Source organism: Zingiber officinale, chromosome 11A (genome assembly GCF_018446385.1).
Source record: "Zingiber officinale cultivar Zhangliang chromosome 11A, Zo_v1.1, whole genome shotgun sequence".
Lineage (NCBI taxonomy): Eukaryota > Viridiplantae > Streptophyta > Magnoliopsida > Zingiberales > Zingiberaceae > Zingiber > Zingiber officinale.
The window spans coordinates 87,662,734-87,734,822 of record NC_056006.1 but is presented as its reverse complement, the minus strand read 5'-3'; the positions used below and the strand labels follow the sequence as shown (position 1 = coordinate 87,734,822).

Here is a 72,089-nt window from a genome sequence, read left to right as displayed (position 1 = left end):
ATACGAAAATAGGTAAGCATGTTTTAACAAAGAAATTATTTGAGCAGACTAATACTATTCCAGCCGAGGAAGGTGTTGCGTTATTTGCAGGAACAAGCAAGACGAAGAAAGCACTGAAGACAACATGGTCCGAGTCATCAAACGAATCCGAATCGGACGAAGAAGAGCAAGCGAGCCTTCTCGCTCTACCAGTGCTAGCACATGTTGTTGAAATCGAGTCCGAGTTCGAGTCCGATTCAGAAACCGAGAGCGAATCAGACACCGAGTCCGAACGAAGCCACGGATCCGTATCCGTTTCTGAAGGACCCAAAACCACTGTAAGTGCTCTAATTTCTAGTATTAGCTTAGATGATTCTGAAAATTTAATTCCTTACTTATTAAAGAAGTTGGATAAATCCAACGTCCGGGTCAAGTCTCTCCAAAAGGAGGTAACAGCCCTTAAGGAAACGATTAACTCGAGTTCATTAACTGAGCAAGTTCAAATTGGAAATTCAACTCAAGTCCAACAACTTGAGGAAGAAAATTCCAATTTGAAAACTCAAGTTAAAGAACTCAAGAACACGTTGGAATGATTTATTTTGGGACTGTCAAACTTACATCTATATTATTATTATGTACTAACTCTATGTTGCAGGTATTTTGCGACTGACACATTTTGCAGGTACCAAAACACAAGTTAGGCTCGAATGAACAGTGTCCGAGGCGTCTCTATGGAGCTTGAAGGCACCTCGGGTGCAAGCCAGAAGGAGTCCGCGAAGAGGAGCTGAAGGCGCCTTGGTTGAATGTGGAGGCGCCTTGGAGCTGGGCTTGAAGGCGCCTTGGACAGTCATGAAGGCGCCTTAAGCAGGATAAGCACAGAAGGAGTCTGCGCTGATCTACACGGCTGAATCGGATCGTTGGAGGCACCTTGGATGGCTTCGGAGGCGCCTCCAGCACTGTATAAAAGAGGGGTTCGTGGCAGCAGCCAGATCATCAATTCTAAAACTGTTATTCTTCAAAGTGTTGCTCAAAAATGACCCGGCGAAGCTACGACGAGTTTCCAACAACCCAAAGCTACAAGTTTTCCTCTTAGTGTTGTCGGTATAAGTTACTGTTAGTACTTTCAATTGTAATCTCTTCTTGTACTGAATTTGCAATTTGATAGTGAATTGCCCACAGTAATCGCTCAACGAGCGAGGGCCTTGGAGTAGGAGCCGCCCAAGGCTCCGAACCAAGTAAAAGCACTTGGGTCTTTCTCTGTGTTTGTTTTTATTATTATTTCCGCTGCATTACTCTCGAACGCTTTACGAATTCAAATCGAACGAAATAGCCACGAGCGCTATTCACCCCCCTCTAGCGCGTCTCGATCCAACAAAGATCAGGCCGGGTTGATGAGGGTAGAGATCATCGGCTGATCAATCGACCGAATGACGGGATCAGTTGACCTAAATCTAGACGGGAAGTGGGCTGATCCAGGCAGGATCGGTCGACCGAACCAGTGGATCGATCGATCGATCAGTGATGAGTCAAACCTAATCTCGAGATTAGGGGATCTGGATCAGATTAAACTCGGCTATAAAAGGAGGGCTCTACCAGGTGCTTCGACAATAATTTTTGAAGAACAACTTGAGCTCTTGCGCACACTCTGATAATGTCTAAATGCAACTCCGACGACGATCAAGCTAGAAGTTCTATTTCTCCAAGTTGTCATTGACAAGTTTAATTTTGAGCAATACTTGTAAGCTGCATATTTGTATTTGTACTCAATTTCTAAATCTATAGTGATTGTCTAACGAAAGCGATCAACAATCGCGGGCCTTGGAGTAGGAGTCGTCACAGGTTTCGAACCAAGTAAAAGAAAGCTTGTTAGCGTTGCTTGTCTTTTCATTCTTTATCCCGTTGTGTATTCTGTGTGTTTTCCAAAACGAGTGAAAAAGCAACACGTGCTATTCACCCCCCCCCCTTTATCACGTCTACGATCCTACAGTGCTGATTTTATTTTGCAGGGGTATACTTTGTATGTAGACTAATAATATGCCATACAAGAAGGGAGTTACACAAGGAAGAGCTCGGATGAGCAGTGTCTAAGGAGCCTCTGGGGTTGTTAGAGGCGCCTTGAGCATCTTGACTACAGCTGTGCAAGAAGTAGGGCAGAAGGCGCCTTCGAAGGTGCTTGAAGGCGCCTTGGATGCTAGATGGAAGGCGCCTTACATGGAGCTTGAAGACGCCTTCAGGTGGATAAACAGCGAACACAGCGGAGCTCATTGATTCCGCGGACTCAGGGATAAGAGCTTAGCTGAAGGGGCCTTCCATGGAGGTTGAAGGTGTTGGTGCAACCTTAGGTCAAGGTTGACCTGGTTGACCCGACTCGAGTTGACCTGACTCGAGTTGTATTTTGATGTTTGACGAGAATAGAAAAGTTGTATCTTGATGTTTGACAAGAATACAAACTTGGGAGATTGTGGGTGCAACCTTCGGTCAAGGTTGACCTGGTTGACCCAACTTGAGTTGACTTGATTCGGTAAAGTCCAACTATGGAGACTTGGCACGGGAAAAGTCCAAGTATGGAGACTTGGCACGGAAAAGTCCAAGCAGGGAGCTTGGCACGGGAAAAGTCCATGTATGGAGACTTGGCATGGGAAAAGTCCAAGTATGGAGACTTGGCACGGAAAAGTCTAAGCAGGGAGCTTGGCACGGGAAAAGCCCAAGTATGGAGACTTGGCACGGAAAAGTCCAAGTATGGAGACTTGGCACGGAAAAGTCCAAGCAGGGAGCTTGGCACGGGGAAAAGTCCAAGTATGGAAGCTTGGCATGGGAAGTCAGAGAGGGCTCGGTAGCTCGTTCTCTGAACTGGATGGAGTCGGAGAGGGCTCGGTAGCTCGTTCTCCGGACTAGGTCAGAGAGGGTTCGGGAGCTCGTTCTCTGGACCGGACGAAGTCGGAGAGGGCTCGGTAGCTCGTTCTCCGGACTAGGTCAGAGAGGGCTCGGGAGCTCGTTCTCTGGACCGGACGTGGAAGTCGGAGAGGGCTCGGTAGCTCGTTCTCCGGACTATGTCAGAGAGGGCTCGGGAGCTCGTTCTCTGGACCGGACGAAGTCGGAGAGGGCTCGGTAGCTCGTTCTCCGGACTAGGTCAGAGAGGGCTCGGGAGCTCGTTCTCTGGACCGGACGTGGAAGTCGGAGAGGGCTCGGTAGCTCGTTCTCCGGACTAGGCCAGAGAGGGCTCGGGAGCTCGTTCTCTGGACCAGACGAAGTCGGAGAGGGCTCGGTAGCTCGTTCTCCGGACTAGGTCAGAGAGGGCCAAAACAAGCTAATGGCCACACAGCCGAGTGGCCTACACGACCCATTACTCCTATGTGCGTTTTAGCTCTATTTTTGCTCCAAATACCGCCCTGTCAATCAAAACAAACAAAGAGCATATCTCCGAACAAAATATAATAGAAGTATGATATTACAATGAAATAGGGTACAATAAACATAGATTATGCTAATGAAATACAAGTAGATGTGCGTCAAGATATGCATAAAAGTGTATATAACCTACGCACATCAATTTCTAAGCATCAAGAGGTATTTTCAAACAAGGAGAGAGCATCATTATTGTAAACCTTGTAAGGTTTTATTTGTATTTCTTTTTGTTTGTATTGAGAGTTTTGTACGAGCTTTCTCCATTTCCGGTAGTTACTGAGAAGGGGTGTCTTTCATAGTGGAGAGTGCGCATAGTGTGAATTTTTAGATTAGTCACATCTTCTTGAGGTGGATACCAAGTAAATCCTACTTGTTAGCATTGAGAGCTTGTTTTGAGCCTATCCGCTTCAAAATCAACATCGATGAAGCGAGCTAGCGAGTGAGACGAGCTATTCACCCCCCCCCCCCCCCCCCCGGCGCCTAGCTACAAATCGATCCTAACATTTTTACCATTCGACTGATGACGGGAAACATAATTAAGTGTTTCTTCCCGAACTCTATTTAAGAGAGCTTGGGGTCCTGAACAAAAGTTGACGAACACAGAGGTGGTTAACCCCTATTAATAGTCTTCCTAATGCCCTAGCGTCTCAAGTGTTCTTGTGAGAGTTGTGGTGAGGTTTCTCCACCCACAAAGAACTACGTGAGCTATCTAGAGGTTCCGGAGGCTAATCCATTGATGGATAGGGATCATCCACTTTACGGGCAGTCGTGGAGTAGAAACTTTATCTCTTAACCACGTAAATCAAAGTGTGGCTTTATTTATTCTTTCTTGTCTTTAGTTTAGCTTTCTTTGTATAATTTATATTTCCGCTGCGCAAACTAACGACTTGTAGAGAAGCAATCAAATTGGAGGTCAACATCTATTCAACCCTCCCTTTAGCCGAACATTTGATCCCCAACAACAACTAAGTAAATACTATAGCCTCGCTAATTTTATGTTGTTATTTATTTTAATGCTAATTATTTATGCTTAACTAACTTGTATCCTTGCTAAGTTCAAGGAAGAGAAAATTCTAACTTTGATTTTAGGGTTATCCCCCCCCCCCCCCTCCCCTCCCTCTAGCCGGCCTAACACAGACGAATAATTAGTACTATGGTACATGTTTTTGCAGATGATATTATTTTGCCAGATGAAATGCGTGAATGAGTAAATGTTAAACTAAATCTTGACAAGAAACACTAAAAGTGAAATATTTTTTGTTTAATAGAGTAATATAAAATATATGGAATTTAAATTTAGAAATATTAGACGTAATGAGATAATTATTAAGATAGGAGATGACGAGTTGCCTAAAATTGAGAGATTTAAATATTTAAGATTATTTTGGTAAAACAATGGAATAATTTATAGAGATGTCTTACATAAAATATAAACAGAATTGTTGAAATAGAACAGGAGCGTCATGTATTTTATGTGATCATAAAGTACCTCAAAAACTTAAAAGAAAGTTCTACAAAATGGTGGTTAGACCTGATATGTTATATGACGCTGAATGTTGAGCTATGACTCGAGTGCGTGAGTAGAACATGAGAGTTACAGAGATAAAGATATTAAGATGAATGTGTGGACATACGAGGAGAATGAACATAATAAAAAAATGAAAGCATTCGAGAGAAAGCCGAAATTACATCTATTAAGAAAAAACTCCGAGAGATACATTTAAGATGATATAGATATGTACTTAAATAACCAACAAATTATCCATGTAAGCGATATGAAACTATGACAATTATGTGTATCAAATAAAAAAGAGGGATATAAAAAGACTTGGTTAATAATAGATGAAGATATAATAAAAAATAAAACTCAATAATATAAAAGATTCATCAACGAGCCTTTACTTCGTTTGATATTCTATTATCTCTCTTTCACATTGTCTTCGTTATCAATTCATGTTTAGTTAGTGACTCAGAATGAATGACCAGAAGGAATTCTGGAAACTTTGATATGGGCTAGATATATGGAGAAGGAATTCTGGGCTTTCCTTTGATATTATATGGGCTACATATATGGAGAAGGAATTGTGGGCTTTCCTTTGATCTGATTTATGATATGGGCTAGATATATGGAGCCATGAAGGGATATGGCTTATGACGTGGTCTGGACATATGAAACTACTGAATGGTATCCTTCCACAAATATATAAGAAAATGTTTAATTCTCATATCATAGGGCATGCTCAATTAATTACTTTCATATATTATGAAACATAATGAAGATTCATTATTTGCAACTATATATATAGAATGAGAAATGCACATAATAAATATATGCAATAATATTAAATAATACTTATTTAATAATCAATTATTTATACTGTATTTTACTTAATCTATTTAGTTGGGATTAATTTAACTTAATAAAATTAAATCCCTTAATATTAAATATTTTATATACAAAGAATCAAAGATTTTTTTTTTTATCAATAACAACAAATATATAACCATTTATTTAAATGTAATTTTATTTATTGAAAATTATTATTTTATTTAAATTAATAATAATAAATTTTATTTATCTTGAGAATTTCGAAATATACAATTCTAAGAACTTTAGTTTAATTTTTCTTTTGGATAAAAAATGTAATTGGAATTAGTACTCTGTAATTCTATTTATGGTATGTAACTAATTCTATGTATCTCTATAACCATATTAAACTATATCCAATCAAATTATATAATCTGTATCCATATTAAGCTATATCCAATCAAATTTCATAGGATTTAAATATATTATATAACTAATTTTATATATCTATATCCATATTAAACTATATATATAAATAGCAATCAAATTTCATAGGATTTATATATGTTATGTAATTAACTATATATATTTATATCCATATTAAACATCCTCTCAAATTTTGTAGGATCTAGACAACACTACTTAATTTGTCTATAAATACATATATAGGCTAACCTAATTTTTTAAATTGTTTGCTTTTTCAGATGAGGCAAATTCGGTTCTCGCCGTCAGGTCTTGTTCTTGATCTCTACGGTGAGATAGTGCCAGACGATGTCCCGACGTTAGCGATACCCTTCTATCAAGTAGTGTTTGAGCGCTTCTCGCATATCTGTCCGCCACGCGTCTTCGTTGGCCACGGCGTTGGCGTTGCTAACTACGAGGCCTCCTTTTCTTGGTGCCTTGACTTTGCGGTTGTACGCCAAACTTATGTATTCAAGAGGAAGGTCGAGGAGGTATTCCTTAGCATCGTCGGCAACCGCGTGCATCCTTCCGACATTGACTTCCTCGCCGGTGTCTTTTGCAACTTCAACAACGACGTGCTCAGTCTCATCCCAAAAAGTGGCTGCAAGCATGTAAAACTCCTTGCCTGTATTATAATTCCTAGCGCCTTCGCCGTCGACTACCCTCGCATAGCTCTGCAGCGAGCTTACCGTCCTGATGTTGCTGCCGCCGATTCATCGAGCAATGTTCGTGAACCGGTTCTGCTTACGACGGAGGAAGCCTTCGAGAGGTTCATAAATCGGCCGGCGAATCCCTCGGCAGTGCAGAGCCTCGAAAGATCGGTGGTTGTTGATCCAATGGACTCGGCCCATAGAGAAATTAGCATATGTGCCATTTGCAAAAATGATTTTGAAACCTCTCAGGTGCTCTGTTTGATGCCCTGTGATCATAAATTCCATTCTGCCTGCCTCGAAGAATTGCTCAAGCGAAGTCGTACATGTCCTCTTTGTAGGTTTGCACTTCCTCCCCTCGAACCTCTTTGTCGTTATTAAGACATGTTATCATTCCGTAGTTCAATAAGTTTGTATGCATTTCCGTCCAACCAGATATCTCAACAGACCTTTTATTTTTATTTTTTGCAATTGGTTTATTATTATAGATATTTTGAAGAACACGTATGAAAATTAATGCAACTAAAATTAGTAGTGAATTAATATTAAATTCAAAGGATTACCTTTTTTTAAATTTCTTAAGAGCAAATTAATTTTAATCCTGTAATATTTTTTTAAGTACATCATATATTATGAATAAAATATTATCCTAATTAGGCTGATTAATTCGATAAAAGATAATCTAAATTAATATTACGTTAACATTTTAATCATTTCCAAAAAATATTTTTGGAAATATATATATATATATATTTATATATATATATATAAAGACTCCCATATAAGAACACCTTATTAAATATTTTATACTAAAATATCATATATTTTTTAAAATTAGTACTATTGCGAAAATTTTAATATTAAAATATTTTTTAAAATTACTACTATTGAGAAAAAAAATTAATATTAAAATATTTTTTATGTTAAAATTATTTAAATTTTATCATTTTAAGTTATCAAAATTATTTTAAAATAAAAATAAGTATTTATGATGGGAGGCTTATTTGATGATTTTTATAAAGAAAAAAAAATCTATTTAACCATTTATTAAATGTGCGGAGCTCTTTTGATTTTTATCCTTTTATATATTGAAGCACGATCGATTAATTTCAAGCGAGCAGACGATTATAGATCTGATTGGAGGACTCATGTCCACACTCTCTGCTTTAGCATTTCAATCCACTTCAGTAATCGAGCGTAATAGCTTGTCAGACTTCAGCAATCGAACCCCAGACGCCATCTTGGTAATTTCTTTTACTTTTAGGAAATTTTTATAGATTCGAAATACAAAATTAAATAAAATATTACAGAAGCAATCCTATGGTTTCCTTTACTTCTCGATCTTATCTAAGCCCCCTCAGGCGCGCACGAACCGGCTGAGATCTCTAATAATATGGATGTTGTTCAGTTCCCTGTGAGAGTTCGAATCATACTTACTAATTTGTCTGACTGTAAGATTATTGTATTGTAGCTTGAGGCGAGCGAAAAGAAAGTGCTTACTCTGACTTTACTGGCCCGCTTATATCAAATCAATCAAATATTTCCTTAGATGTAAGGCACTGAATGGTATCATGTTAGCCTATGGATTTTTTCCTACAAAACTATACAAACGGCTCACGAGGCATATCTCCGTCATTCTCTTTTTTTTTCCCCTTTTATTCTCGCCACGATTCTCCTCTTCTCGCCGTGATTCTCATCATGACACCTTCCTTCTCCCTCAACTGCCGAAGCCCTTCCAGCCCTATTTCATCGCGTCCTCTGTCATTGCACCCTTCGGCCACGTTCTCATGATTCTTGTCCTCCCTAGCCCTTCTTCTGGCGACCTCGACGCCCTCGCACGCAGAAGACTCCTTGGCTAGCCCTCCCTCGCCCTTCTTCTGGCGGCTGACGCCCTCGCTCGTAGAAGACTCCTTGGTCAGCCCTCCCTCGCCCCGACAAGGTTCTCACAAGCTACATCCCTCTCTTGTTGCAGCCGTCCTAGTCCAGAAGCTCCCTGCAACGAAGCTCCTGGCATATCTAGGATATCAGGCGCCTCCCTCACTCATCTCCTCAATGAATCTGTTGGCGCAGAGGAGCCGACGAGAGGGGGTGAATTACCTGTAAAATAAAAACTAACCTCTTTCACAATATTTTAACTCTAATTAGTAGCACAATTAGTTGGTTACACCACGGATTACAAATCGACCAAGGGATTAAAGAAGCACAGGGAGTACTTTCCCTAACGAAATTGTCATAAACTTGATATCTTTACTCCATCAGTCAATTTACAGTCTAAATATATATCACATCAAACTGAGAGCAAACCCCTTCTGACACTATCTAAAATAACTTTCCAACAGAAGCTAAGTGATGAAGTAAAAAACACAATCGCACACATATTGTAATTGCAAGAATTCTATAAGATGAGAGTGAAATTGAAGTACAAAGATCCACACGTGGATTAAGAAATAAACATAAAAAGACAAAAACAAAATAAAACAAAAAATTTAAAAGTGGGGCGGAAGAATACTGGTAGAATAGTTATGGAAATCCTGTCGCTGCAAAACCATCGACGTCACCCGCCAGCGCTCTGACGCTCTCGCCGAAGTGTAGAATAGTTCAAATCGGCATCACCAGTCTCCCCTTGTTGCAAGGGAGGCACAAGGTTTTACCTCGGTGAGGGTCAAGTAAGCTTCGTCGCGGCGAGTGGGGGAGGGTGCAGCACCCTCGATTCGGCGAGACGAGTAAGGGAGGCGAGGGCGGCTGTGAACCCTAGCTAGCTTCAACGGCACTTGTGAGAGCTTGTCGTGACGAGGAAGGTGCGGCGAGGGAGGCAGATTCTGCAGCAAGAGAGGGCGAGGCAATTCTACGAACCCTAGCTTCGACGACACCTCTGTTAGCTTGTCATCGCGAGTCTAGGCACGCCAGGAGGACCGCGAGCGAGGGTGGCTATGAGAGCGAGGTGGGGGAGGGCGCGGCGAGAAGAATAGCGAGTGAGCGGCTGTGGCGAGGAAAATCGTGAGCTAGGGCACAGGGAGGGAGGAGGGGAGTCGGTCGTTCATGGCGAGAAGTAAATAAAAAAAATGCGTGACACGGACTTGCCAGAGGGCGGTCCACATCGGTCCATAATTTTGGTCCGCAGCAGAATAAAACTCTCTCTATATATACACGTTAGGATTTGGAATTTAAACTTTATGGTTAATGTAAAGGGATTGTGTAGTATAAAATAAACATGTCATTCATTTATATATATACAGGGAGCAATGTTATCCTATATCCTATGAGTGCCTACAAAATATTTTAAATTAAATTTTTTTAATTTAATATATAACTCAATCCATAAATCTTAAAAATAAAATATTATTAAAAATAATATTTATATATATATATATATATATATATTAAAAAAATAATATATATATAAAAGTTAAACGAAGGATGTCACATGATTAAAAGAAAGTCAATAGTGATGATCAAAGTCAACATAAGGTAGTTCCTAACTCTAAGTCGTTCTCGATTTCGGATAGTCCCCGACTCTGTGCCACTCCCGGCTTCGTACAATCTTCATATCTATTATCGTTCTCAACTCTATAGATGAAACGCGGAGTTGTTACCCATGGAAGATACAATATAGTCATCGATTGTGCAGAGATCATCCTTGATCTCTACATAGTACTAGACAATGTCCCAACGTTAACGATACCATTCTATCAAGTAGTGTTTGAGCGCTTCGCTTATCTCTATCTGCCAAGCATTCCTAACTACGAGGCGTCCTTTTCCTGGTGCATTGACTTTGTGCTTGTACACCAAACATATGTATTCAAGAGAAAGGTCGAAGAAAATTTCCTTGGCATTATCGGCAACCACATGCGCACTTAGATAAAACATATCAATATAACTTGACTTGATTGATCATATCAAAATTATCACGGAGACGAAATATTTACAATCTACTCTTTTTTATGAAAGCAACTCAAGTTAAGTTAGATTACACTAAAAATAAATAATAGTAAGGTAATAAGTATATATTTTGCAACTAAAAAAATGTGCAAAAAATAAAAATGCACTCTTCCCTAGACTTAACCTCTAATTCTCGTACTTTGATCACATTAAAAATAAGAGTATAACTTGAAATAAATTTAAAATAGAGTTTAAGAGATAAGATTACAGTGATTATCATTCAGAAAAATTATGAACTTTAAATTTCAAAATTATGAGTTTGTACAATTTATAAACCATTCTAAACAAAATAATTTAAAAAAATAATTTTATTTATGGAAAATTTCTACAAAGTTTTATAATTATTGAACAGACATATCTAAAAGAGAGATAAAATTTTCACTAAAAATTTATATTAATTTAAGCATAAATAAATTTATTTCTACATTAAAGACATATTTTCTTTAAAAATAGTTTTTAATTTAACAAAATCTTTTAAAAAAAACCTAAAGTGTAATAGAGTAATTTTTTTTTATCAGAAAAAATAAATTTTCAAAAATTACACGCTAAAAAATTTTTAATGTTAAATATTAGTATTTTGATAGAAAATTAAAATACACTCAAAATATTTCAAAAATATTTTCTTGGACTGATAACATGGTGAATTTTCATATAAAAATGAAGTTTATAAAAAAACTAACTCTAAGAAATAATTTTAAATTAAAAATATGATATTTGAAAAAAAATCATAGAAAAATAATACAACTGTCAACAAATTTTTTAAAAAATTCTATAGATGAGTAATGAAATCCCCTTTCTCAGAAAAATTAAATTTTAACCAAAATTATGCAAAAGAATTTATTTGAAAATATTAGACAATTTGAAAAAAAAACTCTAATTCAATTTTAAAATAAGGCATGCATTAAAAATTTAATATAAGTATGATTTTGGAACCCAAAATAGATTCCTTCCTACGGAATTAGTCAAAAAATTTCTAGAAATATATTTTCACGATAATTTTCTAATTTGGCCCTTGTGGTATCTAAATTATCAATTTAGTCTTTGATAATTTTTGAAATTTGAAATAGAAATATTCAAACATGAAAAATTCTTTAGATTCTCTATTTCTATTTATATTTTTTTATTTTCAATTTTTAGTTTGTTGAATCTTATAATCGACAAGATGTTACTAAGTTTTCTTTTAACTCATTATTTTCTTTTAATAATTTTTCATTATCATTTTATAATTTACAAGCATTTCTAGGCAACAATTTTTTATAAATTTGTATAACTCGTCAGGAGGTAAGGACTGTACCTGACTTACCCTGTCGATTTTATTATCTGAAACTCCCCCTATTGTGATGTTTCCTTCTGGCATTGCTCCCCCTTCTTTAATGCTTTCAATGCTCATTTTGGATGAACTTGCTTCGTCTTCTTCTTCTTGGCGACTTGCCATTAGCGCAAGTTCGGCGTGGGCTTCGATCTCTGACTCTAACGACATTTCGTCCTATGTCGCTTTTAGATTTTTGCGCTTTGTCTGGATCGACTTCTTATTCTTTTCCTGGTCCTTTAATTTTAGGCAATTATCTTTGACGTACCCTTCTTCATTGCATTGATAACATCTTACTCTTCTTCTCCTTTTCTTGACCTTCACTTGATTAAACTTATTATTTTTTTAAAAAAAATTGAACTTTCTTACCATGAATGGTGTTTCATCATCATCGAGAGAAGTTTCGAATTCTAGTCCATCCATTTTTGTCTTTAAAGCAATGTTATGTTTTGACTCCTTTAGATCTGCATATCTTGATTTATGAATTTCAAAAGTAAAGAACAATTCTTCAAAATTGCTTACCTCTAAGTCCTTAGAGATGAAATATACATCTACTAGGGTTGCCCATTCAGGAGTCCTAGGAAATGTGTTAACCGTGTACCTTAGCGAATCTCGGTTGGTTATTTTTTCTTCAAGATTCGTGAGTCCAATGATGAGTTCTTTGATTCTTGAGTAGAGGTGTGTGACGATTTCGCCTTCTTCTAACCGGAGATTGTTGATCTAGTTCCGGAGAAGATCCCGTTTCGTAAGTTTTGCCTCTGAGGTCCCTTTGTATAGTTCCAGGAATTTCTCTTAGAGCTCCTTGGTTGACTCGTAGGCTCTGATCTGGTTTACCTCTTGTGGCGATAAAACGCTCAACAGATGAAACCTTGTCATTTGCTATGAAGTCGACTTGCTCCTTTTTCATCCATTGATGTTTATCTTTATCGTTCCCTTGCTGATCCTTCGATGCTACAAAACCAAACTTCACTATTATTAATAATTCAAAGTCTTCTTTTTCCAAATCGCGAACTCCCCCTCGAACTTCGATGGATAGATGCTCGATCCAATAATCGTCTATGCTTCAGTTGACGGTTAGTTCTTCTGAGACGGTTGGGTTCTTTCTGATACCAATTATAGGACCAAAAGGAATTCAGATATCTTCACAATGATATGATATTGTCCACTTTGAGTCTAAGCCCTCATAGTTTTGCTCTTGAACTTTACCTAAAAAGTCTCATACCAATGGAGATATTTTTCTCTTATAAACATGATCTTTCCTATTTGATTTCATTGTGAGACTATGCTTGCAACTTTAGAACCCCAACAAACACATGAGATCTTGGGGTCGAAATTCGGTGCGTCCGAATTTGTCTTCCCCCATACCTTAGCCACCTACACTAATGGCTAGTAGTCACCCGTGATTTACCTCCTCCGTATTAGCCTAGAGACGGGTTGACGAGGGCATTGGGAGCGAGCAAATCACCTTTTGCCACATTGTATAGGTTTCACGTGAGCCCCCGAAGCTATGATGCAGTGGCAAGACATCTAGGTTGTTACTCAGACACCCACGATTCAATCCCTAGCTATGGTAAATTTACAAGATTTTTTTCCTCCAAATGGGACGCACAACTAAAGGATGTTGGGCTTCTTGGCCACCCGTCACGAATGCTTCCCGATTTACCCTGATGGTCGGTAGAAAAATTCCGTGGGGCAAGGCCGATCACCCCCAGGGTTAGTGAATGAGACTAACTGGGTTTATCACTATTGCACCTCTAGAACTAGTCAATAAAGCTAACTGGTTTATCATTGTGTAGGTTTCACGTGTCCTCTTGGGACGCGGTTTAGTGGCTAACACATAAAGTACTACCAATATGATGTTTGGAGTTTGAATCTCGACATAATCGAGATAAATATCTCCCTCATATCAATCACTATTCCAAGGACTAATAGCCACCCGTGATTTACCTTCTTCGTATTGACCCTAGACGAATTGACGGGGCACTGAAGGCGAATGTAATCCCATTTTACCAACTTGTGTTAGTTTCACAATGTCCTACAGAGTATCCAGTTGACTCTCGACAGACACATGCCTGAAAAGATAATAAGCACGAACATGTAAAGCTCAAAGGCACGTAAGAAAAACTATCAAAAAAATTAAGATTATTAACCATAAAAAAAATACATCGAACTAAATATCATCCCAAGAAAAACTATAAGTATGAGACCAGCAGAAATGAGTTAGAAGTAATTACCACTTAGGACAGTAAAATTTTCAACACTTTAATCTCAACGTCAAAATCTAGAAATAAGTATAGACAACAGAATCATTCATGCATCTGAGTGTATACTTGCACATTTTGATGAACAACAGGCATGTTGACAGCCCCCATAACAACATCTATTTTGGCTTCAAGCTTTGAGTTGCGAATGAGATCTGTTATCCAAGCCAGAGATTCATCATAGGTCATGTTCAAGTTCAACTTTTCAGCAAGCACACTATTTAGCAATTGACAACAATCAACTTTAATACAACTTGTCAGTTAAGGTGCAAAAACATTCCAGAAGACAAAACAAAATATTTAAAAATAAAATGAAAACTTTAATATATAAAAGTCCAGCAGTAGTTTTACCTTGAAGTTAACTTTTTATCAAAACTAGACATCTTAACATCAAATATGACAGCCAACATAATGAATTTAACACTATTACCAGATTCTATATCTATATCTAAAAAGGACATAATAAAGGTCATTTGTTATGATACACATGTTCCAAAATCTAGAGACGCATAGGACTACCTAATATCAATGCATCCATGGATGCGACATAGTCTCAAAAATAAAGAGACGGGTATTTTCAAGGAATTCAGCCCTCAATGGGACAGTAATGAAGTTGGAATCTCCAACCCGTTTGCTAAGGAAGGGATCATTCAAAATCACCTAGGTAACAAAAGAACAAAAAATGTATCATTTCAAATGAGAGCATTAAATTGTGATCTAACATGCAAGAACCAAGTAAATGTTTCAGGAAAGAACAAAGGAAAAGAGAAGTTTCATATTTCTCAGATGTAAAAAAAAAGCCTAAAATAAAAAGATTTTTCTAGAAAGTTTAGTTAGTTTTTAAATAATGCATATCAATGAATGTAAGAAATGATATGATGAATATACATGTCGAAGAAATAAAATTTGGTTGTTGCTTGAGCTTGATGTTAATCACTTCAAACAAGTGAGCGATCACCTGAAAAGAATTTAGATGGAACGATGAAGGCTTTATCATAACTAACTTCCAAATCAGGATTGTCTTGGATATATATATATATATATATATAGTCACAGTAAACTAAAGCACATCTTCAAACAAAAAGGCCTCTTCCCACATATACAACTATCTTAATTGCAAACTATTTAACTTGGAGACAAAGGAAGTAATTTGCAAGAGGGAAAAAGGAAGGATACAAGAATTAAATTTTCTTATATACAGTCTTCTGAGGTTTTACTTTGATGAAATTGAAAGGGAAGAAGTAATCCGATTAAGGAAGAAATGGATTCAAGAAGAAATGGAAAGAAGAATCTAGATATAATTAAATTATTTACTACACTCTTCTTTTCAAGAGAAAAAATTGGCAAACTAATTTATTGTTTACATTTATTTTCCTCCTATTTCCCTCCAAGTCAACAATACATAAGTGTGCATTAGAAAATGTCTTCTCAAAGTGGGCCTCCGACACTTTAAGCAAATTCAGTCTTCATCATGTGCTCAAAGCATATCATACCAATACATAATCTTATAAATAATTATTTTGTCAATGCAAAAGAAGATGCACATTAGAAAAGAAACATTCCCAAAGCAATTTCTTAATTATTACAATAATGGAACGAGATTAAGATAAATATTCCAATTAGAATTATTAAGGCCAAATAAATTGTATTACTTGATGAAACTTACTTGCTCACAATCCTTAAGTTTCTTCATAATTTCATTAAAGTCATATTTAACATATAAGCATATTTCTCCTTCTTTTGTGATGATGACAACAGTGGCAAAGTATCAGAGAAGGTGATGAGCATTTGTTTGAATAGCATTCAAGTACCTGACAAGATGAAGAAAAAAAGAATATTTCAGAGAGAGCTTGTAGCTCAGAAATGAAGATTGTTCATCTCATATTATAGCCAGTTCATGCTTTTAACTACATGCTACAATTATTCATTCTAAAATTGAGCAATTCAGTAAATCCTCTCTTTTGTCACTAAAAGTCAGCTATTATTGTTTGCCAAATCCCTTGTAGAAAGGTGTCCACCAAAAAGGAGTTTTATCTAGTGTTTCCAATTACAAAACCTATCATAAGAATAAGCTTTCAAAATCTTCATTTTGTCATAGTCCATGTCCTCTAATTCTCAAAATGTTTATTCTGTGGTCTTTCTACCACATTGAAATGGTGTTTCAAATACATCAGAATATGATACATTTTCAAGCCTATGTAGCACTTCTAAAGATTTTTTCAGAAATCACACAGAGAAAAAAATAGGTTATATAAAAGGAAAGTGTGGAGAGCTATCCAAAATACACATATCTTAGTAAAATGAACCAAGCATTTCAATGGCAACTTTTTCAGGGTCAGTTACAAAAATCCTATCACTTCATAAAATTCTATGCAAGAATTTATGGCCGGTGATACTCCAATCGCGTAAATGATTTTTATCACATAAGATAACATTTCCTTGTGTCTATCTCTATTCTTTGCACCATCTGCTCTAATCAACTCCCATAAATATAGAATCAGTTTGTTGCCTTTGAACCTATCCTCATCATCTTAAATAATTAGACTCTGGTGCAGCTAATTAGAACAATAGTTGAGCGAGCCAATACTGAGTAATAGTTGCAGGCATCTCACTAACTAGGCCATAGTCATCAAACAGGTTTTCTATTATGATCCAGTTGTTTCTAAGCATGATCTACACTGGTTCTAAGGTGCCTTTAAGTGATCAGAAAATTAGCTAGTAGAAAAAACAAGGCACAAGTGAAAATACAAGCACAAAACCAGTGAGTAAAGAGAAGGTTTATTCTGAAATTCAAATGATGAATAAAGAGTAATATGGTACAACCAACACAAGCATGTAACGAGATTGATAGACTAGTGGGGCAATGGCAAAGGGTATATAGAAATGCATATCATCCTCCACGGGAATAATTGTTCTGTGATAAGGAAAAAAATTCTACATAGCAAGTCATTAAAGCTAAGTGACTGAAAAACTATTAATAAAAAAATGATTAAGTACAAATTATAGATGCAAAATATTGGAAAAAAGAAAGTTTAGTGGGACAAGAGGAGCACCTGTGACCTGTCCTAGAAGAATAAATCATTGATACTATTTCTTCCATTTTCATGGTTAAAGAAGATGAAAAGGCTCCAGTGCATCAACCAGATTCTGTTCTGCAACTGATTTAAAGGAGAAGAAAAGCTCTGCACAGTATGCAAACAAAACAGAAAGGATTAAAGTGAGCAAGATAACACTTCTAAGACCAAACTCTATGGATTAAATAACAAATAGTACCTTTGAATCAGTTATCTCTTTGAGACGATTGAGCTCCTGGAGAGCAACATCCCAATTTTGCATTAAAATTTCGGCAGCAAGTTTTCCCCACAGCGCCCTTAGTGCACAGGGCGTGAAATTGGTACAAATAATCAGCAGCGCCGGAGTACTTACCACACTCAAATTGGAATTTTGCGTACTGATAAAAGGCCTCAATCTGATCAGTGCCAATCTACTCAAAGGGCAATGCGAAAAAAATCATCATCAACTGCTCATAAAATAACCTTTTTTGCTACTCGTTGCCTACAACTTGACAAATTACAGCAGCAGGCATAAACACTACAAACTTTATAAACAGCAGACAGATATTACATCATTTAGATGAAACCCGTCCCTCTTAATTTGCATAAATGAATTCGAAATATCAAAACTGAAAGCTGTCGTGCAGCATTTGGATGTTATACTGTCTGTCGGGCCTCAATTCCTGAACCAAGTTAGCATCTTGACGAAAGGATATGAGCGGCGCTATAGATTCTTCAAGAGATTTCAACGTAGAGACGACCTCCGCCCTCCTATCCACCATGGCTGCAAAACCCGCAAACTACACACCAGATGAACTACAAAACAAAAAAGGAGAATAAACAACGGGAGCAAAGAGGACCTTGGGGAACGTCTTCTGTATGGTAAAGGGCCTTATGGATATTCATGGCGTAATCGACCATGTTGGTGTGGGAGAGAAGCTGGATCATGGCCTTGATAATCGTACAGCTCCTGCTCTTGCAAAAACTCGGGGAGCGGGAATACAAGGATGATGCATATAAGCGGCAACGATCAACCATACTTTTGAAATGGACGGTGATGATGGTGCGCAATGAACTAATCGATGGTTAAGACATTTTGAAATAGACGGTGATGATTAGAAGCGATAATTTAATCGACGGTTGCTTTATATCATATTTTTTATAATAATTAAATATTTAAGCTTCTAGACTATTCTTATTTCTCCTTATAAATAGATGTCCAGACGCGACTTCTAGGGATGACAATTTTACCGGAATCCGATGGACGATCTGATACCCGACCCGAATGAAGGAGGGTATGGAGGGACTATCAATACCCGATACCCGACTCGAATACCTGATTAAATAATATATATACATATATTAAAGAAAATTTTATTTTTTAAAATCAACTTGCTATTTTTGTTGATATTAGGTGGAGACTATATAGATGTTTAATCTATTTTTTTAATTATATATATATATATATATATATATATATATATATATATATATATATATAGAGGATGTTAATTTTAATATATTTTTGTTGAATGATAATATTGGATAGAAAGAAGAAAAATTAAAACTATAGAAGATATTCGATCATTTAATGTTTATGAATATACTCATCGGAGATCCTATACCTGATGGATATAAGGATGAAGGATATAAAATCCGATCCGAATCTGATCCATTATCATCTCTAGCGACTTCCTATTTTCCTCCTAAATCTCTTCTCTACTCCGTTATATATGAAGTTCTTGCTCTTCTCTCCGGCTCTTCTCTCCGGCGATGGCGATTCAAATTCCAGGAGGTATGTCCTAGACTTATTTTTTATTTAACATTCTTGTTTCATTTTAGAGATGGCTGTCATTTCAAATTTTGAATCTTGTCAACATTGTTATTATTATTTTTTCTTCTTTTTTGTATTCGTTTGTTTCACCAGTTAATCATCCGGACACTTCTGCTACATTCGATAAACTAATGAGTTCATACCGAACCTGTTTGGACAAGGTAACAGAACTAATCAGATAATTCTAGACTTAAATATTCATCTAGAACATCTAGAACAGCTCAAAATGATGGATACGCCGCCGAGTATATCTTAGACATCTAGGGAAAATCAAACTAATCATCAACCAGGGGAAGCAGTAGCGGAGCCCAACCATTTTGAGAAGAAGAAGCAGTGCCGCTTTGGAAGCGATTGCAATTTCGCTCATGGCTCGGGTGAACTATATCCTATTCTTCGTCACCCTTTGTATTGGACCAAACCCTACATGCGATTAGGGGTGAGCAAAAATTCGGTAAAATCGAATTAATAGAACCGAACAGACCGAATTTAGGAATTCGGTTCGGTTAATTCAGTTTTCATTTTTTTTAAAAAAATTCGATTCGATTTTCGATGAATTCAATTCGGTTTCGATTTTAAGTTTTGTAATTCGGTTAAACTGAATAAAAATATTTCTTAATTTTTTTATTTAAAAATATAATAAATAAAATAAATCTCATCTTTTTTTAATTAAAATCAAATAAAGTTTTAAAATTCGGTTAATTCGGTCAAAAACCGAATTAACCGATCTTTTATCGGTTCGGTCGATTCGGTTTTTGTAGAGAATTCGGTTGGTTCGGTTGGTTGAAAAAAAAATCGATTTGTTCGATTTTCGGTCAATTCGATTTGGTTAGTTCGATTTTGACCGAATGCTCAGTCCTACATATGATTCCATTATGAAGGATTTTATTCGTACGGAGAAAAGTGCCATTTTTTTCATTGGTACCGTAATTCCGCTTTGTTCTTTCTTCAAAGTGAATAAGTTAGATTTGTATTGGGGTGAGTAATAGTTTGGTTAAATCAAATAGATCGATCAAATTGATCGAATTTAAAAATTCGATTCGGTTTATTCAGAAATTTAAATTTTTTTTTCAAAAAATTGATTAATTCGATTCAGGTTCGGTTTTGAATTTTTTATTCGGTTAAACTAAATAGACCGAATAGATCGTTTTTTTGAAATCGATTTTTTAGACTATAAATTTTAGAACGAATCAAATTTTTATTAAGTTGAACTATTTTTTTTAAAAAAATTGATTTATCGGTTTGTTCGGTTTAATTAAAAATTCAATTCAATTCGATTTTTATCGAAAATCGATTCGGTTCAATTTATTCGGAAAAAAAACTAATTCAGTTCGATTAATTCGACCGCTAAATCCGTAGAACTGATACCAGATTATACTTTGATTTTTTACTCTACTGTTTTTTACATTTTCAAAATTGTATTGTTGTATTTTGCATATACCTTCTCTTGTAAGTGTTTTTTTACATTTAGAACTGATACTCCGGCATTATTCTTTTTACATTTTCAGTTTTATTATATTTTTCTCCCCTTGTAAGAAGTGGTATTTTAACTCTTTAATTGCTACAAAATTAAATGGTACTATTACACAATTATAAAAACAAATCATATTTTCATATAAATTTTTTTTAATTTACATTTTCAAAATTGTGTTGCTGTATTTTTCATATACCTTCTCTTATAAGTGGTATTTTTACATTTAGAACTGATACTATACTCCGGTATTATTTTTTTTTACATTTTCAGTTTTATTATATTTTTCTCCAGTGGTAAGAAGTGGTATTTTAACTCTTTAATTGCTACAAAATTAAATGGTACTATTACACAATTATAAAAACAAATCGTATTTTCATATAAATTTTTTTAATAAAATTCAGTTACAAAAATAAGTAATATTTAAATAAGTAATATTTAAAGACATGACTTCTCCTCTGATTTTACAACTTATGTGAAACCCAACAGTATTTGTCTTCATAAGGCCTGTGAAGGCGTAGACCATTAAAATCTATGTCTAGAGCCTCTCTTATATTAGGGTCATATTGATATATCTATGTATATATTAATTTTAGAAATATATGAGTTTGGATAGTAATATTTAAAATTTTGATTAAATCAATTTTAATTAATATTTATTTTTATCAATAATTTTAATTTTTTTACTAATCAAGTTTATTCCATAATTTTTATTTTTTATTTAATTATTTTTTTATAAATTAAAGTTAAATATTTTTTTATTTTTTACTCATTAAATTTAGATTTGATTTAGAATTTATTTTTTTTTACTTGAACGTGAGATTTGGTGGTTAATTTTTATTATTTTTATTAAAATTTTTAATCTTTTATTAATAAAAAATTAATTTACTGAAAAAAATTAAGTTGATTAATAAATTAAAAATATTTATGAGTTATACTTATTTTTTTTTATAAAAATATTTTTAAAAGTTAAAATCATATTTAATATTTTACTATTATTCCTCTCTAAATTTTTTTCTCTCTCTTTAAATTTAGCAAAGTTAGAATTAATAAAAAGACAATTCGATAAATAAAACTCTTGATAATACAAAATTTCAAAGAATGATCTATTATATGTAGTAGACAATAATAATTTTATTTTTACGTCAAGTCTGTCTTTTATCGAAATTAAAATTTACTTATAAAAAATTTAAATAGCAATTAAAAGATATGTTATTAGAATTATTATAATTTATTTCTCAACAAATTAGTTAATATTTTAAAGATATTATTGATAAAATTTAATTTAATTTATTTAATTTAAAAATATCGATTAGATAAATATGTTTTTTTTTAATAAATTATGCTTCAATGAATTTTTATATTTTAAATTTTATTAATAAAAAAAGTGAGTTTTCATAAGAGTAATGCTGTTTTCAATTGTGAAAATAAATTTTTTATAATATATAAATTGTCCTTTCAAAATTTACTAATAAAAATTAAATATCTCTAATAATATTTTATAAAAAAAAATCTACTTTTTTAAAAATATTATTTATTTTTTAAAAATATTAAAGCTTTAGAAAAAAATTTCTGCTAGGACCTTATGAATTCGTTGAGACGGCCTGTCTTCGATCCCTCATGTATGAACTGAGGCTGCAACACTCCCTCAGCCTTGGGTGCTTCTCCTTTGCACCCTACGCCCAACTCTTCATTCTTTGCCTCCGCACTTCTGGCCTCACGATTGCCCTGGGCTGCCCAAAGCAGAGTTCGACGCTAGCCCGCCTAGGCTCCTATGCCTTCACCTTCTCGCTCGAACTCTTCGAGGGCCTCCCTATTGGATCCGGTTTCCCCAACTAGCGCTTCACCTCCCCGTAGCAGCTCCACCTCCTCATCGGCCTCCCCACTGACGCCCTCCTCCGAGAGATCGTCGGGGGAATCAAGCGAGTGCATGACACTGCAGTCTCAACACGATAATGAAGGAAAGGTCCTGCTCAAGACCCAGAGGATCGTGCTGCGGTACAGCAACTTCTACCTACCAGTAACCAGTGGCAGCCTGTCTCGCCGGTAACCCGTAGTTCTACGCAGGAGGCGGTTATGTGCGACATGTGGAGCTCGACCTTGCTGACTTCTGCGGAACGAGCGGCCGCGAGGGTGGTCGGCAGGAGTAGCGACGCCGGATGGTGGAGCTCCGGAGAGTGAGTTCATGGGAATCAAATGGGGAGCAACGACTGGAGGCTATTTAATGACAGTAAAATTTTCAAAAGAAAAAGAAAAAAAAAAAGCAGAATTAACTGTTAAAAAAATAATAAAAATATTATTGCCATCGCATATATTATTATTATTTGTTAGTGAGTAGTGACTTCCGAGTTGCGAGCTTATTGCCAACAGACAGCTTCGCCCGCCATTGACATTGTAAAATGGACGGCTTTCCTAAGTTAAGCACAGTGGCCATTTTGTTAGGAATTTCCTCCCATATTTGTTGGCACATCATCGATGAATAACAAAGGATACAGAAAAAAAGAAAAAAAAAATACACGTAGTACTAAAAAAAAAATACAATAGCAAGGGGAAGAAAAACTGCATAGGTGGAAAACAATGCACAAATAATTGAAAATAGAAACAGGAGAAACTTTAGTTCTGAGATCTGATTTGTTTCACAGCTTCGACCCCTTTAAATACAACTCAAGTGATAAGATTTAACCATAAGAATAGGATGACTCATACCACTAAAATAGGAAAGATTAATATCACAGAAAAATAAATAAATCATGAACGAGAAACTTGCGGAAGGAGAAATAAAACGTGGCCATGCCATGTCCGAATTATTTTCCTACATTTACTCCCCCTAATTCTGACATGGCTCTAAGTCACGAACGCCGAGTAATTGTCGCATGACAGCTAACTTCACTCCTGGCAGTGCTTTAGTCAATACATCAGCTCGCTGTTCTCCAGTATTAATGAACTCAACCACAATCTGTCCATTCTCAACACATTCTCTGATAAAATGAAATCTTGTATCTATATGCTTGCTTCGACCATGGAATACTGGATTCTTCATGAGTGCTATAGCAGATTTGTTGTCAACAAACAACGTTACCGGCTTTGGCTTTTCACCGGTTAATTCGCTAGTAAGACTCCTCAACCACAAAGCATGGCAGGCCGCAGTTGTGGCTGCAATGAATTCTGCCTCACAAGATGAAAGCGCCACTGTCTTATGTTTCTGTGAATTCCAGGACACCAAACTTTCATTAAAATAGAAAGTCATTCCACTTGTGCTTTTCCTCCCATCGAGATCGCCGGCTAAATCACTGTCCGAGTAGCCGAATATACTAATTTCCTGGGGTCCCTTTATGTAAGTAAGTCCAAAATGTATTGTACCTTTCAAATACCTGAGAATCTGTTTGACCACTTTGTGATGCATTGTTGTAAGCCTTTCCATGTATCTGCTCGCCATCCCGACAGGATATGACAAGTCTGGTCGTGTGTGTAGCAAATATCTCAGGCAACCAATGACGCATCTGTACTCTGTGGCATCAACTGGAGTCCCTTCCAAGTCTTTATGTAGTTGTGTCTTGGGTTCCATCGGATGTTTTGTGGCATTACAATCTGCCATCTTGAATTGAGACAGAATTTTCTTAGCATAAGTTGATTGTCTAAGTAAAATTCGGCTCTTCTGTTGTTCCACTTCAATCCCTAAGTAGTAGGAGAGAAGACCCAAATCACTCATCTCAAATTCTATCATCATTTGTTGCTTGAACTTGTTGATTCTTCCTGTGCTACTTCCTGTCACGATGAGGTCGTCGACATACACTCCAACAAGTATACTTGCTTCTCCTTCACCTCTTGTATATACTGTATGTTCTTGAATACATTTTTTGAAGCCGAGCTCTACCAGACTCCTGTTCAGCCGCATGTTCCAAGCTCGTGGAGCCTGCCGCAGTCCATAGAGGACCTTGAATAACCTGTACACCTTATGTTTCTGATTTTGTACCTCAAACCCTTCCGGTTGAGAGACGTATATTTCTTCTTCTAACTCTCCGTTAAGGAATGCTGACTTCACATCTAGATGGTGTACCTCCCAGCTTCGATTCCCTGCAAGTGCAAGAATGACTCGAATAGTATCAAGTCTAGCGACCGGTGCAAATACCTCTTCAAAGTCGATGTCTTGTCTTTGTACATAGCCTTTAGCAACTAATCTTGCTTTATACTCAACAACTTTCCCAGCTGAATCTTTCTTCAGTTTGTACACCCACTTTAGGCCAATAGGTTTGTGGCCTAATGGGAGCTCAGTTAGGGTCCAGGTCTTGTTCATCTTAATAGTTTCAAGTTCTTCCTCCATTGTTTCATACTAGCAAGCCTCGGTTGCAGCCTCTTGGTAACAAGTCGGCTCTTCAGACATCATCAGCATTTCCTCATTCTCTTCTTCATCAATACCAACCACTTCCTCAGTGTTGGCATAGATATCGGCAATGGACCTAAACCGAACTGGCCCTTCATGAGAGTCAGGTGAGGTAGTTGTATGGGTGCTCGATGATGATGTAGATGGACTTGATGCTCTTGTCATGGGTACCACGACTGTTGCTGGTGGTGCGACATCTTCTGTTCCTGCCTCAATGTCTGCTACAACAATCACCTCGTCGGTGTCGAGTGTATCCTCCACCATAAACTCCGGTAAGTTTTCTTCATGGTTAGCACCTGCAGTCCATGTCCATTCACTATTTTCTTGAAATACTACATCTCTACTTACTTGTAGCTTGTCATGCCTTGGATCAAATAGACGATGAGCTTTGCAGCCTTCCTCGACACCCAAGTATACCATGGGTGAACTTCTGTCGTCAAGTTTCTTCAGGTGAGGGGTTGTATTTTTCACGTATGCAACACAACCGAACACTCTCAAGTGGGCGAGATGTGGCTTTCTCCCCATCCAGGCTTCAAATGGGGTACGGTCTCCTAGCGCCTTAGTTGGGAGACGATTTAGCAGATAGACAGCATGCCTAACTGCCTCTCCCCAGAACCTTGCCGGCATATGTGTACCCTTGAGGAGAGATCTTGCCATGGCCATCACAGTGCGATTACGGCGCTCTACAACGCCATTCTGTTGGGGTGTGTAGGGAGCCGTAAGGTGCCGCTCGATCCCTTCATTTTCACAGAATCGAGTGAACTCTGTGGATAGAAACTCACCGCCACGGTCTGTCCGAAGTGTTTTGATCTTGTACTCAGTCGTGTTCTCCGTCACAGACTTGAATTTCTTGAATGTTTGGAATACATCTTTCTTTGCTGCCAATACAAATACCCACATCCATCTTGTACAATCATCAACAATCAAAAAGAAATATTTGTTACCAGCCAGTGTACTTGGTGAAATTGGCCCGCAAATATCAGCATGGAGAAGTTCCAACGACTTTGTCGCTCTAAAGTTTGCTTGGTGCAGGAATGGTGACCTTGCATGTTTAGCGACCACACATACCTCGCAAAGCTTGTTCGGCAGGGGCAATGGAGGCACATCAACTACCAATTTCTTCTCCCCTAACAGCTTCACATCGTGAAAATTGACATGCCCGAGCCTTGTGTGTCATAACCAGGTTGGGTCTTCTAGGCTTGCTAGGAGACAGACTTGCTTGCATGTCTTCAAGGTTACCTTGTACAAGCGATTTTGTGTTCGCTTTACCCGCATCAAGAGCTTCCCGCACCTATCAATCACCTTCATGATATCTTTCTCCATGTGCACTTCGTTCCCAGTTTCTGTCAATTGACCGAGACTTATGATATTACTACAAAGTTTCGGAATATAGTATACCTCGTGGAGAGCCTTCCGATCGCCATTCTTGCATTCGAACACAACCATCCCCTTGCCCATGATCTCAATGGTTGATCCATCGCCAAATCTCACCCTCCCGGTGATGGTTTCATCTAGTTCTTGAAACTTCTCGCGATGGCCAGTCATGTGGTTGCTGGCACCATTGTCAAGGTACCAGATGTCTTTATCTTCTTTCTTAACGCCGCGGTAAATCTCCGGTAGCAACCTATCTTCACTGAGCAGAATGGTATTCTGCCGCTCACGCCTAGTGTCAGACTCCTCGTGGGACACGGTCATCATCAGTGCCGGCTCTTCATCGGTGGCACAAGTGAGGTGAGCCTCATCATCACACCGCTTGTTGTAGCATTCGGACGCATAATGCCCCATTTTCTCGCAATTGAAACATTTTATATGTCTCTTGTCTCGAGTGCCACTGTTGTTGCCGCTAGTCCCTCCTGCACTGTCTTGGCATTGCGTACCACAGCCACGACCGCACCCTCGCCCACGTCCACGCCATTTGCCACGACTAGGGCTGCTGGACCCACACCCCTTTCCTCCTGACGAAGTGTCCACGTTGCTCCCCTTCTGTCGCATTTGCCATTCAGCATGAGTTAATAGGAGCTCACCTTCAGTGCCGTTGGTGTTGCTGCGTAGTCGTAGCGTTCGTTCTTCGTACGCCTTCAGTCGCCCTATAACCTCCTCAAATGGTATAGACTCAAGGTCGTAGAATTGCTCAATACCAGCAACAATAGGAAAGAATTTATCAAGGACAGAATCGAGCAATTTTTTTACCAACGAGGAATCTTCAAGCGTGGCTCCAAGGGTGGAGAACTTGCTGCTTAGGGCGCTGAGTTTGCTAGCAAACTCATCAATCGTTTCGGTCTCTTTCATCCGGAAAGCGTCAAACTCGCTCTTCAATGTTTGTACACGTGCCTTCTTCACTCGATCACTACCAAGGTACCTCGTCTTGAGGCTGTCCCAGACTTCCTTCGCCATCTTCTTTGTTGCGATCTGGAGAAGGATGTCTTCGGGGACACACTGCAGGATGTATGCACGTGCATTTTTGTCCTTCTTTGCATCCACCTGGGCTCCTTCCGCTGGCTCCACCGCCTCCCAGACTCCCTGGGCATCAAGGATCGCCTCTGTCTTTATTGCCCACACAGTATAATTGTGAGGACTTAGCATCGGATAGGGAAATGGCACTCCGCCGTTCTCCTTTACTGGGATGCTCGACATTTTATGGAGTCGTAGATTCTTGAATGTCTTATACTACCAACGCTCTGATACCAAGTGTTGGCACAGAATCGATGAATAACAAAGGATGCAGGAAAAAGGAAAAAAAAACACACGTAGCACTAAAAAAAAACACAGTAGCAAAGGGAGAAAAACTGCACAGGTGGAAAGCAATGCACAAATAACCGAAAATAGAAACAGGAGAAACTTTAGTTCTGAGATCTGATTTGTTTCACAGCTTCGACCCATTTAAATACAACTCAAGTGATAAGATTTAACCATAAGAATAGGATGACTCATACCACTAAAATAGGAAAGATTAATATCACAGAAAAATAAATAAATCATGAACGAGAAACTTGCGGAAGGAGAAATAAAACGTGGCCATGCCATGTCCGAATTATTTTCCTACAATATTTACCTTATTTCTTTCTCCCCTTCCGTTAAACTCCAAACATATGCTTAGGAAGGAAAAGCAATGGGTGACTCTCTTTGAATGAATGCAGCTTTCAACCTTTTGACCACGACAGCTTCCTTCATTAACATCTCATCTCTGTAGGTTGCGACTTCGCCTCCGCGCTGCTTCTTTCTCTTCTTGGTTTCTGCTTTCTTTGCCTGGCCCATTCCTCCTCTTCTTCTTCAGCAGGTTCTTGAGGAAGAGTGTGGAAGTAAACTAGAGAGCCAAAGGGAAAGTCACGAGGAAAGAGGATCAACATGCTGAGGCAGCAGGTTGTCGGCATTTGGCTGATCTACCAGATATATGAAGTACTCCCATGACCACAGAAAGGCCTATGAGGACAAGCTCATTATTATTGCGAGGCAGTCTGAGCTCACAAGCTTTGGCAGGAAGGGCCTTTTCCCTTTTGCAGGGAAAGAAGAGGCTGAGCATGGAGAAATTAAGGAGATCGAAGGTGAGGGAAGCTGAACCTTCTGAGCAAAAGTAACAGATTGCTCAGAAAGTGGATGACCAAGAACATGAAGAGCACTCACACGAGGCTCTAGAGAAAAGCTTCAGGAGCGACGATGACTCTCACTAGTGAGGTATGTTGGTGCAACCTTAGGTCAAGGTTGACCTGGTTGACCTGACTCGAGTTGACTTGACTCGAGTTATGTTTTGATGTTTGACGATGTTTGACGAGAAGAGAGTTGTATTCTTGATGTTTGACAAGAATAGGTGTTTGGGAGATTGTAGGTGCAACCTTAGGTCAAGGTTGACCTGATTGACCTGATTCGGGAAAAGTCCAAGCAGGGACCTTGGCACGCGAAAAGTCCAAGTATGGAGACTTGGCACTGGAAAAGTCCAAGTACGGAGACTTGGCACGGGGAAAAGTCCAAGTATGGAGACTTGGCACTGGAAAAGTCCAAGTACGGAGACTTGGCACGGGGAAAAGTCCAAGCAGGTAGCTTGGCACGCGGAAAGTCCAAGTATGGAGACTTGGCACGGGGAAAGTCCAAACAGGGAGTTTGGCACGGGGAAAAGTCCTGGTGAGTGAAGCCAGGCAGTCGGGAAGTCATGGTGAGTGAAGCCAGGCAGTGGGAAAGTCCTAACTGGGATGTTAGGCAGTGTGGAAAGTCCTGGTGAGTGAAGCCAGGCAGTGGGAAAGTCCTAACTGGGATGTTAGGCAGTTGGAAAGTCTTGGTGAGTGAAGCTAGGTGAAAGTCCTAACTAGGAGGGAAATCCTGGTGAGTGAAGCCGGTGAAAGTCTGGTGAGTGAAGCTGCAGGAAAATCCGATGGATCGGGGATGATCGGACATCCGTGTTGAGGAAAGTCCAAGTAGGTCAAAGGATTGACCGGACACTTCATGGGAATTCTAGCAGTCAAGGGAGTGACCAGATGCTAGGAATGAAGTATCAACAGTCGAGGTTGACCAAATGTTGGTTTGAAGGCTTGGGACTTGGTTTGGGCAAAACCAAGTCACTAGTTATCTGATCGGTCCGTGACCGATCAAGAATCGATCGCGGCGCTCTCGAACAAGCGCCTCTTCTCGGACTGCGTCGTCGACGGGGTGAAATGCGGGCCCGACGGCCTGCGGACCGACGTCGACGGCAATCTCTGGGTGTCGAGCAATGCCGGCCGGGCCGTGGGCTACAACGGCGTCACCGTCTGGACCGATCCAGGAACTAGCCGTTGCGACGCAACGGCTAGATTTCTTCTGTGTTTTCTTCGCTGTTTCTTCTTCGCAGGTATAAAGGAGGCGAGGGCATCTTCTATGCTATAGTTCTTTCTCTTCTTTTCTGCTACAGAGCTGCTGTTCTGGTGCTTGAGCTTTGTTGAGCTCTTCTTCGCAAGCTTCGCATGAGCTTCTTCCTTCGGCTGGGACTCCGACTGAGCTGCTGCTGTGGTTGGCGTCTGAGAAGCTGTTGCTTCTTCAACAGTCGACAAGAAGGCAAGGGTTGTTTACATTTGCTGTGTATTTATTTCTTGCTTCTCTTGTATTTGTACTCCTTATCTTGCTGTTGCAAGAAGTAGTTGTGGCGAGGTTTCTCCACCCATAAGGAGCTCATATTTAGCCGGTTCTCCGGGGACTCATCCACCGACGGATTGGTAGGCTTCGTCCACCTTACGGACACGCCGAGGAGTAGGAGTTCATCTCCGAACCTCATTACATCGGTTTGTTTTTTCTTCTCCTTAGTTTCTTCCTTGTATTTCCGCTGCGACTAACCCTAACTGTAGGAAGAACGCGAGAATTTGGGGCGACTATTCACACCCCCCTCTCTAGCCGAGTACGAACGATCCCAACAAGTGGTATCAGAGCGAGGCCGCTCTTCGACGGATCAACACCCGGGGGAGCACGGGCTAGAGATGGATCTCTATGGAGAAGATGTCATGATTCAACCCTTCTACGAGTCTCACGACAACTTCACATATTGGAAGGTAAGGATGATGTATTTTCTTAGGACTAATATGTTAAATTGGTTTTGTGTACAAGAAGGGTTTTCCCCTCCGATGGATGAGGAAGGAAAACCTATCAAGAAGAAGGAGTGGACGAAAGAGCAAATCCGACAATCCGAAATCAATGACGAGGTAACAAAAATTATTGAATTTGCTTTACCTAATAATGTTTTGTGCAAGATAGATAGGTGTTGGTGCAACATCCCTCAGGTCAAGGTTGACCTGGTTGACCAAGCTTGAATCTTGGTTTGGGTTTCGATGTTTGACAATGCAAGGTTGATTGAAGAAGAGTCAAGTAGGTCAAGGATGACCAGATACTTGACTGGGAAGTCCTAGTGAGTGAAGCTAGGCAGGAGGAAAATCCTGGTGAGTGAAGCCAGGTGAAAGACCTAGTGAGTGAAGCTAGGCAATTGGGAAGTCCTAATGAGTGAAGCTAGGCAGGAGGAAAATCCTGGTGAGTGAAGCCAGGTGAAAGACCTAGTGAGTGAAGCTAGGCAATTGGAAAAGTCCTGGTGAGTGAAGCCAGGCAAGAGAAATCCAGATGGGTCAAGGTTGACCAGACATCTGGTGAGAGTCCAAGTAGGTCAAAGGGATTGACCGGATACTTGGCACGAGAAAGAAAAGTCCAAGTAGGTCAGAGGGACTGACCGGATACTTGGCAAGAAGAGAAAAGTCCAAGTGGGTCAAAGGGATTGACCAGACACTTGGTGAGAGAGTCCTAGCTGGTCAAGGGTGACCGGATGCTAGGTCTTATGTACCAACAAGTCATGGTTGACTAGATGTTGGTTTAGGGGGCTTTGGACTTGGTTTTAGGCAAAAACCAAGGTTTGGATTGATCCGTGGATTGATCCAGCAGGTTTGGATTGATCCGTGGATTGATCCAGCAGGTTTGGATTGATCCTTGGATCGATCCAGCAGATCTGGATCGATCAGTGGATCGATCCAGAAGATTTGAATCGATCCGCCGATCGATCCGGTGAGTCCCCGCGAATAGAACCCCTCTGGATCGATCCGTGGATCGATCCAGAGGCCCCAATCGATCAGTGGATCGATTAGGACGCTGCTGCTTCGCGCGATAAGCGCTGGATCGATCCGTGGATCGATCCGGGCATGTTTCCAGAGCACAGAGGCGCTCTGGATCGATCCGTGGATCGATCCAAAGCCTCCCCGATCGATTGGGAGCAATCCAATCGATTGGGATTCGACCGTTGGCGTCGTTTATAGCTGTTGGCGTGCGATTCCTTCGGCACAACTTCACCGATTCATTCCAGATTCATCACAGCTCCTCTCCAGCACTCTCTAAGCTCCTCACCGCCAGTTCTTGAAGGTTCTTGGAGGTTCATCCAAGTCAAGAGGCGAGTTGCAACGAGAAGAAGAAGAAGCTAGGGTTTTTACTGCATCTCTTGTAAGCTTTTGCTTATTCTTTACTACCCTTTCTTCTACTTGTATTGAAAGTCTTGTAGGGCTTCTCCGCCTTCGGTAGTTACCGAAAAGGAGTGTTTATTAGTGGAGGTGTGTGTGTGTGCGTGGATCCTTGGACTAGTCACCTCTTGTGAGGTGGATACCAAGTAAAATCCTATTGTTAGCATTGTTGTAGTTTGTTTCTTTGTATTCCGCTGCGCATCACTTTGAAGAAACAAGCAACGAAGCTCAACGAGAACGCGAAGAGCTATTCACCCCCCCCCCCTCTAGCTACTTTTCGGTTCTAACAATAGGTACAACAACGCCAAGGAATTGTGGAATAATTTGGCAAAATTCCATGAAGAGGAGCCTAGTGAGCCAAGTAGCTCACATCATGGAGGAAGCGAATTGGGAGTTGAGGGCCACTCAACATCCAAGGAAGAAGAGGAGGAGAACTCTTGTTCAAGATCGGAGCAAGAAGAGGCATCTACCTCCGGAAGGGATGAAGAAGAAAGCTCATCTACATCCACAACCCTAGGTAACTCAAACACTGTGATTTCAAGCAAATTACACATAATGTGTTTTGAGTGTAGGAAGTTTGGGCACTACAAGAGTAAGTGTCCAAAGAGGGTTAGAAAGACTCCACCGGCACCAAAGGTCAAGGAAGCCGGAGTCCCGACATGCAAGAGCAAGAAGCACGTGGTGTGCTTCCAATGCAAGCAACGGGGACACTATAGGAGTCAATGTCCAAGGGGGAGGCAACCTCGCAAGGGCAAGAGACAAAGCACATGTAAAGGGGGAGCTAAGGCAAACCCTAAGGTAACATTTAAAGCTCATTCTTGCAATTCTAGTAGGATGCATGCTAGTAATCTTATTGCCATTGTCAATAATGATAAGCATGTTAACACTAGAAATCGATACATGTGCTTAGGAGCCAAGCATGTTAGCCTAGATAAGAACAATTCTAGAAATGCTAACCCTAGAATTAACTCATCTAAGGCTAAGGAAAATCTAGATAGAAATCCCAAATCATCTAGACACATGCCTAGGAATACCTCAAAGAAAAATGATAAATCAAAACTTGAGGTATTAGAGAAAGAAAATCAAGTCTTGAGGTCAAGACTTGACTCTCTAGAAAAGGCTCTTAAGGATTTGACTCTAAGGTCTAGGGGTCAAAAACCCAAGTCCAAGGACAAGAAAGGTTTGGGTCACAAACCTAAGTCCCAATTGGTCAAGCCCACTTATCATAATGTTTCATTCGATTATGGAACAAAACCTAGGGCTAGGAAGACCATTACCAAGGTCACAAGGGGAGTCACCCCTATAGTTGACCTTGATGAGTCCCAAATGACCAAGGCTTTAAAGCCTAAGAGGGTCATTAGGAGGGTTGCTAGGGAAGTTATCCCTAGTGAATATTTAGTGAACCCAATGAGCTCAAATAGGTATTGGGTACCTAGGAGCATCTTCTCTACCCCATAGATGGGTTAGAGAGTGTCAACTCCAATTAGAAGGGTAGTTAACCCAACTTTGAGGAAATTGACACTCAAGGAGCATTTTCAAGGTTTTTGGGAACCTTTGAAAATGAAATGGAATAATCATTAATATTTACTCCTTGGAAGAGTAAAATGTGCCATCATGGAAAATAATGATGTTAATGTCAATTGTCACAATTTGGGAAAATCTAGAGAACTCTTGAGGAAAAATGAAACATGCCAAGATTTGAGGATAAATTTGATCTTTAAGTGGCATGAATTAATCTAGAGTTCAAGAAGTGTCAAAATTAGGATTTTGGCATTTTAGGGCAATCAAGGGTTAAAGCTTAATTATTAGCTGAGGCTAAGGATACCTAGATAGGTAATCTAGGTATGGTTTATTTATGCTAAACCTTGCCATGATTGTTTGCCCTCACATGTTATGACATCATATTTAAGTTTATCTTTTGAAATGTCATGATAAAGCTTAGGTTCTTTATATGTCATGCTTTAGTTAAGTTTCATACTTTATGTCATGACATCATGACATTGACACATGCTTTTATTTATGATATTATTTCATACCATGTCATCATCTCTTGCATTAATAATCAATGAATTTGATTTAAGGATAAAAACACATTTTGATATAGAGATCAAAGTGTAGTTTAGCAAATGCATGAGAACTTAGCCTAAGATAACCTAAACCCATATCTCACATCAAAATTGACTTGGATGTGTTTGATACACTTTAGATGTGTGTGAGATATTAGGATCATGAGTTAGGATCAAGTTACATAGTTCTTGTACCTAGATGAGCCTAATTCAAGAGATTGGGGGATCATAGGGAAAACTTGTGTACAAGTCATGTACATATAGTCCTAAGATTATGGTCCTAAATTAAAGGGTTTAAAATCATTTTAAAATTGACTTGAAAAACCTTGATGAAGCTTTTCTAGTGATAGCATTCATCATTGAGCAAGATGATACAAAGATGAGTTAAACTTTGAACTATTTCAAAAGTTTTTGAACTTTGTATCAAGATTTGAAAATGGAAGTTATTTTCATCTAAAATTATTTTTTCATGATAGTATATGGTATGAGGAATATATCCTCAAAATTTTATAATTTTTGGAATTTTCTGGAATTTGTTGTGAGTTTCTGAATTTCGGGAGAAGGAAATCAGAACTCGAGTCTGTCCAAGGCTGGATCGGTCACTAGACCGATCCAGGGAAGGCTGGATCGGTCTGGGGACCGATCCAGAGGGGTCCTGATCGATCCGGTGACCGATCAGGCATGCTGGATTTGCTGAATTTCGACTGTGGTCTGAAATTTCAGCTGTGGGAGTTGAGTTTCGGGTTTCTAAAGGTTTGAAACTCTCCAAGACATTGTTGGTGCAATGGTCAAGGGGGAGTTGACCTTTAGGGGGAGTCTTAACTAATTGTCAAGGGGGAGTTGACTTTAAGGGGGAGTTTTTACTCCTTAAGACTTTTGAGGATTAGTGATATGAGATTGTCACTAAGTTGAGTGTTGAGTTTAGTATCAAGGGGAAAGTTAAAGGTTTCAATGAAAGGTATGGGACTTTCATTAGGAAGAAACTCTTGACCTTGATTCCCTCTTTTTGATGTGTGTCAAAAAGGGGGAGAGATGTCCCAAGGGGGAGAGTGTAGGTTTTGGAAGAATGTTCAAGGAAGAACATTGGAAAACCTAAGTTAGGTTATCGGGTTAACCTAACTTGATTTTGGATTTTTTTCAAACATCAAAAAGGGGGAGATTGTTGGTGCAACCTTAGGTCAAGGTTGACCTGGTTGACCTGACTCGAGTTGACTTGACTCGAGTTATGTTTTGATGTTTGACGATGTTTGACGAGAAGAGAGTTGTATTCTTGATGTTTGATAAGAATAGGTGTTTGGGAGATTGTAGGTGCAACCTTAGGTCAAGGTTGACCTGGTTGACCTGATTCGGAGAGATGTGTTAGAGTGTATACTAAAAGTCTAGCTTTTGGTATAAACATTTATCTAGAAATAAGAATCACATTGGTCAAATGTCTACATTTGTGATAAATGTAGTTGTTCAATTAATTTATGTTGTAGATAACATGGTGTGTGGTGTCACACACAGAGGATCATGTTATCAGTACCTTATAAATTATAAACAGTAGTGATGCGGACAGTGTTAGGGGTAGAGAGGGAATAAGGAGGAAAAGAAAGGGCAATTTGGTCTTTTGGGATGTTAAGGGTTTGTATTGAAAAAGCAGGCACTGTTCAAGAGGAGAGGGTTTTTTTTTTCGGTCTCTGGTTTTCTCCGCCGCCAGCGACCTCACGCAGGTTTCCTGGCCAGCGCCAACGGTGGCTCATGTTCTGGTTTTTCCCTTCGTCACACCGGCAGGGTCTCATAGGTCTTCGCCGCCGCCTCTCCTCTCCTCCCTCGCCGGCAGCCTCCGCGCGCACAGCAGCTCCCTCGCCGGCAGCCTCCGCGCGCACAGCGCCTCCCTCGCCGGCAGCCTCCGCGCGCACAGCGCCTCCCTCGCCGGCAGCCTCCGCGCGCACAGCAGCTCCCTCGCCGGCAGCCTCCGCGATGTCGTACGCCGGTCGTGTCGCCGTTGTATTCCGATTGTGTGTCACCTTTCAGATTCATGCCACATTCGGCTCCGCGTTGTCACCTCCGGACCCAGCTCCTCTTCGGTCGGTTCAGAGGCATCCACCCTTCCGGGTCACGACGACTCGGTCAGTTTCACGACCAGCTCACTCATCCATCCGAGGGCGCCCCCCTGGGCCAGGGTACGTTCTCGTACCTTCTTTGCATTTATTTCAATATTCTATTATTATCCGGATATTTATGCATCTGTGGGATTCGCCTCGAGCACCGAGGTACCAGAGACCGGGGGAACCCGGTCGCTGGATACAGGTACAGTTGACCGGAGGAGGACTTCAGACGACTTGGTCAACGCAGCGGACAGATCATCAACCGGGTCATGGGGATGCGGTCAACCTTCCATACACGTCACACCGGCAGGTTCGTTTTCTCAGCTTCCAGACAGGATCAAATTGGCGCCGTCTGTGGGAACGTGCCTGATCTGGAACGTGAAGATGGACGATGTCGAAGAGTTCTGCCATCCTCATGACTTCGGTCAGTTTTTCTGTTACCTGTTCTTTGTCAATTATATGATCTGTATTAGTCGCTCGACCGAAGACCCTCGAGCCGTTCGGCCGGGTATATGGTATCCGAGCCCAGCGCTCGATGTGAAGGCCCGAGCCGTTCGGCCGGGTATATAGCCTCAGCCGTTCGGCCGGGTATATGATATCCGAGCCCGGCCGATGTGAAGGCCCGAGCTGCTCGGCCAGATATGATATCCGAGCCCGGCCGATGTGAAGGCCCGAGCTGTATGGTATCCGAGCCTGGGCTGATGTGAAGGCCCGAGCTGCTCGGTATATGATATCCGAGCCCGCCGATGTGAAGGCCCGAGCTGCTCGGGATATGATATCCGAGCCGCCGATGTGAAGGCCCGAGCTGCCGGGTATATGGTATCCGAGCCGCTCGATGTGAAGGCCCGAGCCGTTCGGCAGGGTATATGGTATCCGAGCCCGGCGCTCGATGTGAAGGCCCGAGCTGGGTATATGATATCCGAGCCCGGCGCTCGATGTTCGGCAGGGTATATGGTATCCGAGCCCGGCGCTCGATGTGAAGGCGAGCCGTTCGGCCGGGTATATGATATCCGAGCCCAGCGCTCGATGGGCCGAGTATATGATATCCGAGCCCGGCGCTCGATGTGAAGCCGTTCGGCCGGGTATATGATATCCGAGCCCGGCGCTCGATGTGAACGCCGTTCGGCCGGGTATATGATATCCGAGCCCGGCGCTCGATGTGAAGCGCCGTTCGGCCGGGTATATGATATCCGAGCCCGGCGCTCGAAGCCGTTCGGCTGGGTATATGGTATCCGAGCCGGCGCTCGATGTGAGCCCAGCGCTCGATGTGAAGGCCCGAGCTGTTCGGCCGGCCCAGCGCCCGATGTGAAGGCCCGAGCCGGGTATATGATATCCGAGCCTAGCGCTCGATGTGAGTTCGGCCGGGTATATGATATCCGAGCCCGGCGCTCGATGTGAAGGCCGGTCGGCCGGGTATATGGTATCCGAGCCCGGCGCTCGATGTGAAGGCCGGGTATATGATATCCGAGCCCAGCGCTCGATGCCGTTCGGTCGGGTATATGGTATCCGAGCCCGGCGCTCGATGTGAAGGCCGTTCGGCCGGGTATATGATATCCGAGCCGCGCTCGATGTGAAGGCCCGAGCCGTACCAGCGCTCGATGTGAAGGCCCGAGCTGGGTATATGGTATCCGAGCCTGGCGCTAGCCGTTCGGCCGGGTATATGATATCCGAGCCCAGCTCGATGTGAAGGCCCGAGCTGTTCGGCCGGGTATATGGTATCCGAGCCTAATATGGTATCCGAGCCGGCGCTCGATGTGAAGGCCCGAGCCGTTCCGCCGGGTATATGGTATCCGAGCAGAGCGCTCGATGTGAGGCCCGAGCTGTTCGGCCGGGTATATGATATCCGAGCCCGGCGCTCGATGTGAAGGTCGGCCGGGTATATGGTATCCGAGCCGAGCGCTCGATGTTCGGCCGGGTATATGATATCCGAGCCCGGCGCTCGATGTGAAGGCCCCGAGCCGACGGAGGTATAGTATCCGAGCCCAGCGCTCGATGTGAAGGCCCGAGCCGGTCGGGTATATGGTATCCGAGCCCAGCTCGATGTGAAGGCCCGAGCCGTTCGGTCAGGTAGCCCAGCGCTCGATGTGAAGGCCCGAGCCGTTCGGCCGGGTATATGGTATCCGAGCCCAGCGCTCGATGTGAAGGCCCGAGCCGTTCGGCCGGGTATATGGTATCCGAGCCCAGCGCTCGATGTGAAGGCCCGAGCCGTTCGGCCGGGTATATGGTATCCGAGCCCAGCGCTCGATGTGAAGGCCCGAGCCGTTCGGCCGGGTATATGATATCCGAGCCCAGCGCTCGATGTGAAGGCCCGAGCCGTTCGGCCGGGCAGTGAAGGCCCGAGCCGTTCGGCCGGGTATATGGTATCCGAGCCCAGCGCTCGATGTGAAGGCCCGAGCCGTTCGGCCGGGTATATAGTCTCACTTGGAGACCGACGAGCACCGTCGTTAAAAATCAAGAGTCGGACCGGCGACTATAAACCTCCCGGGCGACCGACCAAGAGTCGGGCCGCAGTCGGACCGGCGACTATAAACCTCCCGGGCGACCGACCAAGAGTCGGGCCGCAGTCGGACCGGCGACTATAAACCTCCCGGGCGACCGACCAAGAGTTGGGCCGCAGTCGGACCGGCGACTATAAACCTCACGGGCGATCGACCAAGAGTCGGGCCGCAGTCGGACCGGTGACTATAAACCCCCCGGCCTGAAGACCTCTGCACGGACCAGCATATCATATATTCTATCTCCCCTGTTCGGGGTCGAATGGTCGTCACCTTCAGATATCATACCTCCCCCGTTAGGGGTTGAGCGGCCTTCACTGGTCACGGACCAGCTTGTCCTGATTATTTATCTCCCCCGTTCAGGGTCGAATTATTACCCAAGACCCCCGAGCCGATCGGCCGGGAGGATTATATCCGAGCTGCAGGCTCGCTTTCAAAGATCCCGAGCCGTTCGGCCGGGAGGATTATATACAAGCCCGTAGCGATGGCGAAGACCCCCGAGCCAATCGGCCGGGAGGATTATATACAAGCGATTATCACCGGTTTCGGACCAGCACATCATATATCTATATCCCCCGTTCGGGGTTGAGCGGCCTTCACTGGTCACGGACCAGATTCATGATCATCTATCTCCCCCGTTCGGGGTCGAGCAGTTGTCGCGGCCAGGTATCTATTCTTCCGATCGACATCATTCCGGTCGCACGCGCGGTATCGTCCGCCCAGCATTTGTCCGACCGATCGACATCATTCCGGTCGCACGCACGGTATCGTCCGCCCGGCATTTATCCGACCGATCGACATCATTTAGGTCGCACGCGCGGTATCGTCCGCCCAGCATTTGTCCGACCGATCGACATCATTCCGGTCGCACGCGCGGTATCGTCCGCCCAGCATTTGTCCGACCGATCGACAGTATCCCACGTGTCATTCGGTTGGCTCTCATTTTACACGTCGATCACTTAGCTTGTTGTCGCTCGTTCGGCATCTTCCGATCGATCAGCATCACTTCGATCGTCCGGTCTGTATCTTCGCGGCTGCGCTCTTAGCATTGGTCTGATTACAGATTTGGTCCGCTCGGTATCGCTACCATCTCCTACGACACCACTATTATAGCGACCGCTCGAGCGTTATTGTATTATTGGTTTAGCGATTTGGCTTTGACATCGAGAGTGGTTCAACTCTTTGCAATAGACAGTCCAGTCAGTCGGACTCACGCCTCCTTCGACTAGACTTGAAGGGGAGGCTTGTGATGCGAACAGTGTTAGGGGCAGAGAGGGAATAAGGAGGAAAAGAAAGGGCAATTTTGTCTTTTGGGATGTTAAGGGTTTGTATTGAAAAAGCAGGCACTGTTCAAGAGGAGAGGGTTTTTTTTTTTTCGGTCTCTGGTTTTCTCCGCCGCCAGCGACCTCACGCAGGTTTCCTGGCCAGCGCCAACGGTGGCTCATGTTCTGGTTTTTCCCTTCGTCACACTGGCAGGGTCTCATAGGTCTTCGCCGCCGCCTCTCCCCTCGCCGGCGGCCTCCACAAGACAGCCTCCCTCGGCCACAAGACAAGGCCTCACGGCTCAGCCTCCTCAAGTCCTCGCGCCTCACAGACTACCTCCCGGCTCTTTGTAACACTATGGGTGTTGTGAGTTGTTGCTATTGACCGGCCTTTGAGTCGTGACTGTATGTTATATCTCGGCCTGCGAGCCGATGTCATATGCCGACCGTATCGCCGTTGTATTCCGGTTGTATCTCACCTCTCGGAGCCCTGCAGTGTTAGGCTCCATCTCGCCACCTCCGAACCTCCTTTTTAGTCGACTCAGATGCCTTCACTATTCCAAGTGAACGCGACTCGATCAGCTCCTCCACCCATCCGAGGGCGCCCCCCTGGGCCAGGGTATGTTCTCGTACCTTCTTTGCATTTATTTCAATATTCTATTATTATCCGGATATTTATGCATCTGTGGGATTCGCCTCGAGCACCGAGGTACCAGAGACCGGGGGAACCCGGTCGCTGGATACAGGTACAGTTGACCGGAGGAGGACTTTAGACGACTTGGTCAACGCAGCGGACAGATCATCAACCGGGTCATGGGGATGCGGTCAACCTTCCAGACACGTCACACCGGCAGGTTCATTTTCTCAGCTTCCAGACAGGATCAAGTAGCTCACGACCAAAATGGAAAGGAACAAACCATTAGAAGGTCGTAGTGTAATTAGGTATCAGTTTATCTTGACTGTATAATTACACTAGTACACTTAGAGTGTATTGAGTAGGACCATTTGAGGTCGTTTCTTTTATACTGATTTTATAAAGAAACAAAGACCTCGGTTATTATGGAAGTGTGTGCTCTTAATCCTAATATAATAACAAGCACATATATTTGATATTTATTTCTTTAATTTATCAAAGGGTGAGATTTAGTTCGATGAATCAATAAGCCTGATAAGTTGGGAAATGGTATCACTTATAGTGTGTGTTGTTGATTATAGAAGGAAACTGTGTCCTAGAGATACTAGGTTGATAATGTCCTCAAGAGGAGCTCATAAGGATTGTCATGTTAAACCCTGCAGGTGGACTTAGTCCGACATGATGATAAGGTTGAGTGGTACTACTCTTGGACTAAGATATTAATTAAATGAGTTGTCAGTAACTCACTTAATTAGTGGACATTCGATATCTTAAACACAGGGAGACTAACACACTCATGATAAGAAGGAGCCCAAAATGTAATTTGGGATTGGTGCGGTAGTTCAATAATAGTTCTCTAGTGGAATGAATTATTATTGATAAAATTAAGTTGTGTGTTCGGGCGGGCAGGATGCTTAATTTTATCGGAGACCAAAACCAATTCCTCCTCTCGGTCCCTATCGTAGCCTCTTGTATATAGAGATTTATACCCACCACATACCCACCTTCTTACCCAACCAATGGGGCCGGCCAAGAACAAGTGGATGAGCCAAGTTGGTGGCCGGCCAATAGCTTGGGGCCCAAGCTTAGGTGGTCGGCCACTAGAATATTAAAAAGGATTTTTATTAAAATTATTTCTTATGTGGATATCATGGTTTTAAAAGAGAGTTTAAAATTTAAATCTTTCCTTTTATAGCTTTCTACAAAAGATTAAGAAAAGATTTGAAATATTTCCTTATTTGTAGATTGAAAGGAGATTTTAATTTTAAGAAAACTTTTCTTTTTAACCATGATCATAATTTAAAAGAGAGTTTTAAAAATTAAATATTCTCTTTTATTAGTTTCTACAAAAGATTAAGAAAAGATTTGATATCTTTCCTTATTTGTAGATTGAAAAGATATTTTAATTTTTAGAGATAACTTTCCTTTTGGAAATTATCCACATGTTTAAAAGAAGAATTTTAATTTATAAAATTTCCTTTTTATTAACCACCATGAAGGGAAAATTATTGGAGAAATTTTTTATAAATTTCTGGAGACAAATTAGGAAGTTTTAATTAATTAAAACTCTCCTTGTTTATAGCTTGATGGTGGCCGGCCATGTAAATTGAGAATAGGAAAATTGTTTTTAATTAAATAAAATTTTCTTTTTCATGGCAAAAGAATTAAGGAAGTTTTTAATTAAATTCCTTATTTGCCAAGACCAAGGATTATAAAAGAGGGGGTAGAGGTGCCTTCATGGGTGATTAACTCTATTATTCTTCTCCTCTCTTTTCCTCCTTGGTGGCCGGCCCTAGCTTCTTCCTCTTCTCTTCTTCTTATGGCCGGCGGCAACCTCTCTTGGAGCTCTTGATGGTGGCCGGTTCTAGCTAGGAGAAGAAGGAGAGAAAGGTGGTTTTGTTTCTTGCATCCCTTGGAGCTTGGTGGTGGTGGTCGGACCTCTACTTCTCTTGGAGAATTGTGGTGGCCGAAACTTGTAAGGAAGAAGAAGGTGCTTGGTGGTTCTCATCTCGGAAGATCGTTGCCCACACAACGTCCGAGGTTAGAAGAGGAATACGGTAGAAGATCAAGAGGTCTTTTAGAAGGTATAACTAGTAATTTTTCCTTTCCGCATCATGCTAGTTATTTATGGAAATAATACTAAATACAAGAGGCATATGATTCTAGAGTTTCGAATTTGTTTTCGATATAGTGTTCTTTTGTTTTTCTTTTCCTTGTGATTTGATTGTTCTTTTCGGTTAACCTAAAGTTATTTTAGGAAATTAAATATTAGCTTTCTATAAAAGGTTTTGTCTAGTCGGTGGTGGTTGCTCCCATATCCAAGAAGGCCATGTGCCTCGCCACGTCAGTACTGGGAACCAATTATGGAAATTAATATTTAATGGAATTAATAACTTAAGGTGACTAGGGTCGAACGTGTTAAGTTCCGCAGGAGATCCAAGTCAAAACCTAAAGGAACAAATAGATTAAGTTTTGGATCAAACGTGTTAAGTTCCGCAGGCGATCCAAAATTTAATTTAAAAGAACACATGGTAGCTAGGAAAAGGTTCAGACCTTTGTACAAAATTTTTGTACAGTGGAACCTCTAAGCTTTCCGAGTAGCAACCAACAAGATGTCCCAAGGGGGAGAGTGTAGGTTTTGGAAGAATGTTCAAGGAAGAACATTGGAAAACCTAAGTTAGGTTATCGGGTTAACCTAACTTGATTTTGGATTTTATCAAACATCAAAATGGGGGAGATTGTTGGTGCAACCTTAGGTCAAGGTTGACCTGGTTGACCTGACTCGAGTTGACTTGACTCGAGTTATGTTTTGATGTTTGACGATGTTTGACGAGAAGAGAGTTGTATTCTTGATGTTTGACAAGAATAGGTGTTTGGGAGATTGTAGGTGCAACCTTAGGTCAAGGTTGACCTGGTTGACCTGATTCGGGAAAAGTCCAAGCAGGGACCTTGGCACGCGAAAAGTCCAAGTATGGAGACTTGGCACTGGAAAAGTCCAAGTACGGAGACTTGGCACGGGGAAAAGTCCAAGCAGGTAGCTTGGCACGCGGAAAGTCCAAGTATGGAGACTTGGCACGGGGAAAGTCCAAACAAGGAGTTTGCAGGGGAAAGTCCCGTGAGTGAAGCCAGCAATGGAGAAGTCCCGTGAGTGAAGCCAGCAATGGAAGTCCCGTGAGTGAAGCCAGGGAAAGTCCTAACTGGATGTTAGGCGTTGGAAGTCCTGGAGGTGAGGCAAGGGAAAGTCCTAACTGGATGTTAGGCGGTTGGAAAGTCTTGGTGAGTGAAGCAAGCGGAGAAAGTCCTAACTGGGATGTTAGGCGTTGGAAATCCTGGTGAGGCAGGTGAAAGTCCAGGTGAGTGAAGCCGGGCAGAACCAGATGGATCAGGGATGATCGGACATCCGGTGTTGAGGAAAGTCCAAGTAGGTCAAAGGATTGACCGACACTTGGCGAAAAATTCAAGTCAAGGGAGTGACGGATGCTAGGAATGAAGTACCAACAGTCGAGGTTGACCAAATGTTGGTTTGAAGGCTTGAGACTTGGTTTGGGCAAAACCAAGTCACTAGTTATCTCGATCGATCCGGTGACCGATCAAGAATCGATGTGCTATCGATCGGATTCGATCGGTCCGCACCGATCGAAGGTGATCGCAGTCGAAGAAAGACGCCTGATCGGTCTGTGGACCGATCAGGAGCTTCCCTGATCGGTCTGTGGACCGATCAGGAGGTTCCCTGATCGGTCCATGGGCCGATCAGAGACGGAGCAGAAGCAAAGGCTAGGGAATAGGATCGGTCTGTGGACCGATCCACATGGAGCCTGATCGGTCTGTGGACCGATCCAGGAACTAGCCGTTGCGACGCAACGGCTAGATTTCTTCTGTGTTTTCTTCGCTGTTTCTTCTTCGCAGGTATAAAGGAGGCGAGGGCATCTTCTGTGCTATAGTTCTTTCTCTTCTTTTCTGCTACAGAGCTGTTGTTCTGGTGCTTGAGCTTTGTTGAGCTCTTCTTCGCAAGCTTCGCGTGAGCTTCTTCCTTCGGCTGGGACTCCGACTTAGCTGCTGCTGTGGTTGGCGTCTGAGAAGCTGTTGCTTCTTCAACAGTCGACAAGAAGGCAAGGGTTGTTTACATTTGCTGTGTATTTATTTCTTGCTTCTCTTGTATTTGTACTCCTTATCTTGCTGTTGCAAGAAGTAGTTGTGGCGAGGTTTCTCCACCCATAAGGAACTCATATTTAGCCGGTTCTCCGGGGACTCATCCACCGACGGATTGGTAGGCTTCGTCCACCTTACGGACACGCCGAGGAGTAGGAGTTCATCTCCGAACCTCGTTACATCGGTTTGTTTTTTCTTCTCCTTAGTTTCTTCCTTGTATTTCCGCTGCGACTAACCCTAACTGTAGGAAGAACGCGAGAATTTGGGGCGGCTATTCACACCCCCCTCTCTAGCCGAGTACGAACGATCCCAACAAGGTAGTCCACAATACCCAAGAAGCAGAAAGCGATGAACAGACTCGCGAAGCGCGAGAACGGAGCTTCAAAGCCGATGAAGCTTCCAGCGCTGTGGATCATGTTGTTCCACTCAAGGATTCCGAGCCTGAGATTGGAATGTTTGTTTCAGTGCATGAGAAATACGAGTTTGGTTCAGTTCGCAGACTCTTCCCGAGAGCAGGCTGCTGCGAATGAGGCTACATTGAGGATGAGCATGCTTCCTCTGTTAGAATAGATGATGAACGACCAAGTGAATTAGAAACTTGATCACATTTACAATGAAACAGGGGTAATGAAATTTCATGCAAACGAATCAGAAAGTCAAGATTAGTTGGGTTTGAGATCAAGGCCAAGATTATCTCCCATGCCCAGTACTCCAGCCTCCTTGCCGCCTACATCGACTGCCAAGAGGCACCCTCGCTCACTGATCTAGCTCGGCTAGTGATATGGCGTGTGATAGAGGAATGGTAATATTGGGAGATCAATAGTCAAGGGAAAGTAGTAGTCAAAACTTAAGAAGAGATGATATTCACAGTCAGAGAATTCCTCAGGGACTTGGTTCCCACACGCCTCATGATCATTACCCCCAGTTTACTCTCGGTTGACTTCTTAGTCGGTCAGCATGATAGGGCTCAGTACCCCTCTTCTACTGGGCACAACTCTTAGTCTACTCCCGGTCCGTCCTAATATCAATCGGACTATCGCTAGAAGATAACATTATTAGGGAATCATAACCACTTGTCAGAGAATAACAGTTACTCGTCAGTGAATAATCTGATGCTCTACGTGAAACATTCCTCCACCTAACGGGAGTCTGTCATACATTCTCTATTACCTGACATACCTTGACATCCGACATTCTCTGATGTCTCATACTTGTGGCGGTTATGAGAGACAGTATAAAAAAGGAGGTTCTCTCCGTTGGCCAGGTATACGCACGTACACATACATCTACTAGAGTCTACTGTTCATATTCTTTCTGCACTTTTCATTGAGCTCTGTCTTAACTTAAGCGTCAGAGTACTTGTTGCGCAAAGAAGGGGGCAACACCTCTCAATCTCTAATGTACGGAAGAAGAGGAAGAGATAAAGAGATCGCGCTAAGCAACAAGACACAGACGCATAAAAAGGAGCAAACACAAGGAAGAAGAAGAATTATCGTGGTTCGACGGTATGCTTACTCCACAAAAAAGATCGAAGCTTTATTAGAATTCTCTCTATACAAGAGAATCACATTTAATTATTCTTATGATTGTTGTATAATAGGTTTACAATGATCCCTACAAATATTACATAAACCCCAGGCTCGATATAATCGTAACAGATTTCTATTATGAAAAATCACAACAGAATTCTGTTATAAAAAACTGTAACAGAATTCTGTTATATAAAACCATAAAAGAATTCTGTTATATAAAATTATAACAGAATTTTATTACGAAAAATCTTAACAGATTTTTCTTCCATGGCATCCCTCCAATTGACATTCATCCAAATATGAGACACCCATCAACAATCTCCACCTTGGCGAATATTCACCCCTTCGAAGAATACGAGTATCTGAACAAAACTCCACATAGATCTCTGGGTCTAGGCATCCTTCCTCTAGCATTTAGAGATATGGATCAAGTTAAAGCAATGATTGAACTTCTCTGTGGTCACTGGCTTTGTCAGCATGTTTGGAGCATTATCTGCAGTGTGAACTTTCTCAAGTTGAATTTCTCCGGAAGCAATCAACTCTCTGATTTTGTGAAACCTCACATCAATATGTTTGGTTCTCGCATGATATACCTAATTCTTCGCTAAATAGATAGCACTTTGACTATCGCATAATAACTTAACTCCCCCTTGCTGAATACCAAGTTCTTTGACTAATCCTGTAAGCCATAAAACTTCCTTCGCTGCTTCAACTGCTACCATGTACTCTGACTCCGTAGTAGACAATACAACAATAGAATATATCATAGATTTCCAATAGATAGGTCCTCCTGCCACAGTGAACACATATTCTATAGTAAACCTTTTGTCATCTAAATCTCTTGCATAATCTGCATCTATGTACCCAACAACTAAAGGATCTTCCAGTTGTCTACTGAATATGATGTCATAATTAGTTATATTTCTCAAGTATCTGAAATCCACTTCGCTGCATCCAAATATGGTCGACCAGGATTTGAAAGAAACTTGCTCACCATACTAACTGCTTGCATCAAATTTGGTATCGTACAAACCATGACATACATCAGATAACCAACTACACTGGCATATGAAATCTTTGACATCTCTTGAATCTCGACATTCGTCTTTGGACACCGTGTACTGGATAACTTGAAGTATTGCTCTAGGGGTGTGCTCACCGACTTTACATTCTTCATATTGAACCTATCTAGCACCTTCTCCACATAGCTACGTTGAGACAACCATAATTTCCCTGCAACTCTATCTCTGTGAATCTTCATCCCAAGAATTTTCTCGGCCTCTCCCCCAAATCTTTCATGTCAAATTCCTTACTAAGTAGTCTCTTTAATTTATCAACCTTTTTCATCTTCTTTGCAACAATGAGCATGTTATCTACGTATAGAGTAAGAAAACCAGTGATTCATCTTCAAGAGTCTCCATATATATGCAACAATCATACTCACATCTCCTATATCCATTTTGAATTATGTATGAATCAAAACGTTTGTACCATTGCTTAGGAGATTGTTTTAATCTATAGGACGATTTCTTCAACTTGTAAACCAACTGCTCTTGACTAGGCTGACTAAATCCCTCAGGTTGTGACATAAAAATCTGCTCCTCTAAATTTCGATGAAGAAATATCGTCTTCACATCCATTTGTTTCAGCTACAAATCATGACGTGCCATCAAAGCCAACACCGCTCTAATTGACGTATGTCTTACCATTGGAGATAAAATTTCTTCATAGTCAATCCCCTTTCTCTGTGAATACCCTTTTGCTACTAACCAAGCCTTGAACTTTACATCTTCTCCCTCTGACACTGCTTCTTTCTTCTTGAATATCTACTTGCATCCTATACATTTCTCTCTTTCAGGAAGCTCCACTAGATCCTACGTTTGGTTCTCATGCAACGACTCCATCTCCTCCGCCATAACATCCATCCACTTGTCCTTCTCAAAGTTGTGTATCGCTTCTTGAAAAGATGTATATTTGGTGGATGGTTTTATGACTCGTCTTGTTCTGCCACCAGCTATAGTGCGATACTCCATGTGCTTTGAGCTAGAATCATCAGAGTCATGAGTCTTTAGCTCCACCTGCACAACATCTTTCTCCATGTTGCTTTGTGGTGTTTCCTTTTCTTCTTCATGAGTACGTTGTAGTATAACATTCTCGTTAAACACCACATCTTTGTTGATCACCACCTTATTTGCCTTAGGATCTCAAAGTTTAAAGTCTTTAACTTCTTTCTGATACCCTAAAAAAATTACATTGTTTTGACTTCGAAATCCTTAAGAGCCCTTGGTGCATATACGCTGAACATCAAAAAATTCGAAGATGAGAGTAATCTACTTGATTTCTTGTCCATACTTCCTCTAATACTTTACCTTTTAGTGCTGCCCTTGGTGATCTATTAATGAGATAATATGTCATGTTAACTGCTTCTACCCAGAAATTCTTTGCTAGCCCCGCATTCAGCCTGAGATATCTTACCTTCTCAATGACTGTCCTGTTCAATATCTCTGCTACCCCATTTTGCTGAAGCGTCCTGTGAACCGAGAAATACCTCATTATCTCATGCTGCTCACAAAATTCTTGAAACTTTGAATCTGTGTACTCAGTTCCATTGTCTGACCTAAGACATTTGATCTTCCTTCCAGTATGATTCTCCACTTTAGTTTTTCATAGTTTAAACTTTGTAAAAGTTTCTGACTTATGATGCATAAAGTATACCCAGACCATTCGTGAGTAGTCCCCAAAGATCCATATGTATGTAGTCTAGAATTCCCTCCACCTTATTTGTTGTTGATTGTTATCTTAAATTACACTTTGCTATGTTATTGGTGCAGAGAGCACCAGACGATCGAACCTAAGATTTGATTATGTTAAAGGATCTAAAGTTAAGTTGTTTTGTTATCTGACAAATCTGAATGAACTTGCAAGAAAGTCCTAAATTATCTTAGGCAAAAGTCCTAGTGGATTCTAGGCAGGTGGAAAATCCTAGGGGAGCTAACCCTAGGTCCTAGAGGGTGGTAACCCTAGATAATGGAAAGTTCTAGTTGCGGTTAGACAAGTGGAAAATCCTAGGGGATAGTAACCCTAGGTCCTAGGGAGTGGTAACCCTTGATGAAAAGTCTTGACAGGTTGAACGCTTTGGACAAAATCCTAGAGTCGGTGACTCTAGGTGAAAACCCTGGTGGTCGCGGACCAAGTGAAAGTCTGGACGGATCATAGAGAGAACGTCTAATATGAAGACTGAAAGTCTCGGACGCTGAGCAAAAATCCAGTTGGTTTGGAGGACCGGTCTGGCAATATGTAACTTCTCCTGAGAGGAGTAGGTGAGGACGCATTCCCTGTTGAGGGAACAGTAAGTGTTGGTTCGACCTTGGGTTTCTGGAGGAAATCTGAAGTCAGAACCGGACAGTTCGAAAGCTGTCAAGTTCTATTTACATGTTATTTGTCATTAAGTCTAACATTGTTTTGCAAGAAACTAATAGTTTTGTAGGGTCGGACTTAGCTAAGGGTGTCAAAAATGAACCCGACCCGACGACCCAACCCGAGTCGACCCGAAAAAAATCAGGTTCGGGTTGGGCATTTTCGGGTTTGGGTTGGAGGGTTGGAGAGTAAAAAATTTTCGGGTTGGGTCGGGTCGAGTTCGGGTTGACCCGGGTTGACTTAAATATAGGGTTTTGTGGGTTTTTTTGGGGTTAAATCAAATTTTATTTTAAAAATTTAGATGTTTTTATGTATATTTGTATGATAATAATGAAGTATTGAGATAAAAGTGAAGAATTATAGGAAAAATAGCCCAAAAAAATCGTTTTGAATCGGATTTTTGGGTTATATGGGTCGGGTTTGGGTTGATCGGGTTGGTCGGGTTCGGGTTCGGATTTAGGTGTTTTGGGTTGAACTCGGGTTCGGGTTGGGTTAAAAAAAAAAAAACTCAACCCGACCCAACCCGACCCGACCCACCCGAATTGACACCCCTAGACTTAGCCATGATCAGTCGACTGAACGTTCAGATCAATCGACCGAACCCCAGAACAGCAAGATCAGATTTCCATAGAGCAGATCGAGTTCGATCGAGGGATCGGTCAACTAAACCTTAGGATCGGTCGACCGAACTGAGGATAAGCGGTGACCTGATCGAGCCGGGTTTATCGGATCAGATAAGGTGGAGACCATTGGCTGATCGGTCGATAGAACGACAGGATCAGTCAACTTAACAAAGGCTCTATTTGGAGAGGTTGCATCTGGACGAAAGGCCGAACGAGTTCAGCAGGTTCAATCAATCGATCAGGGGATCAGTTAATCAATCCAGGTCGAGTCAAAACTTGATCCCGAGATCAGAGGATTTGGATCAGGTTTGAAAAGACTATAAAAAGGGGTCTCGGCCAACACTTCAAGGATACCAAAAATCAGAACTACTTGCGCTCTTGTGTGCTCCGAAACGCTTGAAAAATGCTCAACTGCTACATCGACAATCGATGAACCTTTCCATCATCTTTGTATTATCGGTAACTTAGTTTAATATTGTAATTGTACTTGTTCTTCTTGTAAAGATTTCTCGAGTTTATAGTGATTGTCCAACGTAAGCAATCAATGATCGCGGGTCTTGGAGTATGAGTCGACACATGTTCCGAACCAAGCAAAAGAAACTTGTTAGCGATTGCTCTGTGTTTACTTTTCTTTCTTTCTTCCACTGCATTGACTCTGCGTTTTTCGAAACGAACGAATTAGCCACAAGTGCTATTTACCCCCCCCCCCCCCTCCCCCTTCTAGCACGCTACGATCCTACATATGTTTTCCAAGAACACAAAATTTACAGAATTCAAGCTTGCACGTCTTGACACCCTTTAACAAATCTCTCTTATGAAGTTCTAGCATCTCACGTTCACTCATATGCTCTAGCCGCATATGCCACAAGACAGCACTGTCTGATTCACATTCCACCGAGGCGATTCCACCTATAACTGTAGTCCCTATCAACTTGTAGATGTTTCTTGCTACCTTTTGTCCTTTCATTACCGTCAAAGTTCCCTTGCTGACGTTCATCACCCCGCTCACTGATTTATAATTGCAACCAATACCATCTAGTGTGCATAGTGAGATCAAGTTTTTCCTTAGCTCTGGTATATATCTGACATCACATAGGGTTATGATCATACCAATATACATCTTAATTATGACGTTTTATATGCCGATAACTCTGCATGACGCATCATTTCCTATCAACATTGAACCAAAATCCATTGCTCTATAAGTGTCAAACCACTCCTTGTTTGGAGTCATGTGATATAAACATGCAGAGTCTAAGATCCATGCATCCATCAGTTGCTCTGAACTCTACATAACTGATAGCATATCTCCATCACTGCTCTCTGAATTTTCCTCTTCAATTATATTTGCAGACATTGCTGAACTACCTTTGTTCTCTGTAACATATTTCTTTATTTCTGGACAATCTCTCTTAATATGGTCTTTGCCTCCACATTTGTAGCACGTGATCACCTTCTTCTTTTTCGACTTAGAATGATCCTTGTTGTCGTTACCATATCTATGTTGAGATTTGCTCCTATTACTCTCTTGGTTGCTATTTACCACAAGTCTTTTTCCTTAAGAAACTTCATCGCTTGTTTTCTTTCTTTGGTGAAAACCTAGCAACGCGCCTGTGATCCCCTCTAAGTTAAGAGTTTTCTTACCCCATATTAAAGTGGTAACCAAATTCTCGTACGTAGGAGATGAAGGTAGAGAATTTAGCAACATCAACGTCTTGTCTTCGTCCTCGATCTTCACATCAATCCGCTTCAGATCACTCACAATTTGGTTGAATATGTTGATATGCTAGGGACCTTTTCCCTGGTTCTCGCCCTAATGCTCTAGTGCGATCAGTCTGTGGTGTATGCAAACCCGTGAATACCATTTGCGATCGCCCCCCTACTCAGCTTGAAGGTTCAGAGTCTACTGCACACCCTCAGTTCAGGTCAAAGTCTTCTCTCCGTCATTGTTCTTGCCTCCATCATTGTTCTTAAAATTATTATTTTTTAGATCGGAGTGCCGCCACAAGTAGTGGATCGACTCTCTGTCGTTGTGCAAGAGTTGGAAATGAGGTTGCGGGCGAGCTTGATTTGCCATGATGATCCCATCAACCCTAAGCTTAACTAGTTTATGGTGTGCTAATTATCCAACACTCCAACGAACCCTACATTTTTAGAAATCGAGTTGTTTTCTTCATCTCATATATCTTAATTATGTTGTTGATCTTGTCTAAAAGCGGTGACGATGACACGTAGGGATGTAAATGAACCAAATGGTTCGTGAGCTATTCGGAGCTCGATTTGGTAAAAAGCTCGTTCGAGTTCGTTCGTTTATCGAGCTCGATTTCGAGCTCGAGCTCGATTTCGAGCTCGAGCTCGATTTCGAGCTCGACAGTTTTATCGAGCCGAGCTCGAGCTTAAGGATATTCGGCTTGTAAGCTCGCGAACATGTTCGTTTATAGGCTCGTGAGCAAAAAAAAACGAGCCTTAAAATGAGCCTTAAACCGAGCCAAAATACGAGCCTTAAAACGAGCCTTAAACCGAGCAAAAAAACGAGCTCTAAAATGAGCAAAAAAATGAGCTCTAAAATGAGCAAAAAAACGAGCTCTAAAACGAGCAAAAAAAATGAGCTCTAAAATGAGCTTTAAAATGAGCCAAAAAACGAGCTCTAAAATGAGCCAAACATGAGCTCTAAACGAACCCGAAAATGAGCCCGAGCTCGCTTAACGAGTTAAACTCGTTAACTTCAATAATCGAGCTAATAACAAGCCGAGCTCGAACTATTCGCGAGCTTGATAATTCTAAAACGAGCCGAACTTGAGCCTTGTGATAAAAGTTCGATTCGAGCTCAAGCCCGAATATAACTTAAACGAGCCGGGCTCGAGCCTAATACTGTTCGGCTCGGTTCGGCTCGTTTACATCCCTAATGACACGCTAGGCAGATGACTTCATTGTTGACTGGGAGAAAACTCTGGGATGGAAAGAAGATGACACCTACCACCCCTTCCTACATGCACCACAAAGAGAGCAAAGAGCGTTAGAGCAAGAACTAGGGAGGGAGTTTCTGGCGCAGACACTCCAACGCTCAAATCAGTATAGTAGCTAAGCAAAAAATGTAGAAGGAGATGAACAATAGAGAAGTGATGTGTAGTAAGATGTGTAAAAATATATTTTCACATATCTTACCAACGGAGATGACCCATTTTTATATTGACCATTCTTATAGGAATAGGAAGGATGTTCACTTATAACTCGACTGAAGACACTTGACTAGGGCTGCAAATGAGCCGAGTCGAGCTCAAGCTTGGGTCGACTCAAGCTCGAGAAAATTAAAGAGGCTTGACTCGAGCTCGAGTGAGTTTTTGAATTTGAGCTTGGCGAGGCTTGACCATTTAATCATGGGCTCGGGTTGGCTCAAGCTCGACTCGAAACATGAATTTAAATGAAAAAACAAGTTGTAGAAGCTGGGATTTAAACCTTTAACCTCTAGCAACTCAATGAAATACTCTAGCCACAAAGACCTCCTCAACTTATTAGTTAATTTTAAAGTAATAATTATTTTAAATATTAGAATATTGGATTATCCTACCTCGAACCGGCTCAATGAGCAATCAAGCCAATATTAAATGGGCTCGAGATCGGCACAAATATTAAACGAGCTGGCTCGAGCTCAGCTCGAGCTCGATCAACTCTGAGCTTGAGTTGAGCTTAGATCGAGTGCTCGTGAGCGGCTCACGAGCGACTTGACTCATTTGCACCCCTAACTTTAACGCTCAAGTCAGTACAGTAGGCGAGCGAAAAATATAGAAGAAGATGAACAGTAGAACAGTGGCATGTAGTAAGACGTGTAAAAATATATTTTCACCTATCTTGCCAATGGATAGAACCCCTTTTTATACTGATCCTCAGAATCTCTGTAATAATGAGAATGTCTGGTATCAGAATATGTCGAGCAACTAAATATGTACGACCATCTTTCGAGGAATGTTCTATTTTATGCATATAAACCGTCTTTTGTACCCCCTATATTAATAATGCGGCTGAGAATGTTTGATCTCAGAATATGTCAAGTAACGCTAGACAATGGAAGTTGTATGACCGTCCTTGTAGGAATGTTCCGTTTCATGTATAAGCCTTGGTGGCAGAATATGCCCTGACTAGTAGTTGTTACTTTCTCACAGGTTATTGTGATTTCTTGAAAATGTTATCTCCTCGGGGTAGTTCGACCAACCTAGTAGCCGATCGACTGCATGACGAAATACTAGAATGAAAAGTGGGGAACTAAGTCCCTTAAGTCCAACTGGCCCTTGGGCCAACTGACCGTATGCAGAGTGGCTTGACATTGAGGAGTGGAGCACTAAATCCTTTAGATTCGATTGATCTAGGAGTTGACCGACTGTATGCTGAGAGACTTGTACTTGAATGGGGAGCTATGCCCCTTAAGTTTAACCGAGCCCATGGCCAACTAGCTATATACTAAGAGTTGTATTGTAAGAGTGGAGAGCTAAGTACCCTAAGTCTGACCAGCCCTTCGGCCGACCGTTTGTACTATGTCTATCTGACCCATCGTATACTAAGAGACTTGTGCTTGAAGAATGGGGAGTTACGTCCCTTAAGTCCGACCGACCCCATGATCGACCAGCTATATACTGAGAGTTGTATTGTAAGAGTGGAGAGATAAGTTCCCTAAGTCCAACTGGTCCTAGAGCCGACTGTCTGTACTATGTGAATCTTGACACTGAGGAGTGGAGCACTAAGTTTCTTGAATCCGACTGGCTCTGTGGGTCGACCGATCGTATACTGAGACATTTGTGCTTGAAGAATGGGGAGTTGTGTGTTAGGACCGAAAAGTAGCTAGAGGGGGGGTGAATAGCTCTTCGCGTGCTCGTTGAGCTTCGTTGCTTGTTTCTTCAAAGTGATGCGCAGCGGAATACAAAGAAACAAACTACAACAATGCTAACAATGGGATTTTACTTGGTATCCACCTCACAAGAGGTGACTAGTCCAAGGATCCACGCACACACACACACCTCCACTAATAAACACTCCTTTTCGGTAACTACCGAAGGCGGAGAAGCCCTACAAGACTCTCAATACAAGTAGAAGAAAGGGTAGTAAAGAATAAGCAAAAGCTTACAAGAGATGCAGTAAAAACCCTAGCTTCTTCTTCTTCTCGTTGCAACTCGCCTCTTGACTTGGATGAACCTCCAAGAACCTTCAAGAACTGGCGGTGAGGAGCTTAGAGAGTGCTGGGGAGGAGCTGTGATGAATCTGGAATGAATCGGTGAAGTTCTACTGAAGGAATCGCACGCCAACAGCTATAAACGACGCCAACGGTCGAATCCCAATCGATTGGATTGCTCCCAATCGATCGGGGAGGCTTTGGATCGATCCACGGATCGATCCAGAGCGCCTCTGTGCTCTGGAAACATGCCTGGATCGATCCACGGATCGATCCAATGCTTATCGCGCGAAGCAGCAGCGTCCCAATCGATCCACTGATCGATTGGGACCTCTGGATCGATCCACGGATCGATCCAGAGGGGTTCTGTTCGCGGGGACTCACCGGATCGATCGGTGGATCGATTCAAATCTTCTGGATCAATCCACTGATCGATCCAGATCTGCTGGATCGATCCACGGATCAATCCAAAGCTGCTGGATCAATCCACGGATCAATCCACGGATCAATCCAAACCTGCTGGATCAATCCACGGATCAATCCAAACCTTGGTTTTTGCCCAAAACCAAGTCCAAAGCCCCCTAAACCAACATCTAGTCAACCATGACTTGTTGGTACATAAGACCTAGCATCCGGTCACCCTTGACCAGCTAGGACTCTCTCACCAAGTGTCTGGTCAATCCCTTTGACCCACTTGGACTTTTCTCTTCTTGCCAAGTATCCGGTCAGTCCCTCTGACCTACTTGGACTTTTCTTTCTCGTGCCAAGTATCCGGTCAATCCCTTTGACCTACTTGGACTCTCACCAGATGTCTGGTCAACCTTGACCCATCTGGATTTCTCTTGCCTGGCTTCACTCACCAGGACTTTCCCAATTGCCTAGCTTCACTCACTAGGTCTTTCACCTGACTTTACTCACCAGGACTTTCCCAAATGCCTAGCTTCACTCACTAGGTCTTTCACCTAGCTTCACTCACCAGGACTTTCTCAATTGCCTAGCTTCACTCACTAGGTCTTTCACCTGGCTTCACTCACCAGGATTTTCCTCCTGCCTAGCTTCACTCACTAGGACTTCCCAATCAAGTATCCGGTCATCCTTGACCTACTTGACTCTTCTTCAATCAACCTTGCATTGTCAAACATCGAAACCCAAACCAAGACTCAAGCTTGGTCAACCAGGTCAACCTTGACCTGAGGGATGTTGCACCAACATTGTGTCCCTTAAGTCTGATCGACTCTTTGGCCAACCAATAGTATATTAAGTGCCTTAGCTCTAAGTAGTGGATCACTAAATCCCTTAAGTTCGACTAACACTTGGGTCGATCGACCGTATGCTAAGAGACTTGTGCTTGAAGAATAGGGAGCTACGTCCCTTAAGCCCAACTAGCCCTAAGGCCGACCGGTCTCATATTGAGTGCCTTAGCACTAAGGAATGAGGAGCCGAGTCCCAGTGAGAGTGACTTGTTCGGTTGTAAATACTCTGACTTTAATTGCTACCTCACCCTGACTTTGACTATCACATCATCTCTGGGTCTGTTCACAATATATCGTATCACTAACTTCCCCTTCAAGTCTAGTCAAAGGAAGTTTGTGGCCGACTGACTAGACCCGAGTCTTGTTTTCCCCTGATCGTTCGATTGGCTAGTCTGATTGGCCAACCACGCATCTGATCTCCCATTAATGCTACAGTTAACTTTATCTTCATCGAAAAAATGCATGTCAGACGCTTGATATGCCTAGTAATGCGCTGATGATACACAGGAGTGTGCCATTTATTGAAATGATTTAGTTGTCTTGCATCATAAATGTCGTTTCCTGGGTACTCATCACGTGTCCCATGAACTCCTCATTCTCTACTATGACCCTATAACAGCTGACACACGCCTTTTCATATAGAATGACTAATTCCCTCCACTACGATCCGATAGCTACCACCAATCAGTTCATTAATATCGAAGGGTTGAGCTTAGAGAATATTTTATGACCTGTGTTTAAAAACCCTAAGTGCCTCAAAGAGAAACGGTTTGTGTAGTTAGTACTAACGGTCTAACTCAGGTTTTGATGAATGACAAAATAGGTTAAGTTAGGTTTAATGTGATCTAACACTTTAATTGAGTGTACAGGAGAAATCCAGCTAGGTCAACGGGCCGACTAGATAGTTGGTGCGAAGTCCAGATAGGTCGACGGACTGACCAGATATCTGGCACAAAGCCCATCTAGGTCGACGGGCCGACTGGATAGCTGGCACAAAGCCCAGCTAGGTCAACGGGCTGACCGGATAGTTGGCACAAAGTTCAGACAAGTCGACGGACTGACCGGATGTCTAGCAGGTAAGTTAAGGTAAGTCACTAGAGGGGAGTGACTTGGTGAGGACTCATTTCTAGTTAGGAAACTTAGGTATTGATCCAACTTAGAACCATTTCGAGAATCTAAGTTGAGATCATGACTAGATTCTGGTCTCTGTGAGACAGAATCTAATTACTACTCTAGTTGACTATAATTGTGCTAACACTTTATTTTACAGGGTAGTATAATTTGTATTTGTCTCGAACTAACATTTTCTTACAGGAAAAGGATTTGCTGGAAAATGGTGGTTTGGGCGCCCGAAAGGGATCCCGACGCTCGGAGATGGTCCGGGTGCCCGGATCCCATCTGAGTGCCCGGATCCCTTCCGGGTGCTCGGAATGCAAAATTCTATCTCGATGCAAACATGGAGTGCACTGGTTGGCTGAGCCTACGTCACAGTCCAGGAGCCCAGAAGGGATCCGAGCGCCTAGAAGGGATCTGAGCACCCGGAGCTTCCTATATAAGGAGGTCATCATCTAGAGCAAAACACAACTACTTCTGCTACGACTGTTTTATTGCGCTCTGCTCCTACGACACTGCGAGACTTCTCCGACCAACCTGTGACTCATTTCCTTTTTCTTGTTGTCGATATTAGTTTAATAATTTCTGTAATTATTTTGTAAACATTTTTGTGAATTATTAGTAATTTCCCAACGAAAGCACTCGACGAGTGTGAGCCTTGAAGTAGGAGTTGACGAAGACTCCAAACTAAGTAAAATTGGTTGTACTAGCGTTGCCCTTACTTTCCTTATTTCCGCTGCATACTCGAATTAATTTTCGAATTCTTAAAAAGCGCTATTCACCCCCCCTCTAGCAAACTCTATGATCCAACAAATGGTATCAGAGCATATACCGCTCTAATTTGGTGCAACCACCAATCAGACAAAGGGGGTGAAAACCTTTATTTTATTTGCTTTCGATTTTCAGTTTTTTCGATATATTCTAAATTGGTACAATTACCTCTTTGGAAGCATTTTATCATAGCAAATCAATCTGAATTGGTGCAACACCAATTCAATCTTAATATTTCTCTCTTTTCCCACACTACTAATCCAAGACCAAGTCTTGAGACCAATTTTTGTTTCTTATGTGTGTAGAACCTATGGCCCACATCGAGGGATTTAGTATTGTCCGTCCTCCCCTATTCAGCAGTGACGATTTTCCATACTAGAAGAAGCGGATGGAGGTCTATCTAAAGACCGAATACGACCAATGATTCAGTGTCACCAAAGGCTACAAAGCTCCAGTTGACAATGTTGGAATTCTGTTGGGCCCGAAACAGTGAACCCAGAGATGAAAAGGAAAGCACAGACGGACTTTAAAGCCCTCAACACACTACAGTGTGGGCTGACAAAGGAGGAACTAAATCGCGTCAGGCCACACGAAAATGCAAAAGAACTGTGGGACAAGCTCATCGAACTGTACGAGGGAACGAGCGACGCTAAGGTAACCAAACAAGATCTCTTCCTAAATAAATTATTTAACATTAAGATGCAGGAAGGAGAATCCGCGAGTCGACTCCATGCGAGAATCAAAGTGTTAGAGTGTATACTAAAAGCCTAGCTTTTTGTAAACATTTTATTTTGAAATAAATAATCACATTGGTCAAATGTCTACATTTATATGCTAAGTGTAGTTGTTCAATTAATTTATATTGTAGATAACATGGTGTGTGGTGTTACACACAGAAAATCATGTTATCAATTCCTTATAAATTATAAACAATAGCTCACGACTAAGATGGAAAGGAACAAACCATTGGAATAGTCGTAGTGTAATTTGATATTAGTTTATCTTAACTATAAAATTACACTAGTACACTCTGAGTGTATTGAGTAGGACCATTTAAGATAAGTTCTTTTTATACTGACTGAATAAAAGAACAAGACCTTTTGTTATTATGGAAGTGTATGCTCTTAATCCTGATATAATAATAAACACATATATCTAGTATTTATTTCTTTAACTTATCAATGGGTGAGATCTAGTTCGATAAATCAAGAGACTCGATACGTTAGAAAATAATATTATTTATAGTGTGTATTGTTGATTATAGAAGGAAACTGTGCCCTAGTAATCTAGGTTGATAATGCCCCCAAAAGGAGCTCATAAGGATTGTCATGTAAACCCTGCAGGTGGACTTAGTCCGACATGACGATAAGGTTGAGTGGTACTACTCTTGGACTAAGATACTAATTAAAATGAGTTGTCAGTAACTCACTTAATTAGTAGGCATTCGACATCTTAAACACAGGGAGACTAATACACCTATAATAAGAAGGAGCCGAAAATGTAATTTGGGATTGGTGCGGTAGTTCAATAATAATTCTTTAGTGGTTTGAATTATTATTGATGAAATTAAGTTGGGTGTTCAGGGCGAACATGGGAAGCTTAATTTCATCGGGAGACCAAAACCAATTCCTCCTCTCGGTCCCTATCGTAGCCTCTTATTTATAAAGTATTATACCCACCTTCTTACCCATCCTTATGTGGCTGGCCAAGCCAAGCTTGGAGCCCAAGCAAGGGCCGGCCAAGACATGGCTTGGATGGGATGAAGTGTGGCCGGCCTTAGCTTGAGTCCAAGCTTAGGTGGCCGGCCACAATAAAATTAAAAGGGTTTTATTTTTTAAAATTTTTCTTATGTGGATTCCATGGTTTTAAAAGAGAGTTTAAAATTTAAATCTTTCCTTTTATAGCTTCCTACCAAAGATTAAGTGAAAGGTTTGAAATCTTTCCTTATTTGTAGTTGAAAGGAAGACTTTAATTTTTGATAAATCTTTCCTTTTTTAACCATCCTCATGATTTAAAAGAGAGTTTTAAAATTAAATCTTTCCTTTTATAGTTACTACAAAAGATTAAGAAAAGATTTGATATCTTTCCTTATTTGTAGATTGAGAAGAAGATTTTAATTTTAAAGATAACTTTCCTTTTTGGAAATCATCCATATGTTTTAATAGAGAGATTTTAATTTATAAAATTTTCTTTTATAACCAACCATGAAGGGAAAATTAATAGAGAAATTTTATTTTAAAAAAAATCCGGAAACAAATTAGGAAGTTTTAATTTTTGTGTTATTAAAACTTTCCTTGCTTGGAGCTATGAGATGGTCGGCCACTTAATAAAAGAAAAGGAAATAAGTTTTTTTTTTAAAAAAAAAAATTCTTTTCCATGGCAAAGAAAATAAGGAGGTTTTTATTAAAACTTTCATGATTTGCCAAGACCAAGGATTATACAAGAGAGGGAGAGATGTCTTCATGAGTGAACTCTATTCTATTCCTCTCCTCTCTTCCTTGGTGTTGTCGGCCATATCATCTCCTCATCTCCTCCTTTTCTTCCTCCTTGGTGGCCGAACCTCATCAACCTCTAGGAACTTGTTTTGGTGGCCGGATCTAGCTTGGAGAAGAAGAGAAAGGAGGTTTTGTTTCCTAGTTTTCTTTGGAGCTTGGTTGGTGGCCGAGACTTACAATTTCTTGGAGAAGTTGTTTGGCCGAAACTTGGAAGAAGGAAGAAGAAGGGCTTGGGTGGTTCTTGTCTTGGAAGATTGTCGCCCACACGACGTCCGAGATAAGAAGAGGAATACGGTAGAAGATCAAGAGGTCGTTGCATACAAAGAAAGGTATAATTAGTAATTGTTTTCCGCATCATACTAGTTTCTTTGTATAGTTTTTGAAATACCAAACACAAGAGACATGTGATTCTAGGGTTCGGATTTGTTTTGAATTTGTGTTTTCTTTGTTTTTCGAATTTGTGATTCGATTGTTCCTTTTGGTTAAACCTAGGGTTATATAAGGAAATTAAATATTAGATTTCATTGAAAGACTTTATCTAGGAAGTGATGGATGCTCCCATACCCAAGAAGGCCTAGTGCCTCGCCATGTTTAACCTGGAAGTTGATTTCTGAAATTAATATTTAATTATATTTATAACATTGGTGAATTTGGATCAATAATGTTAAGCATCGTTTGTGATCCAAGTCTAAACCACTAAGAACAGATAAGTTAAATTTAGAATCAATAATGTTAAATTCTGTTTACGATTCCTAATTTAATTTCTAAAGAACACAATAGGTTGTTAGTAAAGGTTCAGAACTTGTACAAAATTTTTATACAGGGGAACCGGTATGATATTCCGCATAGCAACCAACACAAAGACATCCTCAACGGGCTTCATACCATCGACCACCAAATAAAGAACCGTGATTTAATAAGATACACCCTGAATGTGTTTCCTCGAAATGCATTGTGGGCATCCATCATGGATGCCTACAAGATTTCGAAGGATTTTTCAAAATTAAAATTGGACGAATTTTTTTGTGAACTTGAGCTACACGAACAAACTAACGCTAGAACCGAGAAATGTATTGCTCTTTTTGCAGGTTCCTCCAAAGAAAAGTTAAGAACCAAGCCTGAATTTTAAGGTGAGTCTGACCAAGACTCAGAAGACGAAGAGCACCTGGTGAACTTAATAAGGAAAATGTTCACTAGAAGAAAGAAGAATTTCAGCAAAAAAGATATACAGAAAATCAACTCCACCACCGAATTAATCAAACTTTTCATCAATTATACATTTCCATCTGAGTTTAATTTTCTATTTGGTTAATTTGAAATTAGAGATTTAGGGTTTCTCAATTTAGGGATTTAAAGTTCAACTTATTCGATTTAACCTAATTATAATATTTTAAAATCAAAATTGAACCAAATTAACATAAATATCAATATCTTTAAAGAGAAAAACTAAATTTCTAAAATAACCAAATCGAATTGAACTTTTAAATCCCATCAGTAATTCAATTTAGTCTAACTTTTGTTCATTCCTCGCTACATTTTTCATGTTGACATTTACAAGAATAAACGACATTTTCAACTAGATTTTTTGTAAAAATAAAATGCAGTTATAAATAAGTAATAACTATATTTATTAAAAATAATAATTTGAAAAAAAAATATTAAACTATCTATGATGAGACTTTTCACAAATGTCATACTTTAGTTGTGAACTTTTATGAAAATTTTATGTTATCAATCAATTATTGATCTGAATTCTCTTCTATATTTTTTTTTATGATAATCTACGATGATCTACATTCTAAAAAACAACTTCACACTTTTGTTACCTATATCGAAAATTATATTTTTCATCTGGTTTTTTTATATGTTTGAAGCTAAATTTACATTTCTCTATTTAGAATTTTCTATATAAAATTTATTGATTTAAGCCTTGTATTTTCTACTCACAGGCTCAGTCATTATAAACGATGGTCTTATTATTCAAGAGAGAGTGCAATCCAAATGGGACATACAACTAAATGATGTTAAGTTCTTGGGTTGTCCATTACGAGCGCTTCTCGATTTATCCTGATGGTCGGTGAAAAATTTCCGTGGAACCGAACCAGTCACCCCAGACTCGATATTACTAGCCTAATTAATCATTTTTGTAAGAGAGTGCAATCCATCCAGTTGTCTAAATAGAAATGAACCAACTTCAAACCCACGACTACCCTTACCAAGTGGTGAACAACAAAATATGAAGGCTTCTACATCTAGCAAATATAGGGGCAGTCCTAGCTTCAAAAGGTGATGGCTCGAATTTGATTAGGAAGATCATAAAGATAGGAAAAAGTCACTGCTGCTTTGCATCATTCTAACCTAACCTCTGCTCTGATAATTATCGATTTCATAGGTCAATTGAGTGACACAGGGACATAAGATTCTTATAAGTTGTCAAATTTAGATGTTGCTACGACCTACAAGCAAATAATCGTAGTAGTTGGGAATGTGAATTCCGTCTAAATCAACTGGCCATTAGAAGTCCATACACTCGTAGAGATTTAAGTTATTGTATTTAGTAGGTATTTTGGTTTCACTTTAATTATGTATCGCTAAGTACTGCACTTTTGTGAATCTTGTGAATATTTGTTTCACCATAACCATACGTAAATTAAAATTTCATCAAAACTTATTTTGGCATTCAATGAAAAATCCTATTTTTAAAATTTTAAAATTCATTATTTAATCTACCTGGCGTGTGTTTTGTTGTTTGTATTTTCAACAAATAAAATTTAAGATTTTATTTGGTTATGATAATGAAATGGTATTTACGAGGTGGCGTGCCTCCTCGACCCCATGCTTCCTGTCACTGGGCATCTTGCGAGCCGCCACCGTCAGTCGCCTGCAGATGAACCAGGAGGTATCCCAGTTCATCTTGAAATACCAAAAGAACATCCTGCAGGACGCCGACCTCTTCGTGCTCGTCCAGGGCTATCTCGACAACAGCCTGCAGGCCCTCGACTTCTGCGCCATCCTCGAGAGCTGCCTCAAGAAACCTAGCGCTTAGAGACGAGGAAGCCGCAAGGTTTCCGACGAAGGGAATTAGGGAGAGTGTCGGCGGATTGGGGGAAGCAATCAGACAGATGCAGTAGGAACATTCGAGAAGCCCAAACCGATGAACGGCGGGAGATAATTCAAGCAGTCGAACCGGAAGATTTACGGTTCCCCTGGATCTTTGCTTTAAACTGTAATTTCAGTGTTTATGACAACATTCTACTATTAATATTGTCTTTAATTGCAAAAAGACTAAAACGGAATTTGGTTGGTTTTAGAAGTCCTCGAATCCTAATCCACTCCGGCGTGTGTGGGTGGATCAGGACCCTTCGATCCGACAGATGGACGGTGTTGATTCCTTTACTTTGGCGGGAAAACGGCGGTGGCAACGAATTGTCCCGCCCCCACATTCTCTGTTCGTGGCCGCGCGGTGCGTAGTAAAAAGCCTTAAATTGTGGCGAAAGGAGAAGTTAACAGCGTTGCATGCGTCGCGGGCCCTCGTCTGTTAACGGATGCTTTTGATCTGCCGTTACCGTTACGGTCTTTTCTGTTACCTTCCATTATTGCCCTCGTCAAATGAGTTAGATCGTGCGATCGTGTCATCGTGGTCGTCTAAACAAGGGTAAGTTAGTCTTTTACGCTGGCGCTTTGTGGGGCGTTTCAGTTAGTGGCAATAGTCGTCGCCGTACGCTGCACATCGCGCTCGTGACTTGACTCCTCGAGTGGACACGTGCCGCCTTCCGGTTGGTGATACCCTGGACGTCGGGATTCAGAACAGCGAAAGGCGAAAGGATTACGATTAGGGAAGAGCAGAGCAGCGAACAAACACAGCGGAAGGGAAAAAGAAAAAAGAAAGAAGGAAAACAGAGTACTCTGATCTCCTCCCGTCCGACGATTCCCCCAAATTTCCATTCTTTTTCGATCGATCCGCCTCCCACAATGCATAATCTTGTGTCAAATTGTTTGATCCCCTGATTCCGCCAAATTTGCGCTATCTTTTGGTGGTAAATCTCGTTCAGTGGAGGTGGAGCTGTTGGGACAGTGAAGCAATGCTGGCGACCATGGAGGGCAGGATGAATGGTGGATGCCAGCATAATTTCGGGGAGATCAGTGAGGAGGAGCTGGCCGTGCTCCCTCGGCACACCAAGGTCATCGTCACCGGCAACAACCGGACCAAATCGGTTCTCGTCGGTCTCCAGGGGGTCGTCAAGAAGGCTGTGGGCCTTGGAGGTTGGCATTGGCTGGTAATTGGCTTCATCTATCTGAATTTTTGATGGAAAAGTGATTTTTTTTTTGTGAGTTATCATGAGGCGTTGGTTCTTGAATTCTTTTAGTAGGAGAATTTATGTTAGATTTTGATTTAGTTTTCACAATGATATCAGGATTTTGTTTTTCAGTTGAATGGATAATTTTAAGTGGAGAATGTGGTCAAGATATCCGATTTTATCTATAATGTGGAAGGATAGTTTGGTTTCATTATTACTTTTGATTCAGGAAACATGAAGGTTTTTTTGTTGTATTATTCTTGGTGAAAATGTTCCATATCTCATCCTTGTGAGAAGTCATGTTCTTGAACTCTTTGTTGCCATGTTCCTAAGCATGTGTTTTCCTAATACTGATTTGAAAGAGGAATACGGACAACTCTATGAATTTAATTGGAAAGGCATTGTTTTATATCTGGGCGCCTTGCATTTTTACGGTTCTGCTGCTATATATTTGTCTTGTGTGGTAAAATTTGTTCTAAAATATCTGAATTGTTTCGCCTTTGTGTTTGTCTGTTTGGGCTTAGATTAGTGATCCGTTTGAAGATCTAAAGCTTTATATGTTATAAATTTAATTTCAGGGCATAAAACTAGTCATCTTTCTTCATGCATTTTATTCTTCTATGTTTCACCTTCAGTAAATCAATCATTAATGAATCACAAGTGGCAATTGTTCTGCATGACTTGAATCTTATGTTATGCCTTTTCAGAAAATTGCAAGGATTAGTTGGTTTTTTGTATGTCAGATTCTCTCTTCTGCTGCATCTTGAACCTAGGGATAATGGATGCACAAAATTTGACTTAACTAGTATGATTTACACCAAAACATCAGAATCAAAAAATTTCTGTTGCTTCACATTATTCATTTTTTGTTTGGCTTGTCCAACTAACATTGTCAGTGTACTTGCTAGAATTTTAAAATGCAAATTACATTAGTTGTCTAGCACTAACCTTAAACAGGGATTACTTATGTTTAGAGGTACAGAAAATGATCTTTCCTTCTATATCCTTGTTCTTGATGCACATAATACAATGCTTAAGCTGATGGTTACATGATATCTGAACATGAAGATCTGACAGTATGCTCCTGTCGTAGACAAATTGAAAATTGCATACAACATGCATCAAAAGGAGAGTGAGATTCCAAATCAATTGAAACTTAAGTATAAATGTTTCAATTGCCTCTCTGAAATATGATGATAATTACTGCAAGAATATGAGCCAGACAAGCATCATGATTGCTTCATCAAGTTTACTTCAATTCTACTATACAGTAATTTTTCTGCCACTGAAGACCTCAGAGTTAATATCTTAATTTCTTTGTTTCTGTTAATTAGTTCTATGAAATTTTTTAATAACATCATCTCTTTGACAATGCCACTTTTAACCTAATCTGGAACCAGCTGGCTGGTCTTATTGAAAACAGGACCGTGCAAACAGAAAGGCCACTCTGTAACTCTTGATATTCTTGATTAGAGCTAGTTTGTTGCTTTTGTTATCTTTGTTGTTTTTGCCTGTAGCTAGTTGATTTTTTTTTAGGGATGTATTTCACTAGACTCTGTAGTAGGACCCAGGTTTCTGCTGTCGGCAGGAATTTTCTGTAACCGGTTCCTGCTTACATACTTTTACTTCTTGTTTACACTTCTACTCCGGTTAACTATGCTTCACTCCAATATCTTTCTCTTTAAAAAAAAAAAATCTATATTTAATTCATGTAGTCAATATGAATTTAGTATCTTGAAAATCTAGGTTTTGACAAATGGGATTGAAGTGAAGCTGCAACGTAATGCACTTAGTGTTATTGAAGCCCCTACAGGCAATGAGGAAGACAATGAAGTTGACTGTAACAATACACACTGTAATGGATCAGGTATGGATGAGCATCAATATGATCCAGTAAAAGTTACTTGCTCTAGTTATTCAAGATTTCTTTTAGTTTTCTCCCTTTGCTTGCGTTCTCTTTCGTATTAGTTTTACTAGTCTGTGAAAAACTGTTTGTTCTACATATCAATGGGCTGTTTAGGTCTTTAAGTAGCTTATTATTATTTAGCATCCCCTGTTCTCTCTTTTCTGTTCTTTCTTTCAAAGTGAAAACAATAGAATTTCCTTACACACAGCACCGTAATGGCCTGGATGGAGTTTATTAGTATCAAATAAATTGCCATTTTCATTTAATATATTCTCTTTTTTCATGTTTCATCATTTGCTCTTGATATCACTGTAACTAGTTTTTTTTTTCAGCTTCTGGCTCTATACAATTACAAAAAACTCAAAGCTTTAGGAGCAGGCACCATAAAGGATCTTCTGATAAATCCTGGAGCAGGTCTCACTCTTGTGATTCCCAGTCCAAGGGATCTGTTTCCTCATCCACGATTAGCACAGTAAGATTTATACATAGCAACATTCAGCTTTGGTCTTGTAGAACCTAGTCTATCACTTTGTTCTTGTGATTAATGGCAAATAAGTTGAATATTAAAGTGATTGTTAGGTCCCTCCATCTTGCTTTTCATTAATTGTTCATTTCTTATGTAAAAAATAATTCTCGTTCTTTCTGATTGTGATGACGAAAGCTCTATATTCGTTTGTGTAGAAAGTTGACCTGAGCAAGTTAGAAACAACAGCACTGCAGAGATATTATAGATACTTTAATCTAGTAAGTTGTACTTTTCTCAACTGGGAAATTAATTGCCTTTTTTGTCTGCCATCATTTTCTTGATTGTGGATTCATTTTATTGGATGAAACAGATGGATGATAATCCTAATCCCTCCAAAGAGCAGTTGATTGAAGTTGTTCAAAGGCATTTTGTGTCGCAGGTAGCCTTTCATTTTAATTTCCTTGCCCAAGTAAATGCATTATTTGCACTTGACCAACGGAACTTAACTCTATTACTGGAACCCAATTGCTCATGATTTGTCGTGAAGCAATTGGATGAAGTGCAGGTAATTGCTGGGTTCATGCAAGCCGCAAAGAGGCTAAAGACCGTCTGCAGTTGAATGTGGGTGACTTGTCGGGAAGCTAGCAGACTGGTGGTAAGGCTTTTGTATCCCTGTTCTTAGATTGCATATCATGCTAATGCGGACCTTGGTCTATTAGGACCTATTTACTTAATGGTAAATTTTTTTTATTGATTATCTTCATTGAGGAAACCAACCACTACTTGGTATAGTGAAATGGCCGAGTGTTTTTTTTTTTTTTGATAATGTAGACGTTGCTGATATATCAGTATTCTTGTTAGAAAATTTTCTATAGATATAAATTCCTGTTAAAACCTCTTATTATGGTTTCTGTCTGAGTGGTTCTGTCAGAATTTAATCAGTATTTTCTGACGCATAATGACAGGCCTTCATTATGAATCAGTCGCTATTGGATAGGCTGGAAACTATAATTGTACTGCAAGGAGCTTTGGCAACTGAATGCGTATATCAGTTCGAAATTCGTACTATTCCATTTACAAGAAATGCCATGTAAGTTATGTGAATCACGAGTCTATATGGAGCTCATTAAGCTAATTTAATGGGAGATGATGATGTTTTAACCTAATAGTTGAGTTACTGTGTGTTCCAAATGCTCTACAAAATGGTGATGATAGGATGCTTTGGTCTTAATTAATTACATAGCCAGCTTTGTCTGTTCTATTATCTGTCTGAATTTTCAATTATTTCAAATTGGCGCCTATGTTTCAATGTCTTAGAACGTCACTGGCAATTACAATAATTTCCCCCATCTTCAAGTTATCATGGATTATTTGATTTCTCCCAAATTTGAATTATTTTTTTTCTTGAAATGATTCAAGTGATTATCGTTTTTCTTGAAATGAATCGTTTCTAACAGAAAAAGAAATATACTAAACCTTTTTTTCGTGAAATGTATTATTACCGTTTGTTTTCGGAATATACCAATATACCATATTGTGAAGATAAAAAAAAAAATCTTATTTCCATCTCAAATATTACACATACTTTCTGATGATATTTTCAAAGGAAAAAAATGCATTTGGCCCATGCGAATCAATTTTAAAATTGCTTGATCAAAGCAGCTTGTTTTCTCCCATTATAATTTGTTAATTTAAAATTTTCAAGTCTCAACCCAAATGGCGTTTTGAATTGAAAGAGGAGTGTTAAAGTATTTTAAAAAAAGTTGTTTGGGTATGTTTAGCAGAAAAATAAAATTAGGAGAAATTAAGAGCTTGTTTTTATAAAATAAAAATAAAAAGTAAACTATGAAAAATTCAGGCGCATTTTGAAACTTACAAAAAAAAAATAAATTAACATGAAATAGAGGTGGTATATCACTGACCAAAAATTTTGATAAAAAAAATATATACCGTATCAAAATTTAATTATATTAAATTTTTGATATAATTAAATTATATATATATATATATATATTTGATATCCTGCGCGTCCGTACAGTGCGCGCAGGATATCACTGATTTTTATTTTTTTTTATTTTTGAATTAAAAAAAGTAATTAAAATATTTTTTTAAAATTTTATTTCTAGGGTTCAGGTTTTGGATTATAGTATCAAAATTATTTTTTTTTAGATTTTACCTCTAGAGTTCAGACTTTGTGTTATATTATCAAAGCTATTTAGGGTTCAGACTTTGAGTTATAATATCAAAACTATCTTTTTTTTTAGATTTTACCTCTAGGGTTCAGGCTTTCCAATTAGATTATAGTGTTTAGTTTAAAAAAAAAATAAAATTAAATTAATTTAAGTATTTATTGAGTATTGTAATATGTTGAGGGAATATATTAATGTATTAAAAATTTATATAAGAAAATATTAATTTTTTAATTATTTTTTTTAATTTAAAATATTAAAATTTTTTTAAAAAATAGTTATTAATTGATCTCGACTCGCACAATCTACGCGCAGGAGATCAAAATCATATATATATATATATATATATATATATATATATATATATATATATATGATATTTTGTTATATGTTTCTGTAAATCAAAATATTAAATCTCATATTGATATTAAAATTTTTTAATATATCATTAATATTGATATATTTAATATATATCAGTATATTCGATATATGCTGTTATTACACCGATATCAAAAAAATTTATTATATCATTAATATTAATATGTTTGGTAACATATATTAAAATTTTTAATATTTTCTAAACCTTATTCATAAACAACAAAGAAAAGCATGACTTTACATCCTTTCATTGTTTAAGATCCTAAGGATATAAATATATATGAATTGAGTTATTTTTAAATAGTCTGAATTTTTGAATAAACAGTGAGCCAATGAACTTTAACACGGTACAAGAACAATAAATTGTTATATTTGAACAAGTGAAATATATACAGTCCACACTATTGTTACTATTGTTACCGAAGAAAAATATATATATATATATATATTCAAATTTAACTCAATTAATTATATCACATAATATAAAAGAAGAATATTTGTAAAATCTGATGAGGCATTAGCAGACTGTTTAAGGGGAAAGGAAGATAACCATTGCGACCGCCTCCCTTAAATTTTTATGTGTATAGAAATGAGGAGTAAATGAGGGAGTAATCGTATTATTATCCCCCTCAATATAAACACATATCTTTCACCCTAAATATGAAATTCCTGACTCAATTCATGGTCCTCGACAATTGAGAATAATATACACATTATTGATAAATGCTACCGAGTTTTATTCTAGTCCCATGATATCCAACTGTAGTAAAATATTTAAAAGGCAAATAAGAGGACCAAGCCCGTTACGGAAGATTGGCTTTAAATATACATAAATTTACTTTAAATTTATCCCATAAAATCAGGATAAAAATATACCTTCTTCAATATTAATGGGATGCAATCCAGAAACTTAAATTATTAAAAGAAAAAAAAAATACAAAAGCTCTATATATTCAAATTAAATTTATAGTGGGACATATATACATATATTCCAAATTTATAAATTATTTATTTTGTTGATTGGTCCACAACTAAATGTTGTATTATTTATGTTTAACACTATTATATATATTACTATTAAAAGATGTGGCCGAATATTACATTTGATTAGCTAAAAAAATGATCCATTAAAATGCTATGATTTCAAGATATTTGTTTTAATCACGTGTAAGCGTTTCCAATATTTCAACAACAATGCGTCAAATATTGTCGGATTAAATATAATCGAGGCTTTTGGAGTTAGAGAATAAACAGATGTTGGAACTTTTCTGTAGATCTGAAACATGTAGAGGGAAAAATGATTTCGAGATTAAATTTATTGTTCAGTGGAATTTGTATTGCTGTTCTATTTTGTATAAGGTTCGATTGCTAGAAGCATTTTGTTCGGGTAGTTTTCAAATAAACGCATCTGACTGATGGTAATCAGAGATTAAGCTATAACATAACTCAGATATGCTTAAACAATCAATTGATATAACTTTGTAATATAGATATCGAACCAGTACCATTTTGGCTCGGGAGAAAAATAGACATCAATTTCTCTCTCACCATCAGAACACCAGTCAGAGAATTGAACTGATCTCATGCCTCCTGCGAGAATTTAATAAAAGAGATTAAATTGGCTGTAAGCAAATTGTTATAGTAAGCTATACAACTTGTGTATTAGGTGCAAACAATCTTGAGTACCAAAACTTTTTCTACAATATACTTTTGGTGCTCAGGAGCACCTCTCTGTTGTAGTTTATCTGGATGCAGGCATAGCAGGGCCTTCTGATATGCTCTCATCACAGTAGGT

At 40.1% G+C, this 72,089-nt stretch overlaps 2 protein-coding genes and 1 pseudogene across 2 annotated transcripts; 1 reads left to right on the top strand and 2 right to left on the bottom strand.

Moving 5' to 3' along the window:
- Window positions 1-14,358: 14,358 nt before the first annotated feature.
- On the bottom strand, window positions 14,359-22,600 carry LOC122031544 (annotated as a pseudogene).
- Window positions 22,601-24,998: 2,398 nt separating this feature from the next.
- On the bottom strand, window positions 24,999-27,683 carry LOC122031543. Its single transcript, XM_042590645.1, has 3 exons — window positions 26,609-27,683; window positions 26,289-26,392; window positions 24,999-26,183 (listed from the first exon to the last, which is right to left on the bottom strand). Exons 1-3 carry the CDS (start codon window positions 27,681-27,683, stop codon window positions 24,999-25,001), a joined length of 2,364 nt encoding a protein of 787 aa, XP_042446579.1.
- Window positions 27,684-64,866: 37,183 nt separating this feature from the next.
- LOC122032686 lies at window positions 64,867-68,991 on the top strand. Its single transcript, XM_042592004.1, has 7 exons — window positions 64,867-65,334; window positions 67,102-67,222; window positions 67,594-67,733; window positions 67,943-68,005; window positions 68,098-68,166; window positions 68,275-68,382; window positions 68,693-68,991. The coding sequence occupies exons 1-6, from the start codon at window positions 65,140-65,142 to the stop codon at window positions 68,344-68,346; spliced, it is 660 nt and encodes a 219-aa protein (XP_042447938.1). The 5' UTR covers window positions 64,867-65,139; the 3' UTR covers window positions 68,347-68,382; window positions 68,693-68,991.
- The last annotated feature ends 3,098 nt before the right edge of the window (window positions 68,992-72,089 follow it).

Bases quoted from the DNA above. Each gene is read 5' to 3' on its own strand.
- LOC122031543 (XM_042590645.1), bottom strand. From the start codon at position 27,683: ATGTCGAGCATCCCAGTAAAGGAGAACGGCGGAGTGCCATTTCCCTAT. The intron at 26,393-26,608 runs GTGCCAGCAACC...GTCAATTGACAG, and splicing joins CATCTGGTACCTTGACAATG to AAACTGGGAACGAAGTGCAC. The intron at 26,184-26,288 runs GTAACCTTGAAG...CACGATGTGAAG, and splicing joins CACAAAATCGCTTGTACAAG to CTGTTAGGGGAGAAGAAATT.
- LOC122032686 (XM_042592004.1), top strand. From the start codon at position 65,140: ATGCTGGCGACCATGGAGGGCAGGATGAATGGTGGATGCCAGCATAAT. The intron at 65,335-67,101 runs GTAATTGGCTTC...TTGAAAATCTAG, and splicing joins TTGGAGGTTGGCATTGGCTG to GTTTTGACAAATGGGATTGA. The intron at 68,167-68,274 runs GTAGCCTTTCAT...TTTGTCGTGAAG, and splicing joins AAAGGCATTTTGTGTCGCAG to CAATTGGATGAAGTGCAGGT.